General features: G+C 42.6%; 1 protein-coding gene across 4 annotated transcripts; it reads left to right on the forward strand.

Moving 5' to 3' along the window:
• Window positions 1-10,915: 10,915 nt before the first annotated feature.
• LOC122904536 lies at window positions 10,916-45,312 on the forward strand. Of its 4 annotated transcripts, XM_044245490.1 has the most exons (8): window positions 10,916-11,053; window positions 16,496-16,668; window positions 23,160-23,308; window positions 25,569-25,713; window positions 27,722-27,822; window positions 41,315-41,448; window positions 42,122-42,286; window positions 44,121-45,312. In XM_044245490.1, the coding sequence occupies exons 7-8, from the start codon at window positions 42,133-42,135 to the stop codon at window positions 44,951-44,953; spliced, it is 987 nt and encodes a 328-aa protein (XP_044101425.1). In that variant the 5' UTR covers window positions 10,916-11,053; window positions 16,496-16,668; window positions 23,160-23,308; window positions 25,569-25,713; window positions 27,722-27,822; window positions 41,315-41,448; window positions 42,122-42,132; the 3' UTR covers window positions 44,954-45,312. The 4 variants fall into 4 exon arrangements, with proteins under 4 accessions (XP_044101425.1, XP_044101427.1, XP_044101426.1 ...); XM_044245492.1 differs by lacking the exons at window positions 10,916-11,053; window positions 16,496-16,668 and adding an exon at window positions 21,283-21,333; XM_044245491.1 differs by lacking the exons at window positions 10,916-11,053; window positions 16,496-16,668 and adding an exon at window positions 22,630-22,664.
• Window positions 45,313-72,089: the final 26,777 nt, after the last annotated feature.

Here is a 72,089-nt window from a genome sequence, read left to right on the forward strand (position 1 = left end):
TCTCCCTCCCTCACATCTCCCTCTCTCCCTCTCTCCCTCTTGCTTCCTAGAACTTTACAAACAGAGAAGCCAACTTGCTAGAGATATATACCAGGAAAAAATGTTTAACACATTGTTTGGCATGTTATAGAAATGTTAAAACCCTGACTTTAGTATTCATCTAGAGTCAAGTGTTTATCATACATGATTGTTCAGTTACTAAATATGGAATTGCCAAGGAAGAGATTTCTAGATTTAAAAATTAGTATCAATTTTCAAAATGAAGATAAACACTAACTAGGTTATGTAACATTATTTAGGTGTAAGTGAATATTCACCAGTGATGAACTATACCAGAGGTGACCATATGGTATATTTACGACCATAGTAACATGATCAATGAGTATCTGCCCTGGGGCTAGGAAGCAGTCAGGACTACCTCAGGCAGAGACCTGTGCTCACCTCTATCTCCCTGTCAGCAGGATTGCCATACGATGCACTTGAGCACCTGCATTCAGGTACCCAAAGCCTCCAAGGCAATTTTATTTAGAGTGCTCCATATGCATCAGCATTTACTGGAATGACCTGGAACCTACCCCAGCTTTACTCAGTTTCAATCTCCGAAGGTAGGACCAGGGAACATGGGAATTTCAAGAAGCATATCAGGTGTGTCTCAAAAACTCTAAACTTTGAGAACCATTTCCCTACAGGCTTTGCTCTCTTCTGATGATCTGCCTGGCTTGTTTTATTGTTTCCACATTTTTTATATTCTAGTTCACTTGCCTGACGTTGTCATTTTGATAGACTTTAGCGCTCCTGACTCTTAACCTAGTAATCTGATGTTCATAGCCATACTTTATTTCAATTTCTTCTGTGAATTTTGTAGCTTGACTTCTTTATTTCTAACCCCAGAAACTCTCCTGGGATTTCTTGGTAAATGAAAAAAAATGCATGTAATTTCAAAATATCATAAATTTCTTTTACTTTAAAGATAAATTTGTGAGGTTTTGGTTTTGTTTTCTTTTGTTTTAGCTACAGAGAAATGTAGATTTATCATGTAAGCAAGGGGAAAATAACCACAACATTATTTAAAAAGGGATGCTTATTAAGTGTCTACTTGTACATGGGATGGATTTGAAGTGAGAGGCATATCATGACTATACAGAAGACTGTATATATACTTGGTCAAATTTTTAATATTTCTAACATTGTACATCTCTGTAGTTAAAATATTCTTACTGATTTCTAGTTGCCATTGTCCTAGTAATAATGCACAGATTCGATGATGTAAATCAAGGGCACATTGATTCTTCTTTACCATTTACAGCTTATACACATGGTATAAAGAGAAATTCTATAGGCCATTCATTTAGAAGGACTTTTTTTAGACAAAGGTGTATGTTCAACACAGATTCCTTTAAGTGCATAAGCAATGCTCTGGGAATTATTTAATGGACATTTCATGTGATAATAGTAGATTACTATTATCTAATACTATTACTATTCTACTATGGTAGAAGATGGTAAAGGTACCTACTGTACTGATTCTTAAAGCTTGCTGTTAAATATTAAAGACATATCATGACAGTGATAGAAGTGTCTCAGTAGGGGGCACCTGGGTGGCTCAGTGGGTTAAAGCCTCTGCCTTCAGCTCAGGTCATGATCTCAGGGTCCTGGGATCAATCCCCACATCGGGCTCTCTGCTCAGTGGGGAGCCTGCCTCCTCCTCTCTCTGCCTGCCTTTCTGCCTACTTGTGATCTCTGTCAAATAAATAAATAAAATTTTAAAAAAAGAAATATCTCAGTAGGATTTAGTAAAATATAATATGAGTGATGTTATGTTTATATTTTGAGATATACTTTAAATCATAACAAGATTGTTGGGCTTGATGCCATTACCCCACAAAGTTTCATTAATAGATAATTAAACAGATGCTTTGGGCAGTTATTGAAAAGAAGTGCTTTACCTCACAGAGGTCAATTAATATTATTCTGATTTTTTGATCAGGAGCTAGGAGCTAATTAATGGGAACTTATGGTAATGACTTAAACATAATGTAGTTTTTAAAGATTTTTTAAAATTTTTATTAATTTGAAAAAGAGAGCACAAGTAGAGGGACAGGGACAGGGAGAGGAAGGCTCCCTGCTAAGCAGGGAGTCTGACACAGGGTTCCATTCCAGGACCTTGGGATCATGACCTGAGCTGAAAACAGACAGTTAACGAACTGAGCCACCCAGGTGTCCCCAAACTTAATGTATTTGTGATATTAGTAAGGGGTCTTAGAGTTTGCTATGATACCAATCTAGATTAAATCATACAATAGAGGAAAATGATCTAGAGGTATTCTTGACTAATGGAGCACTTGGAATTAGTTGTAATATGGGATTGCCATAATGTGTTAATACAATTCTATAGAATCAAGATATATATTGTAGGGGTCTGTAGAAATACTGATATCACTACACGATTTATTTGCCAGCTCACATCTGAGTGGTAGTGTTCACTTCTAGAGATGTTCCGTATTGAGGGAGAGCCTTACAAATGGGAGAAGGTTCAGAAGAGATATTCCAGGATCTTGCAGATCTTTCCATAGTTTGGCTATTATGGACATTACTGCTATAGACATTTGGGTGCATGTACCCCTTCAGATTACTACATTTGTATCGTTAGGGTAAATACCCAGTAGTGAGAGTGCTGGGTTGTAGGGTAGCTCTATTTTCAACATTTTGAGGAACCTCTGTACTGTTTTCCAGAGTGGCTGCACCAGCTTGCATTCCCACCAACAGTGTAGGAGGGTTCCCCTTTCTCCGCATCCTCTCCAACATCTATTGTTTCCTGACTTGTTAATTTTAACCATTCTCATTGGTATGGGGTGGTATGTTACTGTGGTTTTGATTTGTATGTCCCTGATGCCGAGCGATGTTGAATTCTTTTTCATGTGTCTGATGGCCATCTGGATGTCGTCTTTGCAGAAATGTCTGTTCATGTCTTCTGCCCATTTCTTGATTGGATTATTTGTTCTTTGGGTGTTGAGTTTGACAAGTTCTGTATGGATTTTAGGTACTAGTCCTTTATCAGATATGTCATTTGCAGATATCTTCTCCTATTCTTTCAGCTGTCTTCTGGTTTTGTTGACTGTTTCCTTTGCTGTGCAAAATCTTTTGATCTTGATGAAATCCCAATAGTTCATTTTTGCCTCGCTTGCCTTGCCTTTGGTGAAGTTTCTAGGAAGAAGTTGCTGTGGCTGAGGTTGAAGAGGTTTTTCTGCCTGTGTTCTTCTCAAGGATTTTGATGGATTTCTGTCTTACACTGAGGTATTCCATCCATTTCAAGTCTATTTTTGTGTGTGGTTTAAGGAAATGGTCCAGCTTTCATAACCTCTGCATGTGGCTGTCCAATTTCCCCAACACTTCAACTCTTCAACATTTGTTGAAGAGAATGTCTTTTTTCCATTGGATATTCTTTCCTGCCTTACCAAAGATTGGTTGACCATAGAGTTGAGGATCCATTTCTGGGCTCTCTGTTCTGTTCCATTGACCTGTGTGTCTGTTTTTGTGCCAGTCCTATACTATCTTGATGATTATAGGTTTGTAATAGAGCTTGAAGTCCGGAATTGTGATTCTGCCAACTTTAGTTTTCTTTTCTACATTCCTTTGGCTATTTGGGGTCTTTTCTGGCTCCATATAAATTTTAAGATTATTTATTCCATTTCTTTGAAAAAAATTGACGGTATTTTGATAGAGATTGCATTAAATGTGTAGATTGCTTTAGGTAGCATAGACATATTCACAATACTTTTTTTCCAATTCATGATCATGGAACACTTTTCCATTTCTTTGTGTCTTCCTCAATTTCTTTCATGAATACATCATAGTTTTTGAGTACACATTCCTTGCCTCTTTGGTTAGGTTTATTCCTAGGTGTCTTATGGTTTTGGGTGCAATTGTAATTGGGATTGACTGTTTAATTTCTCTTTCTTCTATCCTGTTGTTGGTGTATAGAAGTGAAACTGATTTCTGTGCACTGATTTTATATCCTGACACTTCACTGAATTCCTGTGTGAGTTCTAGCAGTTTTGGAGTGGAGTCTTTTGGGTTTTCCACATAAAGTATCATATCAGCAAAGAGTGAGAGTTTGACTTCTTCTTTGCCAATCTGGATGCCTTTAATTTCTTTTTCTTATCTGATTATTGAGGTTAGTACTTCTGGTATTATGTTTAATAGCAGTGGTGATAGTGGACATCCCTGCTGTGTTCTTGACCTTAGGGGAAAAGTTCTCAGTTTTTCCCCATTGAGAATGGATATTTGCTGTGAGGTTTTCATAGATGGCTTTGATGATATTGAGGTATGTACCCTCTATCCCTACACCGTGAAGAGTTTTGATCAGGAAAGGATGCTGTACTTTGTCAAATGCTTTTTCAGCATCTATTAGGATTATCATATGGTTCATGGTCTTTCTTTTATTAATGTATCATATTGATTGATTTGCGGATGTTGAACCAACCTTGCAGCCGAAGAATAAATCCTACTTGGTCATGGTGAATAATCTTTTTAATATACTGTTGGATCCTATTGGCTAGTATTTAGGTGAGATTTTTTGCTTCCATGTTCATCAAGGATATTGGTCTGTAATTCTTTTAGATGGAGTCTCTGTCTGGTTTTGGGATCAAGGAATGCTGGTCTCATAAAATGAGTTTGGAAGTTTTCCTTCCATTTCTATTTTTTGGAACAGTTTCAGGGGAATAGGTGTTAATTCTTCTTTAAATGCTTGGCAGAATTCCCCTTGGAAGACATCTGGCCCTGGGGCCTTGTTTGTTGGAAGATTTTTTTTTAATGACTGTTTCAATCGCCTTACTGGTTATGGGTCTGTTCAGGTTTTCTGTTTTTTCCTGGTTTAGTTTTGGTAGTTTATATGTCTCTAGGAATGCATCCATTTCTTCCAGATTGTCAAATCTGCTGACGTGTAGCTGCTCATAATATGTTCTTTATAATTGTTTGTATTTCTTTGGTGTTGGTTGTGATCTTTCCTCTTTCATTCATGTTTTTATTTATTTGGTCCTTTCTCTTTTCTTTTTGATAAGTCTGGTCAGGAGTTTATCAGTCTTATTAGTTCTTTCAAAGAACCAGCTCCTAGTTTTGTTGATTTGTTCTGTTGTTTTTTTTCTTTTTTTGGTTTCTATTTCAGTGATTTCTGCTCTGATATTTATGATTTCTCTTCTTTTGCTGGGTTTAGGCTTTCTTTGCTATTCTTTCTCCAGATCCTTTAGATGTAGGTTTAGGTTGTGTACTTGAGACCTTTCTTGTTTCTTGAGGATTGTCTTGCTATATACTTTCCTATCAGGGCTCCCTTTGCTGTTTCCCAAAGATTTAGAACAGTTGTGTTTTCATTTTCATTTGTTTCCATGAATTTTTTTTAATTCTTTAATTTCCTGGTTAACCCATTCATTCTTTAGCAGTATGCTCTTTAGCCTCTATATATTTGAGTTTTTTCCAACTTTCCTCTTGTGGTTGAGTTCTAGTTTCAAAGCATTGTGGCCTGAAAATATGTGGGGAATGGTCCCAATCTTTTGGTACCACTTGAGACCTGATTTGTGATCCAGGGTCTGATCTATTCTGGAGAATGTTCCATGTGCACCAGAGAAGTATGTGTAATATGTTATTCTGGGATGAAATGTTCTAAATATATCTGTGATGTCCATCTGGTCCAATGTGTCATTTAAAGCCTTCATTTCCTTGTTGATCTTTTCCTTAGATGATCTGTCCATTTCAGTGAGGGGGTTGTTAAAGTCCTCTACTATTATTATTAGTATTATTATTGACGTGTTTCTTTGATTTTGTTATTAATTGTTTATATAATTGGCTGCTCCCATGTTAGGGGCATAGATATTTTAAATTGTTAGATCTTCTTGTTGGACAGACCTTGTAAGTATGATATAGTATCCTTCCTCATCTCTTACTATAGTCTTTGGCTTAAAATCTAAATTATCTGATGTAAGGATTACTACACCAGGTTTCTTTTGACTTCCATTAGTGTGGTAACTTGTTTTCCACCCTCTGACTTTAAATCTGGAGGTGTCTTTAGGTCTCAAATGAGTTTCTTGCAGACAGCATAACGATGGGTTTTTTCTTTCTTCTTCTTTTTTTTAATCCATTCTGATACCCTGTGTCTTTTGACTGGGGCATTTAGCCTACTTACATTCAGAGTAACTATTGAGAGCTATACATTTAGTGCCCTACTATTGCCTGTAAGTTGACGGTCATTGTATATTGTCTTTGTTCCTTTCTGGTCTGTTACTTTTAGGCTCTGTCTTTGATTAGAGGACCACTTTCAATATTTCCTGTAGTGCTGGTTTGGTGTTTGCAAATTCTTTTAGTCTTTGTCCTGGAAGCTTTTTATCTCTCCATTTTCAATGAAGCCTAGCTGGATATAGTATTCTTGGTTGCATATTTTCCTTGTTTTAGTGCTCTGATTATATCATGCCAGTCCTTTTGGTCTGCCTGATCTCTGTAGATAGGTCTGCTTCCAATCTAATATTTTTACTGTTGTAATTTACAGACCTCTTGTCCCTGGCTGCTTTCAGGATTTTCTCTTTGTCAATGGGAATTGTAAGTTTTGCTATTAGATGACAGGGTGTGGACCTATTTGTATTGATTTTTAAAATTTTTAAAGTTTATTTTCTTTTTTTATAAACATACAATATATTTTTATCCCCAGGGGTACAGGTCTGTGCATTGCCAGGTTTACACACTTCACAGCACTCACCATAGCACATACCCTCCCCAGTGTCCATAACCCCACCCCCTCCCCTTCACCCCTTCCCCTTCTTTTATTGATTTTAAGGGGGGTTCTCTGTGCCTCCTGGATTTTGGTGCTTGTTCCCTTTGCCCAATTAGGGAAATTCTCTTCTGTAATTTGTTCCAAAATACCTTCTGCCTCTCTCTTTCTTTCTTCTTCTGGGATCCAAATTATCCTAATATTATTTCATCTTATGGTATCATTTATTTCTCAAATTCTTCCCTCATGGTCTAGTAGTTGTTTGTCTTTTTCTCAGATTCTTTATTCTCCATCATTTTGTCTTCTAAATCACTAATTCTCTCTTCTGCCTCACTAGAAGTAAGAGCCTCCATTTTTTATTACACCTCATTAATACCTTTTTTGATTTTAAATTAGTTAGATTTACATTCTTGTATTCCTCCAGAAAGGGATTTTATTTCTCCAGAAAGGGATTTTCTAGGGTCTTCCATGCTTTTTACAAGAAAAGCTAGCACCTTGATAATCATCATTCTGAACTGTAGTTCTGAGATATTACTAATGTTTGTATCGATTAGGTCCCTAGGCACAGGAAATGCCTCTTGTTTTTGTTGTTGTTGTTGTTGTTGTTGTTGTTATTTGTTTCTTTTTCTTTTTCTTTTTTTTTTTTGGTGCTGAGTTTTTCCACTTTGTCATTTTATCCAGATAAAAAAGATGAATGAGAGAACAAAATACTACAAGGGTGGCAATTCTAGAGAATTATATACTAAGCAAGTTAGAAGAGACCCAAAATTGGGAGGAAAACAAAGGAGGAAAAAAGAAATATATATATATAAAATAGTTTTAAAATGTTAAAATATGATGGAGGCGAAATTTTTACAAATAGAATAAGAAAAAAATCAAAATGTAAAAAAAATTAACGGACAAAGACTAAAGAATCGTGGGGGAATAGTCATAAATTCTATGTGTTGCTTTCCCCTAGCTCTGGAGTTTTGCAGTTCTCATTGAATAGAGAACTTGTTCTTGGCTAGATGTTCTTGTGAATCTACTGGGGGAGGGGCCTGTTGCAGTGATTCTCAAATGTCTTTGCCTGAGGTGGAATTGCACCACCCTTGCCAGGGGCCAGGCTAAGTAATCTGCTCATGTTTGCTTTCGGGAGCTTTTGTTCCCTGAACACTTTCTGTATAGCTTTGAAAGACCAGAATGAAGAGGTGCCCTCTCAATCTCTGGCCCAGGAGGAACTGAGAGCTTGGGGGCTCTACTGCTCAGTGCACCATCAGAGAAAAGCAGTTAATCCCTCTGTCTCCCTGGTCTCTGGTTGCACTCCAAGCTCACCCATTTTGTGACTGAGTTTTTCTATCTCTGGAGAATGGCCCCATTTGGAGTCTCCAAGCCCATCTGATTCTGGAACTGTGCTCCTGCACAGCTCATCTTGGAGGAGGAAGGGGTGTTCTCCCCTGATCGGCCCCTTATGGGGTTCCTGCTGGGAGAGTAATGGCCCAACTATGCCTTGGCTCATGGTTTAAGGTAGCTCTGAGCATAGTTCTCCCTTCTTGGCTCTGTCTCTACAGCTGGCTTCCCTGCTCTGTACCTGGGAGCTTTGCCACACTCAGACACCCCTGGTCTTTTTTTGACCCTGTGGGTCCTGAGACCATACTATCCCCATGAGTGATCTCCCCACCACCCCCCACCAGCCTCTACAATGACATCCTTCAGTGGAGTAGACATCTAAAAGTTTCTTTTTTTGTGCTCTGCTGCTCCCTCTCTTGTTGGGAGCTGGCCTTCCCCCCCTCCCCCGCAGTCTGTCTTCCCATATGTAGCCTCGGATTCACTTCTCTACATGTTCTACCTTCTGGAAAGTGGTCTATTTTCTCTTCTTCGAATTACTGGTCTTCTTCTCTTTGATCTCCTGTTGAGTTTGTAGGTATTCAGAATGGTTTGATAACTATATAGCTGAATTCCTGGGACCTGATGATATTTAAGATTTAAGTCTTTTACTCCTCCCCCATTTTGCTCCTCCCTTGCAGCTCCCATTTAATTAGATAACAACTTAGCTTCTTTGCTTCACTTTTTTGGGCTACCATGAGAAATAATCTAAGGTGAAGTATTTTGTATGTTTCGTAAAATTGTTATCAATAAAACCACTTTCATAACATTGTATAGGTCCTGTGCAAGAATCAATGTGATGTTTCCTTAGTTCCATTTTTAATAGTATTCTATCAAATTTATTTTCTGAGGTAGGGATAGGACTTAAGTAAGAAATCATTGCCACTGAAACTGGGATTTATATTCAAATTTGATGACAGTTTTTACTTAATTATCACATGAGGAAGGATATGCAATTGTATACATTTTTGATAGATCTTTACTTATATGTCCACCTTTATGATGAAAGATGAAAAAAAGGGAAATGTCTTAACTCTAAAATATTTTTTAATGGATGGTCCACCAGAGGGGAGGTGAGTCAGGGGCAGGGTGAAAGAGGTGAGGGGGATTAGGAATACACTTTTCATGATGAATGCTGAATAAGGTATGGACTTGCTGAGTCACTATATTATACACCTGAAACTAGTATAACACTGTATGTTAACTCTCCTGGAATTAAAATTAATTTTTTTAAGTTTAAGTTAAATATAAAAGCAGAAAATAAAATATGTGTGTAGGGATGCCTGGGTGTCTCACTCAGTTAAGCACCTGCCTTCAACTCAGGTCGTGATCCTGGGATCCTGGGATCGAGCCTGCTTCTCCCTCTGCCTGTTGCTCCCCCTATTTGTGCTCTCTCTGTCTGTCTCTCTCTGACAAATAAATAAAATCTTTAAAAAAATAAAGTTAGTAAAAAACTAAAAAAATAAATAAAATATGTTTGTAATGCAGATACTCAGCACAACTGCATTCTCTTAACTTCCCATTTGGGAAATTTCTTACGGACATGTATGTGTTATCACTGTAATTTAAATTTTTATAATCAGAGAAACTGTATCAATGAATATTGTGGAAATACGAAATCCACAATTTGTGGTCTGATTTTTAAATATCAAAAACAAAAAGGGGCGCCTGGGTGGCTCAGTGGGTTAAGCCTCTGCCTTCCGCTCAGGTCATGATCTCCAGGTTCTGGGATCGAGCCCCGCATTGGGCTCTCTGCTCAGCTTTCTCTCTCTGCCTCTCTGCCTACTTCTGGTCTCTGTCAAATAAATAAATAAAATCTTTAATAAATAAATAAATAAATAAAAGCATTGAGTTGAAAAAGAATCAGAAATTTATCCCTAGATTTAAAGAAACCAGACATATTGAAAACGGAGCATGCTTATCAGCTAACTACTGATAACTTTTTTTTTCTTTTCTGTTTTGTCTAATTCATTGCATTAGTTGTGATAGTTTAGGTTGTAGAAACAAATACACTGCCACTTTTATAATGGCTCAAAGGAGAGACTTTTGATCAGCTCACACAGCAATCCAATGCTTGTGCTCTGCTTCATTGGGCAGCTTTCCTCTGTTCATAATTCAGGCTCTTTCCATCTGTGGCTTCTCTCAGTGGTTAGTTCTTGTGTTAAGACTTAGTTTTGTCACTAGTAATCTGACCTTAGCATGCACTCAGTGAAGGCTTATTTAAGGAATGAGTGTGCTTATGCTAACATTTAACTTGGGTTAAAGCTGTGTAGAAGGTTGCTCTCTTTAAATAGCTTTTTTTTCCCCTTTAATTTCTTCTTTTTTCTTCTCTCCATCCAAGGAGTGGATAAATAAGTTGAGACCCATTAAAATTTTAGAGAATTTAATGTACTTTGTGATATATCCATGGAGCTCTATTCCCATACCAGGGGAAGAGAGGAGGGGGAGAGGAGTGTTAGAGACATGAATTTTATGCATCAGTTTGAAATCATCTCCTTGTAAAAGAGCATAGGTAACATGTATCATCCATGCTTATATATGCCTTCATGTGTAAGAAAGCTAAAAGAAGACCCAGAGTCTCCTAAACACAGTTGTATCTGCTGAGACTGATGAGGAGTCTGGGAGGAAAAGAGACCTCCATCCAGTGTATAAATATTTATGGTGTATCAAATTTTATCCTGTCCATATATTGTATCTTGAAATAAAAACAGACTTTTAATGAGAAAAAGAATTACACACAAAAGTTTCTGTTAAGTAATCAGATATTGCCTCTCTCTCTCTTTTTCTTTTTTTTAACCTAGGGATCCAATATCACCGACACCTGCACTGAGATGCTAATGTGTGGCATCTTGCTGAAAATTTCTTCTGAAAGTATTCAAGAATGGGTGTTTTTTTTCTTTTTGAAAATCTTCTGGTGTATTGCAAAAGGAAACACAGGTAAGGTGATAAACAGGTACTACTTCAGAAATAACTTATTTACCTTGGAAAATATTTTTTAAGAAAAATATAATTATCAGTCTCACAGTTTCAACCTTTTCCTCTGTGCTCCTGGGAACTCAGGATCTCCTCAGTAAAATTTACATACTCTTAGCCTGTTTTCTGATTATTCTCATTACCTTCTTGTAAAACCTGACTGAAATGTGACTCTCATTCAATAATACTACCTTCTCAGGAAGCTTTTAGAGGAAAAAAATTTTTCTGTTGCTAACCCACATGCCTCAGGCTCTGTAGGAAAGGTGAATATATCTTCTGTGTTTCCCTGTGCTGTTTCCCCAGTCATTTCCTCCCCTTCCTTGGAAATATTTTCCTTTACTGCCCCATCTAGTATAGCCTCCTGGAAATATTATATCAATATCTAGAAAATTATTGCTAATATTTTCTTCATTAATTATTTATTTGTTACCACCTTTGCTGGATTAGACTGTAAATTCCATGAAAATACTGGTCTTGCTACTTATTCTGTGCTATTTCCCCAGAGACTAGACCTGCCATGTAATAGACACTCAAGAGGTATTTGTTGAATAAGTGAATAAATGAATGAACAAGTAAATGAATGAAACCCAAGCAAGTTCCTAGTATAGCTTAGTTATCATTAGTTAAAGTAATTTAATGTAGCAGTGTTACTGATGTATGTTATTTGTTTTATTTTTTTTCCAATTTATTTATTTTCAGAAAAACAGTATTCATTATTTTTTCACCATACCCAGTGCTCCATGCAAGCTGTGCCCTCTATAATACCCACCACCTGGTACCCCAACCTCCCACCCCCCCACCACTTCAAACCACTCAGATTGTTTTTCAGAGTCCATAGTCTCTCATAGTTCACCTCCCCTTCCAATTTACCCAAAAGCACATACCCTCCCCAATGTCCATAACCCTACCCCCCTTCTCCCAACCCCCCTCCCCCCAGCAACCCACAGTTTGTTTCATGAGATTAAGAGTCTCTTATAGTTTGTCTCCCTCCCTATCCCATCTTGTTTCATAGATTCTTCTCCTACCCACTTAAGCCCCCATGTTGCATCACCACTTCCTCATATCAGGGAGATCATATGATAGTTTTCTTTCTCCGCTTGACTTATTTCGCTAAGCATGATACACTCTAGTTCCATCCATGTTGTCGCAAATGGCAAGATTTCGTTTCTTTTGATGGCTGCATAGTATTCCATTGTGAATATATACCACATCTTCTTGATCCATTCATCTGTTGATGGACATCTAGGTTCTTTCCATAGTTTGGCTATTGTGGACATTGCTGCTATAAACATTCGGGTGCACGTGCCCCTTTGGATCACTACGTTTGTATCTTTAGGGTAAATTCCCAGTAGTGCAATTGCTGGGTCATAGGGCAGTTCTATTTTCAACATTTTGAGGAACCTCCATACTTTTTTCCAGAGTGGTTGCACCAGCTTGCATTCCCACCAACAGTGTAGGAGGGATCCCCTTTCTCCGCATCCTCGCCAGCATCTGTCATTTCCTGACTTGTTGATTTTAGCCATTCTGACTGGTGTGAGGTGATATCTCATTGTGGTTTTGATTTGTATTTCCCTGATGCCGAGTGATATGGAGCACTTTTTCATGTGTCTGTTGGCCATCTGGATGTCTTCTTTGCAGAAACGTCTGTTCATGTCTTCTGCCCATTTCTTGATTGGATTATTTGTTCTTTGGGTGTTGAGTTTGCTAAGTTCTTTATAGATTTTGGACACTAGTCCTTTATCTGATATGTCGTTTGCAAATATCTTCTCCCATTCTGTCAGTTGTCTTTTGATTTTGTTAACTGTTTCTTTTGCTGTGCAAAAGTTTTGATCTTGATGAAATCCCAGAAGTTCATTTTTGCCTTTGCTTCCCTTGCCTTTGGCGATGTTCCTAGGAAGATGTTGCTGTGGCTGAGGTCGAAGAGGTTGCTGCCTGTGTTCTCCTCAAGGATTTTGATGGATTCCTTTCTCACATTGAGGTCCTTCATCCATTTTGAGTCTATTTTTGTGTGTGGTGTAAGGAAATGGTCCAATTTCATTTTTCTGCACATGGCTGTCCAATTTTCCCAACACCATTTATTAAAGAGGCTGTCTTTTTTCCATTGGACATTCTTTCCTGCTTTGTCAAAGATTAGTTGACCATTGAGTTGAGGGTCTATTTCTGGGCTCTCTATTCTGTTCCATCGATCTATGTGTCTGTTTTGGTGCCAGTACCATGCTGTCTTGATGACGACAGCTTTGTAATAAAGCTTGAAGTCCAGAATTGTGATGCCACCAACTTTGGCTTTGTTTTTCAATATCCCTTTGGCTATTCGAGGTCTTTTCTGGTTCCATATAAATTTTAAAATTATTTGTTCCATTTCTTTGAAAAAGATGGATGGTACTTTGATAGGAATTGCATTAAATGTGTAGATTGCTTTAGGTAGCATAGACATTTTCACAATATTTATTCTTCCAATCCAGGAGCATGGAACATTTTTCCATTTCTTTGTGTCTTCCTCAATTTCTTTCATGAGTACTTTATAGTTTTCTGAGTATAGATTCTTAGCCTCTTTGGTTAGGTTTATTCCTAGGTATCTTATGGTTTGGGGTGCAATTGTAAATGGGATTGACTCCTTAATTTCTCTTTCTTCTGTCTTGTTGTTGGTGTAGAGAAATGCAACTGATTTCTGTGCATTGATCTTATATCCTGACACTTTACTGAATTCCTGTACAAGTTCTAGCAGTTTTGGAGTGGAGTCTTTTGGGTTTTCCACATAGAGTATCATATCATCTGCGAAGAGTGATAATTTGACTTTTTCTTTGCCAATTTGGATGCCTTTGATTTCCTTTTGTTGTCTGATTGCTGAGGCTAGGACTTCTAGTACTATGTTGAATAGCAGTGGTGATAATGGACATCCCTGCCATGTTCCTGACCTTAGTGGAAAAGCTTTCAGTTTTTCTCCATTGAGAATGATATGCTCCACAAATAAGTGAAACCATATGATAATTGACTCTCTCTGCTTGACTTATTTCACTCAGCATCATCTCTTCCAGTCCCGTCCATGTTGCTACAAAAGTTGGGTATTCATCCTTTCTGATGGAGGCATAATACTCCATAGTGTGTATGGACCACATCTTCCTTATCCGTTCATCCATTGAAGGGCATCTTGGTTCTTTCCATAGTTTGGTGACTGTGGCCATTGCTGCTATAAACATTGGGGTACAGATGGCCCTTCTTTTCACGACATCTGTGTCTTTGGGGTAAATACCCAGGAGTGCAAATGCGGGGTCATAGGGAAGCTCTATTTTTAATTTCTTGAGGAATCTCCACACTTTTCTCCAAAGAGGCTGCACCAACTTACATTCCCACCAACAGTGTAAGAGGATTCCCCTTTCTCCACATCCTCTCCAACACATGTTGTTTCCTGTTTTGTTAATTTTGGCCATTCTAACTGGTGTAAGGTGATATCTCAATGTGGTTTTAATTTGAATCTCCCTGAGGGCTAATGATGATGAGCATTTTTTCATGTGTCTGATAGCCTGTTCTGTGTATTTTAAGTACTTTATTACTTAAAGATAGTGCATTTTCACACTGCAGATTTGAAGGTACAGACTTTGAAAAGTAAACTTACCAAATCACGGTTAGTCACAAACATTAAATAAAATGAGGTTAAATAACTTATTTTCTATTTGTAGAAGTAAATGCATCATATTAAGTAATATGACAATATACTAGTCTATAATTTGAATGGTTAGTAAATTGGATCACATTTTCTCCCCAGTGATTTTAATTAGAATTTCAAAGAAATTCTAGAAGAAAAGACAAGATGAAATAAAATATATTTATTGTTGCTAAGTGACTTTAATTCCCATATGGAGAAATGCCTTATTAATACCCCATTTAAACATGGGACGAGGCACAGGTCAGCTCCCCACTACCACATACCTTTGTTGCCATCTCTAAGTCCCAGAGGGGAGAAGAATGTTTATAATCTGTAGGCGCACAAATTTTCAGATGCTCACCTGTGTGCTGTCTCTCTGTACCATTGTTAGTACCCTAAAACATGGTCTAGAACATAAATAGTGAAGCATGATTGCTGCAGGTAAGGGGAAAAGAGGTGCAATGAGCAGAACTCAGGTATACTCTCTTGGGAAGCAAGTCATCTTATGGTGAGGTTCTTCATGAGCTAAGGGAGGAATGGAGGTATGGAAATGTCTGACCACCTGCACAGCTGAAAATCCCGTTCTGTGCTACAGGCATCAATACAGTTGCAAATACTTACAGGCTAGCATGTGGGACCTAGTAGGCTACCTTTCCATGTGGGGATGTGCATGATATTTTTTTAGAAGGTGACATTTTAATTCATTTTAATGCTCTGAGAGGACACTAGTGACATTAAACAATGTTGTCTGTCTACATGTGAACAGCTGTCTTGCTTCAGTAACCTGACTCCTTAAGAGAATATCCAAAAACCCCTCTTGTTCTTGAGGTGGGGGGAATTAAGGCAGAGGCATACTCAGACCTCCACTCTGTTCCTTCTTGGCCCTGTCTCCCCCTGGTGGAACCACCTATCCCCTGTTGCTTTAGCCTTCTCTTTGTTTTCTCCCCTTTTTATATCTTTCTATGAGCACACAGGTCCTGGGTCTTACTTCCTTCCCTTCCCCCATGTGGTGTGATCATGCCCATTTGTACCATTTGCACTGGTAATCTAAGTGAATTTTGGTAAATTTTGATGAATTTGGCAATGATTCCTATGTTTTGGGAAATGGGGGCACTAAATTAATCTAAGAGGCTAGGACGTTTGGAGGTATTTGCATAGAATACCATTTTCAGCATATCTGTGTCTAATGTAGGGGAGTGAGAGCCTATGTGGGGTGATGGAGCTTTAATGCAAATGGACTTTGGATTCAATCCCATGAAAATGTTCTTTTAGTGCTGATAGGATTGTGTACCTTCAGGACTTTCGTTCCTGGGGGATAGGGATGTTAGGGAAACAAGCCTTCAGACCCTGGTAGATAGGAATTAGTGGGAAAGACAGGAAATTTCAGAATATTTAGTCATAAATTGTCTGAGGACACCTCTTGGCACAAACTTCCAAGGCTCATGTTTCGTTGACATATGATGAAGAATTTAATTATACTTTGTAGCACACAGTTAAGGCCTTAAGTTGCCCTTAAACATATATACATAGCATGTTGCAGGAATCTGACTACAAATAGTTGTTACAAGTTAAAGAAATTTTAGGCTGTAGCTGGATACCTCCCATTTGCTTCCTGCAAAGAAAATTTTGTTTTCTTGTAAGTGTGACTACTAGGTCCTTAGGATAAGTATATATCCTCAGCCAGGACTTGAAATTCAAAAATAGAATTTCTGAAGATGAATAGGATCTTGAATATCAACTAATATACCTTGTTATCATTTCAGATGATGGAAATGAAGCCACATTGAAGTCATGTCCAAGTTTGCCCAGCTCGTTATTACGAAGCTGGGACTGGAGTGAGGTTTCCTTGGTGACCATAGCCATACCTCGAGCCATGGAGCAGCGGTTCCATATGGATTTTAAATCTATAGGGACCAACTGGAGAGCAGTGAAGAAGGTAAGGCATCAGTATATAGAGATGAACTTTTGTTGTTTGTTTCTTCTAAGAAATGATCTGTGTGCTATACCAGCTTTTTCCTTTTTTGTTTTCTTGGTCTCTTCCATCACAAAATCACCATATCTTTTGATGAGCTCAGGTTTTAACTGTTCTTACTTTAAACTCTATGAATGGGAGCTCTGACGCTGACAGGTCTCTGCAGAGTTAACCAATGTTCATATGCCAAGTCCCTCCCACCCTTGGACCCTGGATAAGTTACATGAGGGATGGCAAACACTGTCAAGCTCATCTGCTCATTGCCAAAACCCAAAACAAACAATGACTATACCATGTTGTGCTGTAAATAATACAAATTGATTAATCAAGATATATTTCTAAGAAGGCTTAAAACTTTTTTATTTTTAATTTTTAAGATTTTATTTATTTATTTGACAGACAAGAGATCACAACAAGTAGGCAGAGAGGCAGGCAGAGAGAGAAGAGGAAGCAGGCTCCCTGCCAAGCAGAGAGCCGGACGCAGGGCTTGATCCCAGGACCCTGGGATCATGACCTGAGCTGAAGGCAGAGGCTTTAACCACTGAACCATCCAGGCAGCCCCATGCTTAAAACTTTTGATGAAAAGTTTAAATGTTCCCCCGTCTATTTGAATATATTATAAAAATACTAGATATTTTTGCATACTGTAGGTATAAGTAAAATACTTTTCTAAGTAAAGGACTCCATCAGACACTGATCACATTGATTTAGCTCAAAACTTGCAGAAGAAATAATGGTGTTTGGAATGAGACTAAGCTTTTAGCCAGTGTGTAACTATTTAAATCTTTGGAAAAATAAACTTGATTATATTTTTACTTATAATGTTTTATAAATTGAATTACTTCAGTTCTATCTTAGAATACAAAAAATTAATGCAATAATGATATGACATATAGAAATGTGAAAATTTGTTTGTTTTCATATTTCCATGTTATCCATTACTGCTTATGTTGAAGGAAGATGGTAGCCATTGAGTTTGTCTCCAATTTTCTATTCCATCATTCTCTAGACCCAACTCTCATTTTGGTTAATTCTAATTTAATTATTCTTTGAAGATTCTTTCTGAGATATTAGTCTGAACATGATGCATAAAAAGTATCCAACTTAAGACCTAAGTAGGAAAGCTGTTGAACTTTCTGCAGTTAACTTCCTTGGTGATTTGTATGCTTAGAAATTCATTCAGGAAAGTAGCAACAGGTCATTTATATTCTCTCTTAAGAACTAGTTTATTTGTGTAGTTGGAAAGAGAGCAAAATGGTGACCTTTAGAAAATGTGATCTGTAGTGCAGTGTTAGGCAAACCACAAATTTCAATACAGTGGTCAAATTTGAATTGAATAAGATGGAAATTTTTTATTCTTTAAGGTGTTCTTTAGTGTGAATTGATTTTTTAAGGAAATATTTCAGCTTTCATTTTCAATATAAATATTTTAGACCATTTAAAGATATTAAACACATTGAGTTTTTTAAATTAAATTTTGCTTATTAGAGAAAATTTGGAAATAACAGAGAAATAAACTGAAAATACTAGATAATTTCATCACATAAAAAGAAGTAAATAAGAATTTTAAAATATTTCCATTTTCTTTTGGTGCATAGATTTTTAAAATGCTTAAAAACATGAGACTCTATAGATTTGTATCCTCTTTTCAGTTAAGTAGAATCATTTTTTGAATTGTAGTCATCTTTATCTTCATGTCTTATCATCCAAATAACATATATTTATTGTTACTTAATCATCAACAAAATAGACAAACCATAATTACCTTAACAACCATACTACTGTAGTATAAGCGCTATTGAATACTTTCTTAATAAAAAAGTAGCATAACTTTACAATGTTGAAAAGACTACCAAGATTTATTAGTTACTTCCTGATACACTTAAATTTTCAATGTTATTAATTTAAAGGAGTGTTCTTAGGAATTAAAAAAAGGTAAGCGGAGTTACTTCTAGTTTTAAAAGGAAAAATCTGTTACAACCGTTAATTTTTTTTTTTTTTGCCATAAATAATGTCAAATGATTTTGGATGCCAGAAAGTCTTCTTACGTTATTTGATAGAATCAAAGATTTATTCCAAAAAGTAATTTTTTCAGCATTAATTATTCATAATGTGAGTAAATTATGATTTTTAAAATTTCTCTTAGAAATTTATGCATTCACACCATTGATCATCAGGATAAGGCTTAAATACAATGTTTAGATATCAGTTTCATGATGTTTTGAATAATAATTTTTGGCAGTTTCTTCTGTTTCCTAGCTTGAGTATACAGTACTTGGCTAGCTTCCATCTCATTAAAACTCACACTGTTGAAAAGATACCAGTATTTCCACTGAGAGTTATAGTAGTATCAGTTTTAGAAAAACCTCATCTCGTGAGATTAAGAGTCACTTATGGTTTGTCTCCCTCCCTATCCCATCTTGTTTCATGGATTCTTCTCCTACCCACTTAAGCCCCCATGTTGCATCACCACTTCCTCATATCAGGGAGATCATATGATAGTTGTCTTTCTCCGCTTGACTTATTTCGCTAAGCATGATACGCTCTAGTTCCATCCATGTTGTCGCAAATGGCAAGATTTCATTTCTTTTGATGGCTGCATAGTATTCCATTGTGTATATATACCACATCTTCTTGATCCATTCATCTGTTGATGGACATCTAGGTTCTTTCCATAGTTTGGCTATTGTGGACATTGCTGCTATAAACATTCGGGTGCACGTGCCCCTTTGGATCACTACGTTTGTATCTTTAGGGTAAATTCCCAGTAGTGCAATTGCTGGGTCATAGGGCAGTTCTATTTTCAACATTTTGAGGAACCTCCATGCTGTTTTCCAGAGTGGTTGCACCAGCTTGCATGGGTTGCTGGGGAGAGGGGGGTTGGGAGAAGGGGGGTAGGGTTATGGATATTGGGGAGGGTATGTGCTTTTGGGTAAATTGGAAGGGGAGGTTAACCATGAGAGACTATGGACTCTGAAAAACAATCTGAGGGGTTTGAATTGGTGGGGGGGTGGGAGGTTGGGGTACCAGGTGGTGGGTATTATAGAGGGCACAGCTTGCATGGAGCACTGGGTGTGGTGAAAAAATAATGAATACTGTTTTTCTGAAAATAAATAATGGGGCTAATGGGGCTGGATCCCAGGACTTCGATCATGACCTGAACTGCAGGCAGGTGCTTAACCTATTGAGCCACCCACACACCCCTTCCATGCTCTGTATGTTACTGTTCTTAATAGATATGTAGAATTCAAATTTATTTTTTAGAATGAAGTTATTAAAAAATGTGCTATGATTAAAATTATGAAGCCATTTTTATATCACTAATTCTTATTTTAAAATAAGTGGTAATTTGGTAACTGATATCATTGTGATATTTATACATTTTGAGGCCTGTTGTATGTATATATACATTCATGTTTACATATATGTTTAAAATTGTGATTTTTAAAATTAGTGATAGAAAGTGGCTAGCACATAAGCTTTAAAAAGGAACCATTATCCTTTCAATTTATTTATTTATAAAGATTTTATCTATTTATTTGAGAGAGCAAGTGAGAGAGAGAGAGGGAGGGAGGGAGAGAAAATGAGCAGGGTAAGTGTCAGAAGGAGAAGCAGACTCCCTGCTGGGCAGGGAGCCTGATGTGGGGCTGGATCCCAGAACCCCAGGATCATGACCTGAGCCGAAGGCACACACCTAACCAGCTGAGCCCCCCAGGCATCCCCTGTCTTTCCAATTTAAATTATTAGGTGATCTAACCTATTCTTTCAAAATATTATATTGGTACAGCAATTAACCTGTTACTTGCCTTGGCAGATTGTTAACAGTCAGTTAAAAGTCTCGCTTTCTGTTTATGAAGCAATGGCCACATGCAATCTCATGCTAACTTGTCTAGTTCTTCTTTTTTTTTTAAGATGTTATTTATTTATTTGACAGAGAGAGATCACAAGTAGGCAGAGAGGGAGGCTAAGAGAGAGAGAGGGAAGCAGGCTCCCTGCAGAGCAGAGAGCTGGATGTGGGGCTCGATTCCAGGACCCTGAAATCACGACGTGAACCGAAGGCAGTGGCTTAACTCACTGCTACCCAGGTGCCCTGATTTGCCTAGTTCTGAGTTTAATCATTTATTTTCCAAGGGAAGTCTGAATGCATGGGTTGTAATGGTTAGGCAAGGCTTCATGAAGGATCTGGGTACACTGTAAAGGGAAGAAAGAGTTGCTTGAGGCAGAGAGCAGAGCTGGGTAGCTTGATGGGCATGTCAGCCTGCAGAACAGGTAAGTATTCACAGGACAAGGAGGAAAGCCACAAAGGGTGGCAGGGCCACAGAAGAACGCAGTGGAAAATGGCATTGTTCGATAGGGTGGGTTTAGTTTAAGGAGAAGCACAAAAGCAAGCTTCAAAGTTTTCACTTGGTTCAGTGGTGAGCTACCAAAGGCTTTTGAAGTAAGGAATGGCCTGATGAAATATTGAAGGAAGAGTCAGCAGGGTGTGGAGAGAGCAAGGCCAGGATCAAATAATCCAGGCAGTAACTGGCCCAGGACATTTCGTATGCAGGGTCAAGAGCATCAGCCTGGCACATGAACTTGTGTTTCCTCAGTTATTCTATGGGAAGAATACATCACGTTCATTTTAAAGTAAGTCCAATATTTTATCACTGCAAGTTGCTTGTGGTTCTTGTTATTTTCTTTACCAGGAGTATGATTAAAAGGGGAGTAGTGGGCTGTGCGTGTAAGATCTTTTAAGCAGCAGTTCTGGTTTCACTCAGCTAATCTCGGCTAATCTCGGTCTGATTGTGGAAGGGGGGATCCCACATTTGAAAAACTGATGCTTGTTTGTGACACTGGCCCTGTAAGGTGACACATTTGTGGAGGAGGGTGTGTAGACATGTACAATTTGATCTTTTCCCCCCACCAACTTATCATGATTTCTCACTTAGTGATTTTTTTGTAGGAGTTAACAAGGCATTAAAGCCATTGATACCTATCTGACATGTATTACTAGGTGCTACTTTGTATAGGATACGAATATGAATTAAAAATTAAGGGTAAGAAGGAAAAGGTAAAAATTCCTTTTAAAAACAGACTGTTATTTCCTGATGGGGGAAATCTTCTGATAGTTTGATTCCCTCTTTTATCATAAATTGTTATTATTAATGGGATTATGGCATATGTGAATACGTGTGTGTATGTGTGTGTGTGTGTGTGTATTATAGACTAACATCTAATAAAAGTCTATTCTGACTCATAGATAATTTGGAATTTTTAAAGACCCTGAACTATACAGAATCATTTGAAAATGTGTTTTTCGAATAGTTAATCTGATCAAAGATACTGTATGGTTATTTGGGAGCTGAAAAGCTAATGGGGACAAGATTTTGGGAGAATGAGTGCCAACCATGCCTGCCTCTACTTAGAACTCACCAAATAAAATAGGCCATTTGAGAAAACCTAAAGAAACAAAAAATAGCACAGTGTGACAAAATCATTTTCTAAACCACCCTCACCATTTTGTGGCTCACCTCCTGTCTACCTACCATTACTGTTTAGTGACTCTCCAGGAGATGAATGAAAATTGTCACATTAAATTGGTGCAGGTGCTGACTCGGGTCTTTGTCATATGTTTTTACGTTCTGGATCTTTGCTTTGCAGGCTGTCATGCCAGTAAAGGCTGGATACAAGTGACATCACTATTCTCTACCTGTTGTTATTAGACAGAAAACTTCCATAGAGGGGTTCCTGTTGACATTTTCAAATCCAGCATGACAGTGTAGCCAAAATTATGGTGAAGCCTAGTAAAAGACAATGTGAATTCATACTAAAAAAAAAAAATTTTTTTTGTTTCTATTCGTGCCAGTTATATGGAATGATGTGGTTTCATAGACCGTGTATTTTTCAACCGTGAGCAATGATAATGGATTGGCATTTGTATCTTTCCATTTATTGAAGATTAGGTCAATATACTCTTGGTATGTTCCCTCCATTTGTTCTGATTCTTATTGCAGGGTTCATTAAACAGCTGAGAAATATTCTGTGGCAGTATTGTTTGCATTTGAAACCTAGAATAATACTTCAAAGGAATATTAAAAAGACAAAATGAATGTGACAATTTGGATATTTGATTATTGAGATGAAAATTCTTTTAAAAGTTCTTCTTTTATTACTTTAGGGACTTTAACAGCATTTTTGGACATAGAGGAGAGGAATGTTAATTAGTTCAGATGTTCGATTTCATGTAATATAATAATGCTATGAGTTAGAATGTTCCATTCCTGAAATGCATTCCATTAAATGACTGCATGTAATATATAAACACATATTTTTTTTGGTTTTTATGTTCTTCATTTATACATACAAAGCAAAGATACTTTTAAGAATTCAGTGATCCTAGAACTGTTATGAATTGAATGGTTATATTGATATCATATTATATTTGTTGTTCAACTTTACCCATTAATTTCCAGCTGACTTCCATAGCAGTGGACACATTGATGTCAATGGATGGAAGATACATGACACAGCGAAAGATAAATGGTTTGTGTGTATGGCAAAAACACCCGAGGAGAAACATGAATGGTTTGAACCTTTTTGAAAGAAAGAGAACAGCAAAAAGGTGGGTGTATAAATTGGGCACTATTATACTTTATGAAGATTCTAACTTAGCAAGAAATCAGATAATGGGCAGAAGTTATGAGAAAGGAAAAGGCATATGATGTTCACTTAGATTTCCCATGTGATATAAGACTCATGATAAAATACTTTTCTTAAAGATTTTATCTATTTAACACAGCAAAGGAGAGAGAGAGAGCACAAACAGAAGGAACAGCAGGCAGAGGGAGAAGCAGGCTTCCCACTGAGCAAGGAGCCCAATGCAGGACTCGATCCCAGGACCCTGGGATCATGACCTGAGCCAAAGGCAGATGCTTAACTGACTGAGCCACCCAAGCACCCCTAAAATACATTTTGAATACTTCTAATATTATTACTAAAAGAAAAGAAAAATTTTGAATATTTAGTAAAATAATATATTGTGGCCAGCAGTGTCTTTTAAATAGTATCTTAGTCGTCGAGGCCACTATAACACATACCCCAGACTGGGTGGTTTATAAACAACAGAAATTTGTAGCTCACTCTTCTGGAGGCCAGAAGTCCCAGATTCAGTGACTGGTGACAGCAATTTTCCAGTTCATAGATGGCCATTTTCTCACTGTGTCCTCATATGGTAGAGGGGCAAGAGATCTCTCTGTGTCTTATTTATAAGGCCATTAATCCCAGTCACATTCATGAGGACTCTACCCTCATGACCTAATCACCTCCCACATGCCTTACCTCCTAATACCATCATGTTGAGTGTTAGGTTTCAACATATGAATCCGAAAGGCAGGCAAACATTCAGTCTACACAAATGATTTCATTTGCTTTAAAATTTGTTCAGTTTTCTTTGCACTTTATTCTTGCTATTTGGAAAACATCATTATGGAGTTTTCCTGTATGAGACAGACTTCAGTAGTACAATGCAGTGCCGTAGGGCCTTCAACAGTTATATCTTTAGCAGTACATTGAACACTTCTAGACCAAATATGTTAGTATCCTAATTATAGAATAAAGCACTCTGGATATACATTAACATTTTAAAATTGTTACAATGCCATTTAATATAATGCAACCCAATAAGGACTGTGTTCATATGAGGAGGACTGGCTCAAAATTGCTTCATGTTTTAGCAAGATTTGCAAAAGATACTTGATCTGGCAATATTCAGTTATGTGAAGTTTATCTGCAATTAAGCACATTTCTGCAATTCACCTTGTGTTACTCCTAATTTCTTTACCAAATAACTGATAAGACAAAAAGCAGTGCTTATTCCTTTTTCCCAGAAATTTAGGAGCAAAATATCTCATTGCTGATGAATTTTCAGGACACAAAGAACCCTTTCTTCCACCTTCAGAAATTTTCCCTTGAATAACATGCAAAGCTTCTACTTCTATTAAAATATTCATAGTACACATTTGTTTGAGAATTTCCAAAGCATTTCAAATACTTAACTCCTTTGATTGATCTGGGATGGAGAGCCTGTTAGAAAAGTTTAAAACAAGGATTATGAATACATAGCTGATTCTTTAAGTTTTGTTGAATCGAGCAATCAATTCAAATAGCATAGAAAATCATTTCAAAGGTAAAATAAATGTTTCATCAAGTTGAACCTTTATTTTTTTCAGAATAGCTATGCATATAGATAAATCTAAAGTGAAAAAGGAAGGAGGGAAAGAAGGAAGTGAAAAAAGAAGAAAGCAAAACAAGCAAACAAGAATGTTCTATTAATTTGTTTATGTTAACAGGCTCTATTCTTAATAAAAATCATTCTGTTACTGACAAATGGTAATTCCTCCTCCATTGTAAAAAATAAAAATCCTAGTAAAAAATTTTGTAGTTAGAAGACTTAAACTAAAAATCACAGAAATCTTGTGATTTATGTAGGTCCCATGATAAAGCCACCAATTAACTTCCCTTTGACACCTTTTCTTTCCTTCCCCTATGCTCCAAATTCAGGTATTTTTTAAGGTTTTATTTATTTATTTATGTGAGAGAGAGAGAGAGAACTAATGCACACGGAGGGGCAGAGGGAGAGAGAGAAGCAGACTCCCTGCTAAGCAGGGAGCTTGATTCAGGACTCCATTCCAGGACCCTGAGACCATGACCTGAGCCCAAGGCAGGAACTTACCCGACTGCGCTACCCAGGTGCCCTGTGGTAGAGAGCTCTGTATCTGCAACCCCCTGACCATGCTTGATGTGCAATAAATTTTGGTTTCATGCAGGCAAGAGTGAGTGAGGAGACTTTTTCAGTTACCTGTCCTTGGTTTCCTTTTCGATAGGCTTAAAATTAGGAATGGAGCAAGACACCTGGGTAATGATCTCTGAACAAGGCTAGAAACTCTACAAGATGATGTGCAAACAAGGGAATCTGACCAAAGACAGAAAAAGGAAACTGACCACATTTCCTAAATGCTTCCTTGGAAGGTAAGGTCCATAGTATGGGTGCATGGATTTTTTTCATATTTTCAGTATGTCATGTATCAACTACTCTTCTTTCAATGATTTGTTTTTCTTTAAAAAAATATTCCTCTGGGCATTTTTGAATATCTTTTTACTGTCAACATTTCCTGGATGATAGTGAGGTGAAGGAATGGACCCAGAACTCGAAATCATGGAAAATTTTAGATGTCTATCTGTCCATCCCTGACATCAACCATTTCAGATGTATGGTTTTCTGAGGGCGAAGCAGACACTGGGGTCAGGCGGGGCTGTCAGGCAGCAGGTTCACTGAAGGGGGACGAAGTCTAGCAAGGATGTGAGTACGGGGCCGACAAGTCAGAGAACCAAAGAATGTAAGACACAGAGTCTAAACCTGGGATAAATCATCACTTTGACCCCTGGGCTCAGGTTGAAGGACCATCAGTGAGGAATCTGAAAAAGAGGGTCCTGCAAGGGGCCTGGCGCAGAGCAACAGGTGGAGAGGTTGCCTGGGTTTTGAGCCTAGACCCACTGTCAGTCCTCTGGGGTGTGCAGGCAGCTGCACGTGGAAGTCCCTGCTGGGTGAAGCATGCAGGACCAAAGGGAAGGGTGGCTGCCTTAAGCCATGCCCCATGCTGGCTGTTTCTATATATTTTTAATCCTTAGATGCATACTTTGCATAATCTTTATATCCTTTAAAGATTCAGAAACCAGCAATCAGGGAGTTTACCATGCCCACCTTCATACAAGCAGTGAATGCCAATGTCAACTCTGTAGGAGACTGGAGTGGTAGTTCAAAGCTCACACTTCGCAGTCAGACTGTCTCCATGCAAATCTGGTCCTACCTCTGTCTAGTTGAGTGATGTGGGAAGTTTAAATGTCTTTTTCCTCTCTAAACATGTAGATGATTATAGTGCTTACCTGTAATGCCTACCAGAATGTCTTCTCAATAAGTTATGCAGATACCATAAAACAACCATAGGCCACACCAGCTCCCAACCCAGTTAGAAGCATATAAGCCAGGAAACTCTGGCCTGCAGGGCAGCATGGGGTCCCTCCTTCAGGGGCTGGGGTCCTCACAGCAGAGCACTCGGCTGCCAGCAAGCTGCTGTTGCTGTCCTTGGTATGCCCCCAGCTGATGGCTCTTGTGGGAGAGAAAGAGTGGAGGGGAGCCCACCTTGGCTTAGAAACCCCATGTTGCAAAGAAGACCCAATTTCTTAGAACCACCTCTGGGGCATAACTTCCAGGGTTTTCAGGGGGACATGCTTGTTTATAGGAGTCACTTCAAGCTATATCTTCTCACCAAGAATGTATTCATATTCCATTTAGCCATCAGGAGTCATTTTGGCCATGAGCAATGCTGCCTGGTAACCCAGCAGATGCCCTGCCTCCCATCAGGTTCCAGGGAAGCAGAGCTCCAAGGCTGACCCAGGGTCAAGTTTTCCTAATTAAAGAAGCAGGAGTCTTGTTAACTGAAGTGTTAACACGGGGGTGGAGTGTGGAGAGGGTGGCTGGGTGATCGACATTGGGGAGGGCTTGTGCTGTGATGAGTGCTGTGAAATGTGTAAGTCTGATGATTCACAGACCTGTACCCCTGGGACAAATAATACATTATATGTTAATAAAAATAATAAATAAAAAAAGAGTTAACATGATCTTACAGGACTGAAGTGCTAGTTAGTTACAATGGTATGTGAGCATTCTCCACAGTGCCTGATATACAGGAGAGACTCAGTAAATTTTAGTTGTGTTTATTAGAGGTCTCAGTAAGTTGAATAGGTATTATATAATAGGGTTTAGGTAAGCATGAATGGACGGACATGGGTTTTCTAGGATAGAGTAAATAAATAATTTTCCATATGTGAAAAAATGCAAGGTTAAATGCACTGCAAATATTTCTTTATATTTGAGGCTCTTTCCAAGGCTGCTTGATGGAAGCGTGGTAGAAATAGACTTCTTGGGGAGGCAGGGGTGGGAAAACTCTTTAACTGTTTCACTGGATTTCTATTGCAGTGAATTTGTGTCATGGCTCTTGGAAATTGGAGAGATTCACAGGCCTGAGGAAGGTGTACACTTAAGACAAGCATTATGAGAAAATGGAATCATCCATCATGGTAATTATTTTGTTAATTACTAAGTTATTCTCTTTGGCCACCAGTTGGAAGCATCTTGATTTTGTTAATCAATCTGGCTTATAGTAAATGTCTACATTATAGGATGCTTATGTATTTTTAACATTTCAAGTACCTAATATATATAGAACTGCAGTTCTGGGAATTTTGTGGAGTATGGCTTCATGGTGATATATTTGCTAATTTTAATGTGAATGGCTACAAAACTGGCAAAAATAAGAAATAAAGGTAAGTACTTACCTGGCATAGTGGAGGAAGACATGGCAAGTTCTAATTGGAGTATTTGGGGCTGCATTATGAGGGAAAGGGCCTCATGTAAGGCATTGTAGAATGAGTAGAACTCTGACAAGGCAGAAGGAAAGAAGGATGTCCTTCCCTGAGGCATGGGAGTGGCATAGCTCATGGTGGCCTCTTAGGAACTAGCACAAACTCTGATGAGGCAAGACAGTCTACTTCACAGATGAATATACTGGAGAGGAAGGGTTCAATGGGAGAGGTAAGCACATCTGATCCCACAAGATCTTAATTCTCTGACTGTAATATGTTGGGTTTATTCTGAAGGAGATGAGGAGGTGACGGACACTTTTAAGCAGAAAAGTGGCCAGAACATGGCTTTCAGAATGCTTAGGTGCAGCAATGTGGAATGTGGAGTGGAGACATTGGAGACACTGTGGGAGAGCCCCGTCCATCAGGCAGCCCGTGCCTTTCCCTGTAGTAGGAGAATGCTGGCTGTGTCCTAGGGCGTGATGACAGCGGGCCATCTGGGAGACTTTGGTGAAGCTGATGCAGCCTGTTTGAAAACTGTTGGATGTGGGAGATGAGGAGTGAAGAGCAAGATCAGGTTACTGTGAGACTTCTGTCTCTTTGACAGGGATGACTATTCAGGAGAAGGAGCAGAGTGGGAGAGGATAAGGGTTTTTTGTCAGGTTCGTTATAAGACATCCACAGGGAAACACCCAGCAAGAGGTTGAAAATGTATGTGTAAAGCTCAGTGTATACAATCATGGGAATCATTTCAAGAGAGCACCAGTTTCCTCAGAAGATCAGTAACAAAGAAGAATGCAGTGATAATGGGACTGAGAAGTAAAGCTTGAAGAATTTCTAATGCAAAATGTGGGAGAGGAGAAAAGGAGGGAATTATGAATAAACATAGGTATTTGGCTAAGCTCCTTCAAGGTTCTTTTTTTTTTTTTTTTTTTTTTCAGTTAGAGTGGGATGAAACTGAGCTAGATTCTCCAAGTTTTTCCTCACCATTCTGGGTGCCCTGTGAATTCTTCCACCAAAATAGATCGCTAATCCAACCACTTCTGTCACTTCCAAGATCCCTACCTTCTTCCCAGTTACAACTTCTCCTTCATTGCTCCTGCTTTTGTCCACCATCCCTATGACACAGCCTCCAGGAAACAGCTGGAGACCTTTTAAAACAAATGGAAGATCAAAGCATTTTCCTGCTTATAATCATCTATTAGCATCCCATTACACTCAAAGAAAAGTGTGGAACCTCTTATTTACTATGGTCCAGATCTCTTACCATGGCCCACAAGGCCCCACATAATAGGGCCCCTGACTTCCTCTGTGAGTTGGCAAATAATGTACCCATCTCATTACACTGTGGCCTCTGTGGTTTTCTGTCTCTTCCTTAAACACTCTGAGATGACTGTGCATTTAGAATCATTGCTCTTGCAATTCTCATTCAACCTTATTAATGCCTAGTATATACCAGGGACCTTTCTAGGTGCTGGAGGGCTAGCAGTTAATGAAATGACAAGAGTCACAGTATTCATGACTCATGTCTTCAGTGACACTCTTTTAGAATCTCATCCTATTACCATAAACTGTGTTTTTTTTTCCAATTTATTTATTTTCAGAAAAACAGTATTCATTATTTTTTCACCGCACCCAGTGCTCCATGCAAGCCATGCCCTCCACAATACCCACCACCTGGTACCCCAACCTCCCACCCCCCCGCCACTTCAAACCCCTCAGATTGTTTTTCAGAGTCCATAGTCTCTCATGGTTCATCTCCCCTTCCAGTTTACCCAAAAGCACATACCCTCCCCAATGTCCATAACCCTACCCCCCTTCTCCCAACCCCACTCCCCCCAGCAACCCACAGTTTGTTTCGTGAGATTAAGAGTCACTTATGGTTTGTCTCCCTCCCTATCCCATCTTGTTTCATGGATTCTTCTCCTACCCACTTAAGCCCCCATGTTGCATCACCACTCCCTCATATCAGGGAGATCATATGATAGTTGTCTTTCTCCGCTTGACTTATTTCGCTAAGCATGATACGCTCTAGTTCCATCCATGTTGTCGCAAATGGCAAGATTTCGTTTCTTTTGATGGCTGCATAGTATTCCATTGTGTATATATACCACATCTTCTTGATCCATTCATCTGTTGATGGACATCTAGGTTCTTTCCATAGTTTGGCTATTGTGGACATTGCTGCTATAAACATTCGGGTGCACGTGCCCCTTTGGATCACTACGTTTGTATCTTTAGGGTAAATTCCCAGTAGTGCAATTGCTGGGTCATAGGGCAGTTCTATTTTCAACATTTTGAGGAACCTCCATGCTGTTTTCCAGAGTGGTTGCACCAGCTTGCATTCCCACCAACAGTGTAGGAGGGTTCCCCTTTCTCCGCATCCTCGCCAGCATCTGTCATTTCCTGACTTGTTAGCCATTCTGACTGGTGTGAGGTGATATCTCATTGTGGTTTTGATTTGTATTTCCCTGATGCCGAGTGATATGGAGCACTTTTTCATGTTTCTGTTGGCCATCAGGATGTCTTCTTTGCAGAAGTGTCTGTTCATGTCCTCTGCCCATTTCTTGATTGGATTATTTGTTCTTTGGGTGTTGAGTTTGTTAAGTTCTTTATAGATTTTGGACACTAGTCCTTTATCTGATATGTCGTTTGCAAATATCTTCTCCCATTCTGTCAGTTGTCTTTTGGTTTTGTTAACTGTTTCCTTTGTGTGCAAAAGCTTTTGATTTTGATGAAATCCCAAAAGTTCATTTTTGCCCTTGCTTCCCTTGCCTTTGGCGATGTTCCTAGGAAGATGTTGCTGCGGCTGAGGTCGAAGAGGTTGCTGCCTGTGTTCTTCTCAAGGATTTTGATGGATTCCTTTCTCACATTGAGGTCCTTAATCCATTTTGAATCTATTTTTGTGTGTGGTGTAAGGAAATGGTCCAATTTCATTTTTCTGCACGTGGCTGTCCAATTTTCCCAAAACCATTTATTGAAGAGGCTGTCTTTTTTCCATTGGACATTCTTTCCTGCTTTGTCGAAGATTAGTTGACCATAGAGCTGAGGATCTATTTCTGGGCTCTCTATTCTGTTCCATTGGTCTATGTGTCTGTTTTTGTGCCAGTACCATGCTGTCTTGATGATGACAGCTTTGTAGTAAAGCTTGAAGTCCGGAATTGTGATGCCACCAACTTTGGCTTTGTTTTTCAATATCCCTTTGGCTATTCGAGGTCTTTTCTGGTTCCATATAAATTTTAAAATTATTTGTTCCATTTCTTTGAAAAAGATGGATGGTACTTTGATAGGAATTGCATTAAATGTGTAGATTGCTTTAGGTAGCATAGACATTTTCACAATATTTATTCTTCCAATCCAGGAGCATGGAACATTTTTCCATTTCTTTGTGTCTTCCTCAATTTCTTTCATGAGTACTTTATAGTTTTCTGAGTATAGATTCTTAGCCTCTTTGGTTAGGTTTATTCCTAGGTATCTTATGGTTTGGGGTGCAATTGTAAATGGGATTGACTCCTTAATTTCTCTTTCTTCTGTCTTGTTGTTGGTGTAGAGAAATGCAACTGATTTCTGTGCATTGATCTTATATCCTGACACTTTACTGAATTCCTGTACAAGTTCTAGCAGTTTTGGAGTGGAGTCTTTTGGGTTTTCCACATAGAGTATCATATCATCTGCGAAGAGTGATAATTTGACTTCTTCTTTGCCGATTTGGATGCCTTTAATTTCCTTTTGTTGTCTGATTGCTGAGGCTAGGACTTCTAGTACTATGTTGAATAGCAGTGGTGATAATGGACATCCCTGCCTTGTTCCTGACCTTAGTGGAAAAGCTTTCAGTTTTTCTCCATTGAGAATGATATTTGCAGTGGGTTTTTCATAGATGGCTTTGATGATATTGAGGTATGTGCCCTCTATCCCTACACTTTGAAGGGTTTTGATCAGGAAGGGATGCTGTACTTTGTCAAATGCTTTTTCAGCATCTATTGAGAGTATCATATGGTTCTTGTTCTTTCTTTTATTGATGTGTTGTATCACATTGACTGATTTGCGGATGTTGAACCAACCTTGCAGCCCTGGGATAAATCCCACTTGGTCGTGGTGAATAATCCTTTTAATGTACTGTTGAATCCTATTGGCTAGTATTTTGGTGAGAATTTTTGCATCTGTGTTCATCAAGGATATTGGTCTATAGCTCTCTTTTATGATGGGATCCTTGTCTGGTTTTGGGATCAAGGTGATGCTGGCCTCATAAAATGAGTTTGGGAGTTTTCCTTCCATTTCTATTTTTTGGAACAGTTTCAGGAGAGTAGGAATTAGTTCTTCTTTAAATGTTTGGTAGAATTCCCCCGGGAAGCCATCTGGCCCTGGGCTTTTGTTTGTTTGGAGATTTTTAATGACTGTTTCAATCTCCTTACTGGTTATGGGTCTGTTCAGGCTTTCTATTTCTTCCTGGTTCAATTTTGGTAGTTTATATGTTTCTAGGAATGCATCCATTTCTTCCAGATTGTCAAATTTGTTGGCGTAGAGTTGCTCATAGTATGTTCTTATAATAGTTTGTATTTCTTTGGTGTTAGTTGTGATCTCTCCTCTTTCATTCATGATTTTATTTATTTGGGTCCTTTCTCTTTTCTTTTTGATAAGTCTGGCCAGGGGTTTATCAATTTTATTAATTCTTTCAAAGAACCAGCTCCTAGTTTGGTTGATTTGTTCTATTGTTTTTTTGGTTTCTATTTCATTGATTTCTGCTCTGATCTTTATGATTTCTCTTCTCCTGCTGGGCTTAGGGTTTCTTTCTTGTTCTTTCTCCAGCTCCTTTAGGTGTAGGGTTAGGTTGTGTACCTGAGACCTTTCTTGTTTCTTGAGAAAAGCTTGTACCGCTATATATTTTCCTCTCAGGACTGCCTTTGTTGTGTCCCACAGATTTTGAACCGTTGTATTTTCATTATCATTTGTTTCCATGATTTTTTTCAATTCTTCTTTAATTTCCCGGTTGACCCATTCATTCTTTAGAAGGATGCTGTTTAGTCTCCATGTATTTGTGTTCTTTCCAAACTTCCTCTTGTGGTTGAATTCTAGCTTCAGAGCATTGTGGTCTGAAAATATGCAGGGAATGATCCCAATCTTTTGATACCGGTTGAGTCCTGATTTAGGACCGAGGATGTGATCTATTCTGGAGAATGTTCCATGTGCACTAGAGAAGAATGTGTATTCTGTTGCTTTGGGATGAAATGTTCTGAATATATCTGTGATGTCCATCTCATCCAGTGTATCGTTTAAGGCCTTTATTTCCCTGTTGATCTTTTGCTTGGATGATCTGTCCATTTCAGTGAGGGGAGTGTTAAAGTCCCCTACTATTATTGTATTATTGTTGATGTGTTTCTTTGATTTTGTTATTAATTGGTTTATATAGTTGGCTGCGCCCACGTTGGGGGCATAGATATTTAAAATTGTTAGATCTTCTTGTTGGACAGACCCTTTGAGTATGATATAGTGTCCTTCCTCATCTCTTATTATATTCTTTGGCTTAAAATCTAAGTGATCTGATATAAGGATTGCCACTCCTGCTTTTTTCTGATGTCCATTAGCATGGTAAATTCTTTTCCACCCCCTCACTTTAAGTCTGGAGGTTTCTTCGGGTTTAAAATGAGTTTCTTGGAGGCAACATATAGATGGGTTTTGTTTTTTTATCCATTCTGATACCCTGTGTCTTTTGATTGGGGCATTTAGCCCATTAACATTCAGGGTAACTATTGAGAGATATGATTTTAGTGCCATTGTATTGCCTGTAAGGTGACTGTTACTGTATATTGTCTCTGTTCCTTTCTGATCTACCACTTGTAGGCTCTCTCTTTGCTTAGAGGACCCCTTTCAGTATTTCCTGTAGAGCTGGTTTGGTGTTTGCAAATTCTTTCAGTTTTTGTTTGTCCTGGAAGCTTTTAATCTCTCCTTCTATTTTCAATGATAGCCTAGCTGGATATAGTATTCTTGGCTGCATGTTTTTCTCGTTTAGTGCTCTGAAAATGTCATGCCAGCTCTTTCTGGCCTGCCAGGTCTCTGTGGAGAAGTCAGCTGCCAATCTAATACTTTTACCATTGTATGTTACAGACTTCTTTTCCCGGGCTGCTTTCAGGATTTTCTCTTTGTCACTAAGGCTTGTAAATTTTACTATTAGGTGACGGGGTGTGGGCCTATTCTTATTGATTTTGAGGGGCGTTCTCTGAACCTCCTGAATTTTGATGCTCGTTCCCTTTGCCATATTGGGGAAATTCTCCCCAATAATTCTCTCCAGTATACCTTCTGCTCCCCTCTCTCTTTCTTCTTCTTCTGGAATCCCAATTATTCTAATGTTGTTTCGTCTTATGGTGTCACTTATCTCTCGAATTCTCCCCTCATGGTCCAGTAGCTGTTTGTCCCTCTTTTGCTCATTTTCTTTATTCTCTGTCATTTGGTCTTCTATATCGCTAATTCTTTCTTCTGCCTCATTTATCCTAGCAGTGAGAGCCTCCATTTTTGATTGAACTTCATTAATAGCTTTTTTTTATTTCAACTTGGTTAGATTTTAGTTCTTTTATTTCTCCAGAAAGGGCTTTTATATCTCTGGAGAGGGTTTCTCTAATATCTTCCATGCCTTTTTCAAGCCCGGCTATAACCTTGAGAATTGTCATTTTGAACTCTAGATCTGACATATTACCAATGTCTGTATTGATTAGGTCCCTAGCCTTCGGTACTGCCTCCTGTTCTTTTTTTTGTTGTGAATTTTTCCGCCTTGTCATTTTGTCCAGCTAAGAGTATATGAAGGAGCAAGTAAAATACTAAAAGGGTGGCGACAATCCCAGGAAAATATGCTTTAACCAAATCAGAAGAGATCCCAAATCGTGAGGGGGGATTTCTCCCCCCTCACGATTGGGTGAGGGATCTCCTCTGATTGGGATCTCCTTTGATTGGGAGCTCCCAATCTCTTCTGATTGGGATCTCTTCTGATTTGGGGATAAAAAGAGGTTCAAAAAGAAAGAAAGAAAAAAAAGAAAAAAAGAATTAAAAAAAAAGAGATTGAATTAAAAATTCAATCAAGAATTTAAAAAAGAATTATGAATAAAAAGGATTGAAGAGATTAGGATCTCTTCTGATTTGGGGATAAAAAGAGGTTCAAAAAGAAAGAAAGAAAAAAAAAGAAAAAAAAGAATTAAAAAAAGCAAATGAATAAAGAAAAGTATAAAAAAGCAAAATATATATATATTAGATAATCTAGTTAAAAAACGTTAAAAAAGAAAAGGGTAAAATTATAAAAAATTTTAGCAGAAGAAGAGAAAATAAATGAAAAAGAAAAAAAAAATAAACTGCAAGACTAAAAAATCACAGGCAGAAAGCCATGAGTTCCGTGGTTTGTTTTCTCCTCCTCTGGAATTCTGCTTCTCTCTCCTTGGTATTGAAACTGCACTCCTTGGTAGGTGAACTTGGTCTTGCCTGGATTTCTTGTTGATCTTCTGGGGGAGGGGCCTGGTGTAGTGATTCTCAAGTGTCTTTGCACCAGGCGGAATTACACCACCCTTACCAGGGGCCGGGCTGAGTGATCTGCTCGGCTTTGCTTTCAGGAGCTTTTGTTCCCTGAGCGCTTTCTGTAGAGTTCCGGAGGACGAGAATACAAATGGCGGCCTCCTGGTCTCAGGCCCGGAGGAGCCGAGAGCCCGGGGCCCCGCTCCCCAGTGCGCCCTCAGCGAACAGCTCCTAGTAACTCGCGTCTGCCTGACCTCCGTCCGCGCTCCGAGCTCACCGAGCCTGCGACCGGTTCAAGGCATCTCCGAGCTGCTTGCTTACTGTCGGCTCTGTCTCTGCAGCCGGCTTTCCCGTTCCAATATCCGCAAGCTCTGCGACACTCAGACACCCCCGATCCTTCTGTGACCCCGCGGGACCTGAGGTCACGCCGACCCCATGTGGGCTTCGCCCCGGTTTAGTCTCCGGAGCGATGTCCCTCAGCGGCACAGACTTTTAAAAGTCCCGATTTTGTGCTCCGTTGCTCCGCCGCTTGCCGGGAGCCGGCTCCTCCCCCCGGGGTCTATCTTCCCGTCGCTTTGGATTCACTTCTCCGCCAGTCCTACCTTTCAGAAAGTGGTTGTTTTTCTGTTTCTAGAATTGCTGTTCTTCTTCTCTTCGATCTGCCGATGGATTTGCAGGTGTTTGCAATCTTTAGATAAGCTCTCTAGCTGATCTCCTGCTAGCTGAGGTAGTCTCAGCCTGCTACTTCTCCGCCATCTTCATAAACTGTGTTTTTAATTTTTGAAATTTTCTTCATGAACTTAGCGCTAAAATTATCATGCTATTTTATTTGTTTATTTATCATTTCTCTCTTTACCTCCCATAATGATTCTGGCCCACCATCAAAATACAAGTACTATAGGAACAGGATACCTGGAGTGCCCATCACATATAGGTGCTCAATAAATATTTGCTCAGTGAATGAATAAAGGAGTAATTATATTGTTAGTAAATAGATGATAATAGTGATAAATTGTAAGTGATTTTGTTCTTGATTCTTTGGCACTGTGAAAACACATCACATAGCATCTAGTGTGCTAAAACACATCATCCAAAAACTTATAAGTAAAAATGAAAAGATGTTAAGTTAGATGACTTTCCTCTTGCATGCTTCTCTGTCCTTTCTTCTAACCCCAAACCCAAATGTATATTTGGGTCAAGAAGGGAATATGTTGTGTTTTGTCCTGCAGTCTACTGAAGCTCAAGTAGGTGGACTATTGAGAGGTTTTACATACAATCATAGACCTTCAGAAATCAGGTGATTCCTTTCTCATTTAGGCTACATACTTCCAGGAACTATGTCTTACCAGTAGAACAAAGAAGGGAAAATCTATTTATGAACTATTTGTTTATTCCTTTCCTTAATGATTCTTTCCTCCATTCTATGTGTAAGATATTATGCTACCTAGCGTAAAATTATCATGTAATGGCCTTTATTTCTTATGGCTTAATAGTTTAAACCTATCTTTTTACCTTATTCATCAAGCAATCCAGGTGTTGACATATTTCCTTTCAGAACGGTAGAAATCCACCAGGATGGGATAATTAACTTTTTGTTGAGAACACTAAGAAGGAAAATTGTATTGGTTAACAATAGCTGCTCTAACAAATTTAAACCTCAGTACCATAGCTTCCATTCTAGAAGCTACTTTTTCTCTCAGGAAAAACCAGTCACTGGTGGAGGATGTTGGAGGCACCATGGTTTTAATCCTGGGAGAGAGGATCACCCTCCTTCAGTGCAGAGGTTTTAATGTTAATTTTGAGGGAGTGTTGGAGTTTTGGATTGTTTGTTTTAAAAGGGCCTATACAATCACATTTTGCCTTACTTTTGTGTGCATGACCTTATGCAACCCAGTTCCATGACCACTCATCAATGTAAGAGAAACTTAGAAAAGTAGTGTAAGTTCATGATGGGAAAATAGACCTAAACCAATTTGGTAAACAGAGATCCAATGAATGCCACTGAGATACGGCTCTCAGGTCAATATAAAATCTAGGGAATTATATTAAAGCCAGAGTAATCATTATATATATTTTTTGATGTTTTATAGTGATATCAGCATATAATAGTCATAAAAAATGACTTGTCTTACCTCCATTGAACTGCTTTTTACCTTTGTCAAAACCCCATTGCACATATTAGTGTCAGTCTCTTTCTGGGTCCTTGATCCTCTTCCAGTTCTCTATATTTATTCTGTTCCACTTGTCTATCACTTTACCAACACCACACACTCTTGATTACTTTAGCCATATATCATGAAATTAGGTAGAAGGATTCTTTTGGTTTTATTCTTTAGTTTTATTTTCTCTTCTTTTTCTAGGCTCTGAAGCTGAGAGATTATTGTTTTGAGACTCCTTTTGTTCTTAGACAGGGAGAAAGAGAGAAAGAGAGAGACACTGAGAGAAAAGGAAGGGGTGAATATATATAGAGAGAGATTATTAAGCAGTCACCATGACCAGGACTAGCACAATGCAGGTTCAGTGTCACAGCCCCGAGGTTGATCATGACCCCTGTCTCAGTTAGTCCAACTGACTGAGCCACCCCGATGCTCCTCCTCCTTTCTAACCTATACCCTAAGTGCTATAAATTTCTCTATCCAGTGATTTTGCTGTGTCCCACAAATTTTAATATGTTGTGTTTTCATTTAATTTCAGTCCGAATATTGAGATTTTATCTTTTATCTTTGATCACCTAGAATTTTCCTTTCTAAGTGTTTAGATATTTGTTATCTTTCTCCTTTGGATACCTGGTTTGATTTTTAATATTTTTTTAATTTCTAAAATTTTAATTCTGATAAATTGATACGTAGGGTTGTGTTTGTTTCAGGTGCCCAATATACTGACTCACCTCCTCTACCCAACTCCTGTCAGCTCCTGCTGCCATGCAGTGGTGTGCATTGGATACTCAGGTGCACCTCCCCCACCCCTAGTCCCTTCAGCTCCTGTTGTCAGGCACTGGTTTGCATAGGAGACAGAACCCTCATAGGAGTTCCAAGCAGTTACTAGTGTCCCAGAGGACCCTGGTAATCAGAGACAAAGCCACAAGGCTCTTTGGAGCCAGCTGGTGGCCATCCAAATGTCTCCCCACACAGTTCTGTGGCCGCTATGGAATGTCATGGAGAAGCTGTGGGCTGCTGGGTTGGTGATATACAAATGTTTGCCACATGTGCCATGAGCCTCTGGATTTTGCTGGGAGATGCTGGTGTGACCTGAAATGGTATTGTTCTTAGGAAAGAGTGGACTCAGCCTAAAAAGAAGAAAGGGGCAGTGTGCCCAGAATGAAGTAACTGGAAAAGGCCTGGAGAAGACCGAACTGGACGCACAAGCCTGTGGAGCCGTCGCATCATCTGAGCAGAAGGCCAGCCCTCTCCCGTTACAGATTCTTGCTCTGGCTGTCCTGAATCAAGATGCCGGTATTTTTCCGTGAAGAATGCTATGCAACTGCTGAAAGGAGTTGGGGACAGGCTGTTGAAGAGCCCTAACCAGCTGCCTGGTGAAAATCCCATCTCTGGAGCAGTCCAGGAAGATGGAGACCCCCCTGCGAGGATAATAGCAGGAGGCTTCAAGGACAGCCGAGATCTGCAGGGAAGTGCAGACCCGCGGGTCCAGGACATTGGCAGTTGTGGACAGAGAGTGCAGGAAGAGGCAAGGGAGGCAGGCCGGCCTGAGCTTCCCGATGGAGGAGTGCGAGCTTCCTGATGGAGGAGTGCAGGGGCAGGCCACCCGGGAGGGCCAGAGCCAGCACCACACCCTCAGTCAGACCCTACTGAACATGATGCATCTGCCGGAGCTGCTTAGAGATCATCTGGAAGGTGGGGGCTCAAGGAGGCAGGTGGAGACTGGCTCCTCCTCCACTGACCCAGTGCCCTCAAGCAGAAGAACTGTGAACAGAGGAAAGGCTTCCAGGGCCCAGAAGAAGGCACCTCAGAGGATTGAAGAGCTCCCAAGGAATAAAACAATCCACCAGGCTGAGCAAGGATCTTTTCACCTGCCAAACACCCTCCTCCCAGAGAGTGATTTTCAGAAGTTGCACCTGAAGCTCAAGGCAGAGTCTCAGCTGTGCAAAGAGCACATCAAACACCTGGAGAGGAAGATGATGCAGGTGAAGGCACGGCTGCCTGCAAGTGAAGAAGGAACTTGCCAAGGTGCACAGGGAGGCGCATGCTGACCACTGGAACTTGGGCCTCTACAGGTCCATGGCCCTGGACCTGCACCACCAGTCCAAGAAAATCTCCTCCTTGCATGACCGGGAGTGCCTCCTGGTGGAAAAGAGAAGTGAGGAGAGCCAGAAGGCTGTTCTGTGGGCAGAGAGGGAGTTCCAAAGGCTCCAGGCACAAAAGCACTTCCTCAGGCAGAAGCTGGCCAACTCTGGGCCCAAGGTCAGCCTATCTTTGGGGTCCTCCTGCTCCTGCTCCTGCTCTGCTGGGCACAGCCTCCAAATACCAAGGGCCCAAGGCTCCCCTGAAACCCAAGAAGCCCAAAGGGAGCAAGGATGCACTGGCCAGACTCCAAGTTCTCAGGTCCCAAGCAGGTCTGATTGCATTTTGCAGCAGCCACCAGCACTCACAACCAGAGCACAAAAGCTCCTTTGGAGCTTACCCCTTAAGCCATACCCATTGCTCCTTTTACTGGAGATCCACCCCATTATTGAACTGATGCGACATATTCCCTATAGCTGTGGGAGAGTGTATTTTTCAAGGTTAAGCATAAAAAAAAATAAAAATGAAGATATCAAATAGCTGATACTACTAATACTGAGAATTGATTTTCTTAAGGGATTCTATGCCAAGCAATGAATGGTTTTCAGTGTCTTTCACAGATCACTTAATTGTCCCAAGTGTGTCATATATGACTGAGGTTCAGAGAGGGGAAACAACTAGCTCAAAGACAACACAGATAGGGAATTTCAGAGCTCCCGTTCCAAACCAGGGTTGTCTCATTATCAACTGCTGTGCAAATAGCTTCTACTCCTCCTCCTCCTACTACAACTACAATAGTACTAATTCTTCTTCTTCTTTTGAGAGACAGAGAGGGCGAAGGCGCACACACACACACACACACACACACACACACATGCAAGTGGGAGAAAGGCGGAGGGAGAGAGATACCTCAACAGACTTCCCACTCAAGTGCAGAAGCAGACATTGGGCTGGATTTCACAGGTCACGGGTACATATCCTGAACCAAAATCAAAAGTTAGATGCTGAACTGACAGAGCCACACAGGCAGCCTTGTGCCAGGAACTTGTGGGCAAGCTGCTTGCAGGATCCCTGAAGGGCTTGATAAATGTTCTCCCAGTTTACGTCCTAGGAAGGATGCAAAGATTCTAGTGGTGGCTAGCTGAGGTAAAGTCCCACCAAAGTAAGGAGGGCAGCCTTTAAGGGTGTCCAACGATTCCCATCCTGGGTCCACATCGTTTTGTGTTCCATACTCTACCTCTTGATTAGAGTCAGGAAGTCCTGACTCTCTTCTAAAGCACAGAATATGGCAAAAGTGTTAGGATGTCACTTCTGAGGTCAGTTTACAAAGAGACTGGTCTCCTCGTGGGCTTGCTCACCCGCCCTCCATCCCTCCTCCTCTCCCTCCCTCTGCTCCTCTGTGCCCAGGGAACACTGGTGCTCCTTGTGGGCTGTATTCTGGAGAGGCCCATGTGGCAAGGATGAATATTTCTTGCTTACAGCAATGGAGGAACTCTCGCTGCTAAAAGCCACCTGAGTGAGCTCAAAAGCAGATTCTCCCCCCAACAAGCCTGGAGATGACTGAAGATCCAGATGACATCGTGACTGCAGCCTTGTGAGGGATCCTGAGCCACAGGTACCTGGCTCGTTGCACCTGGCTGGCTGGCCCGCAGAAACCCTATCAGGTTCTCAATGTAGTTCTAGGCCCTTTGGTTTGGGGAAAACATTCAAGCAGGACTGAAGTGTGAAGCCAAATGTTTGGCTTCTGTCCCACCCCCCTCTCCTGGTGTTGAGATTCCAGGGAAATCAAGAGATGCTAGAAACTCCTGAGAGATTAGGGTAAACAACATAAGAAAGAGGACCTCTATTCTGTTCGCCATGTATCTCTCTGAGAGGACATCCCCTCCCTTGGGATGACATCCCCTCCCTTGCCGATATGTGGCAAGTGCAGGAGGAGATAACTGGCCCTGGGGTACAAGTCGGCTGAGAGCACTAGACCCAGCCCCCCAGAGCCTCCTAGAAGGCAGAGAAAGAGCCCAGAAATTCCAGCCCAGAAGTGCCCCTAGAGAAGGCCCAGAATTTAGATGAGTTGCAAGCCTGGGACCTGGTCATTGGACACTTGGGCGAGAGGGGAGATGGCCTTGGAAGGGACACTGCCTGGAAGCCCTCTTGGACCAGACACCACCTGTCTGCTTTGGGAGACTGGGGATTAATAAGAGAATGAATTAGTGTAGAAGAGATGGTGTTCTAATGCTTGACAGGTCTAAACTTCTTGAAATCATTGACATTCCATTTCTCCTTGTCCCCAGGACCACCATGAATGGGAAGGGGCCTTCAAAGAAGCAAGAGGAGAACATCTCTTCCAAGCCTGTCACATGTCAATATCCAAACACTCCAGTCACTTCTACCCCCTTGGCAGTCCCATGGCTTCCATCAGGACACAGATACATTCATGGACAGGTTTTGGAGCAAACGTAAGTTTTGATTTCTCTCTGATAAATGCCAATAGTGCAATGACTGGATCATATGGTGTTTGCAAGTCTAGTTTGCAAAGACACTGTGTGGAAGGGTTGAGTCACTCTATTGTGCACCCAAAATTAATATGGCACTGCGTGTTAGCTGGGATTTAACTCAAAGCTTTGGAAAAGAAAAGAAACTCTTAACTGTTTGCAAGAGTCAGCTGTATCATCTTCCATTCCCAACAGCGATGCAGGACTGATCCAGTCATTCCACATCCTGCCTTGCATTTGGTAGTGGGGTCTCTCTCTCCCTCTCTGGTGCATTTGCTTGGAATCATTGTGATAGGCGTGCAGTGAGAGCTCATTGGAGTTTGAATTTCAATGTCCCCAATGACAGCTTTTTATGTGATTTCAATCTAAATACTCTCCAGTCACCTGTTTAGTTCGTTTGCCCACATTTCTTTTTTCTCCTGACTGGATTGCTTGCTTATTTGGGGGTCAATTTTGGAGTTTCTATACTTCAGACAGTAGGCCTTTATCAGATATGTGGTTTGCACATATTTCTGCCCACTTTGTAGCTTGTCCTTTGCGTCTTCTTAACAAGGTCTTTCATACAGTAAAGACTTACAATTCTGATTCTTGGTTCATGTCCAATTAATCAACTTTTCCATTATGGAAAATGATTAGAAGTCCAGTCAGAGGATTCTTTACCTAGCTTTCCATTCAGGAAAGTTTTCTCCATTTTTATCATTGGACATATAAGACGGTGATGCATTTTGAGTTACTTGTTAAAAGTTTTTTTTTTTTTTCTTTTTGAGAGAGGGAACATGCGCATGAGCACGGGTTGGGGTGGAGGGAGAAGGGCAAAGAGCATCCTTCAGCAGACTGGCCAGTGAGCTTAAAGCCTGACTTTGTCCCAGGACCCTGGGAGCATGACAAGAGCCTAAATGAAGAGCTGGCTGCCTCACTGCCTGAGCCACCCAGGCGCCCTGAGTTAACTTTTGTATAGGGTATGAGACTAAGATTGTGGTCCTCATCCTCCTCATCCTCTACCTCCTCCTCCCCTCTCCCCCTCCCTCTTCTTCCTCTCCTTCTTCTTCTTTGCCTATGCAAGTCCACTTGCTCTAGCACCAATTATTCAAAATGCTGTCCCTCCTCAATTGAACTGCTTTTTACCTTTATCCAAACCCCACTGCACATATTGGTGTTGGTCTCTTTCTGGGTCCCAGATCCCCTTCCACTTCTCTATCTTTGTTCTGTTCCAGTTCTTTAACCCTTCGACAACACCACACATTCTTGATTACCGTAGCTAGAGATTGAAATTGGGTAGAGGGATTCTTTTGGTTTAATTCTTTAGTGTATTTTCCCTTCTTTTTCTAGGTTCTGAAGCTGAGAGCTTATTGTATTGAGACTCCTTTTGTTTTTAGACAGGGAGAGAGAGAGAGAGAGAGAGATTATTAAGCAGCCTCCATGCCTAGCACCAGCACAATCCAGGTTCTGTCTCACAACTCCGAGGTTGATCATGACCCCGGTCGACATCAAGAGTTAGACTAACTGACTGAGCCACCCAGATGCTCCTCCTCCTTTTTAATGTATGCACTGAGTGCTCTAAATTTCGCTATCCATTGATTTCGCTGTGTCCCACAAATTTTAATATGTTGTGTTTTCATTTAACTTCAGTCCAATGCTTTGAGATTTTATCTTTTATCTTTGGTCACCTAGAATGTTCCTAAGTGTTTAGATATTTGTTATCTTTCTCCTTTGGATACCTGGTTTGATTTTTAATTGTTTTTTAACTTTTAAAATTTTAATTCCGATAAATTGATATGTAGGGTTGTGTTTGTTTCAGGTGTCCAATATACTGACTCACCTCCCCTACCCCAACTCCTGTCAGCTCCTGCTGCCATGCTGGTTTGCGTTGGAGACTCAGGTGCACCTCCCCCACCCCTAGTCCCTTCAGCTCCTGTTGCCAAGCACTGGTTTGCATTGGAGTCGGAACCCTCGGAGGGGTTCCAAGCAGTTACTAGTGTCCCAGAGGACCCTGGTGATCGGAGACAAAGCCACAAGGCTCTTTGGAGCCAGCTGGTGGCCATCCAAATGTCTCCCCACACAGTTCTGGAGCCGCTGTGGGCTACTGGGTTGCTGATATACAAATGTTTACCCCATGTGCCACGAGTCTCTGGGTTTTGGTGGGAGATGCTGGTGTGCACTGTCATGGTGTTGTTCCTTGTAAGGAGTGGACTCAGCCTAAGAAGAAGAAAGGGGCAGTGTTCCCAGAATGAAGTATCTGGAAAAGGCATGGAGATGACCGAACCAGACGCACAAGCCTGTGGAGCCGTCGCATCCTCTGAGCAGAAGGCCAGTCCTCTCCCATTACAGATTCTTGCTCTGGCTGTCCTGAATCAAGATGCTGGGTATTTTTCCATGGAGAATGCTGAACAACTGCTGAAGGGAGTTGGGGACAGGCTGTTGAAGAGCCCTCAGCAGTTGCCTGGTGAAAATCCCATTTCTGGATCAGCCCAGGAAGGTGGAGAACCCCTTGCGAGGAAAATAGCAGGAGGCTTCAAAGACAGCCCTGGTCCGCAGGGAAGTGCAGAGCCAGGGGTCCAGGACATTGGCAGCTGTGGACAGAGAGTGCAGGAAGAGGCAGGGGAGGCAGGCGGGCCGAGCTTCCTCATATAGGAGTGCGGGGGTAAAGGCCTGGACAAACCTCACCCCATCCAAAACTTGTTTATGCCCAAAAGTGTTATCAACCAGCTACTTTTGCTTCTGTAAAAGTGCTTGCTCAACGCGCGGGCTAACTAGCTACTTTTGCTTCTGTTCGAATGCTTGCTTGATGGTGCCCACGGCCTCCCAACACCAATCAACCAACACCAGGTATGATTTCTTTAAACATGTTTGTACCCCACCCAAAACTTGTTTGTACCTGCTTATAAAAACACTTCAGTTACTCTGCTTGGGACTTCTCAGTGTCACTGGCAACGAGTGCGCAGAGGTCCAGGTTTGAACTCGCAATAAACACCCTTGCTGTTTGGCTTTGACTTGTGTCTCTGGTAGTCTTTTGAGGGGGGCATACAACGCTCTCGGCATTACATTTGGAGGTCCCACCGAGATACCCCCCCTTCAGGACCACCAGACAACCGGTCAACAGGTCATCGGGAACTGATCGGTAAGAGAGCTGGCTTTGTCTCTGTTTTGTCTTTCGTGAGTCTTGTTCCTGTGTTCTGTTTTTGCATTCTGTCTTTCCTGCATTTTGTATCTGGGTTCGAGTCCCAGACTGAGGACTGGCAAATACACCCTGGCGGACGTGCTATAGGGCTGCCAGTGGGCCGACGGAGACGTCCCTCGTTGCCCATCAGGGGTCTCTCAGGGATCGTGGATTAGAGTCCCACTCCAGGGAGGCCATCAGAGTTGTGAACTGTGATAATTGCTATCGTGTCTGTAAATGTCCGACCCGTTTGATTCTGAAGAGTGCTTGACTGTGTGAATGTGTCTGTACGGCTCCACCGCTTTGGCTACGGAGTCTGAGTGGGCTGCACCCTGTGTCTCGCGGAGCGTCATATGGCATAACGGTCATCTACTCCATGGAGTAGCCTGGTCCGGGGATTATATGGATAGACCTTAGCTAAGACGCTCCTAAGTTCCTGCAAGGGACGCGAGCAGGACAGCACTTGAAAGATACCCCTCCCCTTGTCCATAACTATATGTATGACAAAGGAAAAACTATCACAAGAGTATATTTTAAGGTTGTGACATTGGGTCTTCTAACGCTCTAACCTTGCGACTGCCCCACTGAGACATAAGAAGCCTCTTCCAAACCTTCTGTGTTTCCCAACCTGTTTCACTTACAGATTCACCCTGGCAGGCGGAGGAAGAGAACCTCTACTCCCATCATCGGAGGATGAAACGCACCTAGCTCCAACTTTTACCTCTCCGAAGGTCACTATTTACCCCTTCGGACTGACCAACCGGGAGTGCTCATCCTCACCTAGCCCCCCTCTGTATTCCTAACTTGTTCCTTCATCTCCCATCCCTTGCACTGGTACCTCTATTGCTCCCTGCCTATTCTAGGTGCATTCCTCTTCGTCTTAACCGTATTTTTAATCTGGGAACTGCCTGACCAGATGGGGCAGACCCAGAGCACTCCTCTCTCTCTACTCCTGACTAATTTCAAGGATGTTCAGGAGAGAGGCAATAACCTGAGCCTAGATATCCAGAGATCTAAACTCATCACCTTCTGCCGCTCCGAATGGCCGACCTTTGGGGTGGAATGGCCCATAGGAGGCACCTTTTGCCTACCCATTATCCTTAAGATCAAGTCCCAGATTCTCTTGCCTGGAAAGGAGGGGCATCCAGACCAAGCCCCCTACATATTGGTCTGGCAATATTTAGTAGAAAATCCCCCTCCCTGGCTAGCCCTCTTCCTAACCGCAGGAAACTGCAAGGTCCTTGTAGCCCGACCTACAGAACCTCTTAAACCTCGAAACCAGTCCGTGCCCCCTCTGCCTGTCCTCCCTGATAGCCAAGATTTACTCAGTTTCGATCCACCCCCTTACCAACTCCCTCCCGCAAGAGCTCAGGCGATAGTGGAGGATCTGGAAGCAATGGCCGCCCCAGCTCCACCTCAAGCAGAAACGGAGGGTCGAGAGGCATAACCGCCCCTGGATCCACCCCGCAGAGGGACCGATGGGCCTGCCGGGCACACTAGAGGGCACTCTCAAAGAGAAAACCCTCCCCGCCCGCCAGACTCAACTGTGGCTTTACTCCTTCGGGAGATTGCCCCCCCCCATGACACTGGTAACCCTAGACTCCAGTATTGGCCTTTTTTAACCAGTGATCTATATAACTGGAAAAGTCAGAATGCGAGATTCTCGGATAATCCAAAGGATCTCATAGTTCTTTTAGACAGCATCATGTTCACCCACCAGCCCACCTGGGATGACTGTCAGTAACTTCTCTGGATCCTGTTCACCACGGAGGAACGGGAAAGGATCCAGGTGGAAGCAAGAAAGTTGGTCCCTGGGGATGATGGTCGACCAACAGCTAATCCGGACCTCATTAATGCAAGTTTCTCTCTGTCCAGGCCTGACTGGGACCACAACGAGGCAGAAGGTAGGGGACGACTACTTATTTATCGCCAGACTCTAATGGTGGGTCTCAGGGCTGCTGCTCGCAAGCCCACCAATTTGGCTAAGGTATATGCAGTAATGCAAAGTAAGACAGAGAGTCCAGTGGCATTTCTAGAAAGGTTGATGGAAGCCTTTAGAGAGTATACCCCTATGGATCCTGAGGCCCCTGAGAATCAGGCAGCAGTAGTTATGTCCTTTGTCAACCAGGCAGCCCCTGACATTAAAAGGAAGCTCCAGAAATTAGAGGATCTGGAAGGAAAATGGGTTCAGGACCTGCTCTGTATAGCACAATGGGTCTACAATAGCTGGGATACCCCAGAGGATAAACAGCTGAAGGTGACCAAGGAAATGACCAAGGTCCTGGCCACCTTCGTCCAGAGGGAATTAGCCCCTCCAAGGGGAGCTCAGATGGCCCGAGAATCTAGACGTCCTCTAGATAATGACTAATGCGGCTTTTGCCAGGAAAAAGGGCATTGGGCACGTGATTGCCCTAGGAAAGACCCCTCACGAACCAGACCACAGCCATGGGAGCCAAGATCCACTCCCATCCTATCCACAGAGGATTCAGATTAGGGGGGACCAGGTTTGATTCCCCTCCCTGAGCCCAGGGTAACCCTACGAGTGGAGGGGAACCCCATCCAGTTCTTGGTTGACACGGGAGCTCAACACTCAGTGTTAACCAAACCATATGGAAAAATTTCGGAGAGATCCTCCTGGGTCCAGGGAGCCACCGGAACTAGGAGATACCCCTGGACCACCCAACGGACAGTTAACTTGGGTACAGGGGAGGTAACCCATTCCTTCTTGGTCATCCCTGACAGCCCCTGCCCCTTACTAGGACGAGACTTACTCACTAAAATGGGAGCACATATTTACTTCCAACCCGAGTCGCTCAGTGGTCCCATGGTGACCGACTCACGGAACCTGCCATTAACAATACTCACAGTGCATTTGGAAGATGAGCATCTGCTCCACCAAACTGCACTCCCTCGAGAGCAGGATATCAAGTCCTGGCTATGCCGGTTCCCGGAAGCCTAGGCCGAAACAGGGGGCTTAGGGCTGGCAAAACACCGACCGGCCCTCTTTATAGAGCTCAAACCTGGGGCCAACCCCATCCGGGTCAAACAATACCCCCTATCTGCAGAGGCTATGTCGGGTATCACCCCCCACATCCATCACATCCTGGACTCTGGGATATTACGCCCCTGCCACTCGGCTTGGAACACTCCCCTGCTGCCGGTGCGTAAGCCCAACAGCAGGGATTACTGGCCAGTGCAAGACTTGAAAGAAGTTAACAAGCGGGTTATGGACATACATCCCACTGTCCCCAACCCTTACACTCTCCTCAGTGCCCTGAGGCCAAACAAGAGGTGGTATACCGTTCTCGACCTGAAGGACGCTTTTTTCAGTATACCCTTAGCGCCCAAAAGCCAGGAACTCTTCTCATTCGAATGGACAGACCCTGAGAGAGGCGTAAATGGGCAGTTGACATGGACGCGTCGCCCGCAGGGATTCAAGAACTCGCCCACCCTGTTTGATGAGGCCCTCCACGAGGATCTAAGTGAGTACAGAAATCAGAATCCCGATATAATGCTCTCGCAATATGTAGATGATCTTTTAATAGCTGCAGAGACTACAAGCCTGCCTCCAAGAAACCGAAAACCTCCTTCGAACCCTCGGTGACTTAGGATACAGAGCCTCAGCTAAGAAGGCCCAGATCCGTAAGCCTGAAGTAGTGTACCTAGGGTACTTGCTGAAAGGAGCACAAAGATGACTCACTGATGCCTGCAGGGACACTGTGCTCCGAATCTCCCGACCTACCTCACCACGCCAGGTAAGAGAATTCCTGGGGATGGCAGGATACTGCCGGCTATGGATACCGGGCTTCGCCGAGATGGCCAAGCCTTTGTACGCAGCTTCCAGAAACCAGCAGGATTTTGAATGGACGGAGGAGGCACAGCGAGCCTTCCAGCAGATAAAAAAGGCCCTCCTCTCTGCCCCGGCTCTGGGTCTACCAGACATTTCTAAACCATTCCACCTGTTTGTGGATGAGCATAATGGAGTGGCTAAGGCAGTACTGACTCAAAGTCTAGGCCCCTGGCCTAGACCCGTAGCATACCTTTCAAAGAAATTAGACCCCGTGGCAGCCAGGTGGCCCCCTTGCCTACGGATGATAGCAGCCACCACCCTAATGGTAAAGGACGCCGAAAAGCTGTCCATGGGTCAGGAATTACATGTGACCACACCACACGCTATTGAAGGCATCCTTAAACAACCTCCGGACCGATGGATGAGTAGTGCTTGCTTGGTCCATTACCAAGGACTGCTACTGAACCCCTTAAGAATAACCTACACTTCCCCTCGGGCCCTAAACCCTGCATCCCTGTTACCTGACCCAGACTTGGATGCACCCCTCCATGACTGCGCCGACATATTGGCCCAGACTTATGGGCTATGAGAAGACCTGCAGGACTACCCCCTGATGGATGCCGAAGTTGTCTGGTTCACCCATGGCAGCAGCTTCGTTCACCAAGGACAAAGGTATGCAGGGGCCATGGTGACGTCGGAAACAGAGATTATTTGGGCAGAGGCATTGCCTCCGGGCACCTCAGCACAAAGAGCTGAGTTAATCGCCCTGACCCAGGCCCTAAAGTTGGGGCAGGGCCTCTGGATGACTGTGTACACGGACAGTCGATATGCCTTTGCCACAGCCCACATCCATGGAGAAATTTACAGAGAAAGGGGGTTACTCACTGCCGAGGGGAAAGACATTAAAAACAGGGATGAAATTTTGGCCCTTCTAACGGCCATCTGGGCCCCCAAGAAACTGGCCATAGTACACTGCCCCAGCCACCAGAAACCAAACGATCCGGTTTCCCGGGGAAACAACCTTGTTGACTAGACTGCTCGCCAGATAGCCCATGGGACCATTCCAGTGTTGCCTATACAGCTGCCTGACCCAGGGCCCCGAGAACTGCCACCTCACCCCAAGTACTCTGGAGAGGACATCGCCTTGATGAGCAAACTCCCAATGACTCAGATCAAGGATGGTTGGTGGCGGGATGCCAAAGATAACATTATCCTCCCTGAGGCCTTGGGGCAGACAGTCTCGGAGCGAATTCATCGCACGTCCCACCTGGGTCCTAAAAGACTTCAGGATCTTATAAGGCAATCCAAGCTACTCATCAAAGATATCACCAGGAAGACAGAGAAGATTACCTCAAGCTGTACAGCCTGCCGTTTCCAGAACGCTCACCCACATCCCGCTGTGGCCAGATCCTGAGAAAGGGGGACCCTGCCGGGAGCCTACTGGGAAATAGACTTTACAGAGGTAAAGCCTGGAAAATATGGCTATAAGTATTTACTGGTGTTCATAGATACCTTTTCAGGTTGGACTGAGGCTTTCCCAACCAAGCACGAAACAGCACAGGTTGTAACAAAGAAACTACTCGAGGACATCCTGCCCATGTATGGCTTTCCTGTTGTAATAGGATCAGTTAACGGGCCTGCCTTCATTTCTAAGGTAAGTCAGGGACTGGCTTCCATACTTGGGGTTAATTGGAAATTGCATTGTGCATATAGACCCCAGAGCTCAGGACAGGTAGAGAGGATGAATAGAACCTTAAAGGAGACCCTTGCTAAATTGACCATGGAGACTGGCGCTAACTGGGTGGCTCTACTCCCCTACGCTCTGTATTGGGTACACAACACCCCATACAAGCTGGGGCTCACGCCCTATGAGATCATGTATGGCTGGCCTGCTCCTGTCATTCCCAAACTCAAAACTGATCTCATAGAGTCGGACCAGAATAACTCCCTCTTGTTTTCCCTCCAAGCCCTGCAGCAGGTCCACAAAAGGATTTGGCCTAAACTGAAGGACTTGTATAAGACAGAGCCACCGCCGGCACCCCACCAACTTTGCCCGAGGGACTGGGTCCTCGTTAAGCGACATCGGCTTGAGACCCTCAAGCCCAGGTGGAAAGGACCTTACCAGATCATCCTGGCCACCCCCACAGCCGTCAAAGTAGACAACATAGCCGCCTGGGTCCACCACGCTCACGTCAAACCAGTCGACCCCCTGTCGGATCTCATCGGTGAGCCTGACCAGGACGTTAGTTGGACAGTGGACCACAGTAAGGACAATCCCCTAAAACTTACCCTGCGCCGAAAACCTGACCCCCCGCTTCCCCAATAATTAATATGAAACTTTCTCTCTCTGTCCTGCTGTTTACATTCCTGCCATGGTATGGGACCTCCAGTCCCTACGCCCCAGCCATTCTGACTTGGCAGGTCACTAATAGTGCGGGCTTAGTAGTTTGGAACATATCACACGCAGCTACTCCCTACACCTGGTCGCCTAACTTATACCCTGATGTTTGTAAGTTAGCCATGGGAGCTCCAGCCAACTGGGACATAGAGAAATACTTTAATCTACAGAAGCCCCCTTCACAACCATCCCCCCAGGGGCAACTCGGGTTAGATCATTGGGGAGGCTGTGGGGACTGGAGTCAGCGAAGTATGTTAAGGACGCTTACCTTCTATGTATGCCCCGGGTTCCACAGACCCAGAGGGTGGACCCACTCATGTGGTGGGGCATCCCACTTTTATTGTCGCAATTGGGGCTGCGAAACCACTGGTGACACTTATTGGAAACCTACCTCAGGCTGGGACTACATAACCGTGACGGCGAATTATTCTCACGCCAGGAGCAGCCCCTGGACACAGAACCCAGCCTGTAAAGACCAGTTATGCCACCCACTCAAAATCACCTTTACCGAGTCGGGAAAAAGACAACTTAACTGGGTGAGGGGACATACCTGGGGCCTCAGATTCTATAAAGAACAATATGACGACGGTCTAACGTTCACTATAAAACTTTCTATAGAAACCTCTAAAGCTGCTATAGGACCCAATCCAGTTCTCGCCTTGCCTCCCCGGAGACCAAGGCCGACACCGCCTACACACACGCCAGCCATCCCCACCCCAAACCCCGAAAAGCAGCCTGTAGAAGTCACGGGCCCTAAGCCAAAAGACACCCACACCCTCCTACCCAACTAGTTCAGTACGCCTTTCAAGTCCTAAATTATATTGATCCTAGTGCCACAGAGTCTTGCTGGTTGTGTTATGAGACACCCCCCCCTTTTTATGAGGGCCTGGCCACTTCTGGAAGTTATAATAGTTCCAGTTCGCCTTCAATGTCTCGATGGTCTAACTCCAACCATTGCCTAACTGTAATGGCCATAAGTGGACAAGGGACTTGTATAGGACAGGTCCCACCGGAAATTCCCACATCTGCAACCAGACTATAGCCATTAATGAGACAGTAAAATATCTGATACCACCCCAAAATACCTGGTGGGCCTGTGCCTCTGGACTTACCCCATGCATCCATCTGTCAGCACTGAACCGAACTAATGACTATTGTGTTCTGGTGCATCTTGTACCTCGCCTAATCTACCACCCCTATGGCGACGTGATTTCATACTGGGAGGGAGGACCACAAAGGGTTAAAAGAGAACCCGTAAGCTTGACTCTTGCACTCATCCTGGGGCTAGGACTAGGAAATGCCGGGGTAGCCACCGGAACCTCAGCCTTAATCTCACAACAACACCACTACCAGGGCCTGCGAGAAGCCATAGATGCAGATATACAGGAGCTAGAATTATCCATCTCAAAGTTGCAAAAGTCAATCAGCTCGTTAGCGGAAGTAGTCCTACAAAATAGATGGGGGTTAGATCTCCTGTTCCTCCAACAGGGGGGCCTCTGTGCTGCCCTTAAGGAGCAATGTTGTTTCTATGTTGATCACTCAGGGGTAGTCAAAGATTCTATGGCTAAGGTGAGAGAAGGGTTAGCAAAGCGGAAAAAGGAGCGAGAGGCAACACAGGGCTTATTCTAATCCTGGTTTGCCTCATCCCCTTGGCTAACGACCTTAACCTCTTACTTGCTGGGACCCATCTGTATCTTACTCCTCCTGTTGACTTTTGGAACATGCATTTTAAACCACCTGGTAACTTTTGTCAATCAACGCATCCAGACAGTGCAAACTCTGGTCTTAAGACAGCAATACCAGCCCCTAGACTTACACAACAACTGCACTCATCACCACGGAGGATCCAAGATTGGCTCCTCAGGTACTTGAGAGAGGGGGAAATGAAAGGCCTGGACAAACCTCACCCCCACCCTAAACTTGTTTACGCCCGAAAGTGTTATCAACCAGCTACTTCTGCTTCTGTAAAAGTGCTTGCTCAACGCGCGGGCTAACTAGCTACTTTCGCTTCTGTTCGAATGCATGCTTGATGGCCCACGCGGGCTTCGAACACCAATCAACAAACACCAGGTATGATTTTTTAAACTTGTTTGTACCCCACCCAAAACTTGTTTGTACCTGCTTATAAAAACCCTGCACTTACTCTGCTTGGGGCCTCACAGCCTCACTGGCAAACGAGTGCGCAGAGGTCCGGGTTTGAACTCGCAATAAACGACCCTTGCTGTTTGGCTTTGACTTGTGTCTCTGGTGGTCTTTTGAGGTGGGTGTACAACGCATCAGCATTACAGGGGCAGGCCACCAGGGAAGGTCAGAGCCAACACCACACCCTCAGCCAGATCCTACTAAAGGTGATGCATCTGCTAGAGCTCCTTAGAGATCATCTGGAAGGTAGGGCCTCAAGGAGGCAGGTGGAGACTGGCTCCTCCTCCACTGACCCTCTGCCCTCAGGCAGGAGTCCCAGGAACAAAGGAAAGCCTTCCAGAGCCCAGAAGAAGACACCTCAGAGGAATGAAGAGCTCCCAAGGAATAAAACAATCCACCAGGCTGAGCAAGGATCTTTTCACCTGCCAAACACCCTCCTCCCGGAAAGTGAGATTCAGAAGTTGCACCTGAAGCTCAAGACAGAGCCTCAGCTGTACGAAGAGCACATCAAACACCTGGAGAGGAAGATGATGCAGGTGAAGGCACGGCTGCCTGCAAGTGAAGAAGGAACTTGCCAAGGTGCACAGGGAGGCGCATGCTGACCACTGGAACTTGGACCTCTACAGGTCCATGGCCCAGGACCTGCACCACCAGTCCAAGAAAATCTCCTCCTTGCATGACCGGGAGCGCCTCCTGGTGGAGAAGAGAAGAGAGGAGAGCCAGAAGGCTGTTCTGTGGGCAGAGAGGGAGTTCCAAAGGCTCCAGGCACAAAAGCACTGCCTTAGCAGAAGCTGGCCAACTCTGGGCCCAAGGTCCAGCCTGTCTCTGGGGGGCCTCCTGCTCCTGCTCCTGCTCCTGCTCTGCTGGGCACAGCCTCCAAATACCCTCAAGGGCCCAAGGCTCCCCTGAAACCCAAGAAGGGAGAAAGGGTGCACTGGCCAGACTCCAAGTTCTTGGGTCCCCTGCAGGTCTGATTGCCTTTCCCAGCAGCCACCAGCACTCACAACCAGAGCACAAAAGCTCCTTTGGAGCTTACCCCTGAAGCCATACCCATTGCTCTTTTTACTGGAGATCCACCCCATTATTGAACTGATGCGACATATTCCCTATAGCCGTGGGAGAGAGTATTTTTCAAGGTTAAGCATAAAAAAATAAAAATGAAAATATCAAATTGCTGATACTACTGCTACTGAGAATGATTTTCTTAAGGGATTCTATGCCAAGCAATGAAGGGTTTTCAGTGTCTTTCACAGATCACTTAATTGTCCCAAGTATGTCATATATGACTGAGGTTCAGAGAGGGGAAGCAACTTGCCCCAAGATCACACAGCTAGGGAACTTCAGAGCTCCCGTTCCAAACCAGGGTTGTCTCATTATCAACTGCTGTGCAAATAGCTTCTACTCCTCCTCCTCCTACTACTACTACTAATACAATATTACTAATTCTTTTTCTTCTTTTGAGTGACAGAGAGGGAGAAGGCGCGCGCGCACACACACACACACACACACACGCACACACACGTCCAAGTAAGAGAGGGATGGAGGGAGAGAGATACCTCGACAGGCTTCCCACTCAAGTGCAGAAGCGGATGTTGGGCTGGATTTCCCAGATCACGGGTTCACGACCTGAACTGAAATCAAGATTCAGATGCTGAACTGACAAAGCCACACAGGCAGCCTAGTGCCATGAACTTGTTGGCAAGCTGCTTGCAGGTTCCCAGAACGGCTTGATAAAATGTTCTCCTAGTTCATGTCCTAGTAAGGATGCAAAGATTCTAGTGGTGGCTAGCTGAGTTAAAGCCCCACCAAAATATGGAGGGCAGCCTTAAAGGTCTCCAACGTTTCCCATCTCGGGTCCACATCGTTTTGTGTTCCATACTCTACCTCTTGATTAGAGTCAGAAGTACTGACTCACTTCTAAAGCACAGAATATGGCAAAAGTGTTAGGATGTCACTTCTGAGATCAGTTTACAAAGAGACTGGTCTGCTCGTGGGCTTGCTTACACGCCCTCCATCCCTCCCTCTCTCCCTCCCTCCGATCCTCTGTTCCCAGGGAACACTACAGCTTCTTGTGGGCTGTATTCTGGAGAGGCCCAGGTGGCAAGGATGAATATTTCTTACTAACAGCAATGGAGGACCTCTGGCTGCGAACAGCCACTTGATTGAGCTCAAAAACAGATTCTCCCCCAATAAGCGTGGAGATGACTGAAGACCCGGATGATATGGGCTGTGACTACAGCCTTGTGAGGGATCCTGAGCCACAGGTACCTGGCTCATTGCACCTGGCTGGCTGGCCCACAGAAACCCTATCAGGTTCTCAATGTAGTTCTAGGCCCTTTGGTTTGGGGAAAACATTCAAGCAGGACAGAAGTGTAAAGCCAAATGTTTGGCTTCTGACCCACCCCCCTCTCCGTGTGTTGAGATTCCAGGAAAATCAAGAGATGCTAGAAACTCCTGAGAGATTAGGGTAAACAACGTAAGAAAGAGGACCTCTATTCTGTTCACCATGTATCTCTCTGAGAGGACATCCCCTCCCTTGATCCTCCCATGCCGATATGTGGCAAGTGCAGGAGGAGACAACTGGCACTGGGGTACAAGTCAGCTGAGAGCACTAGACCCAGGCCCGCAGAGCCTCCTAGAAGGCAGAGAAAGAGCCCAGAAGTTCCCTGGTGCCCCTAGAGAAGGCCCAGAAATTAGATGAGTTGAAAGCCTGGGACCTGGTCATTGGACTTCTGGGCCAGAGGGGAGATGGCCTGTGGAAGGGACACTGCCTGGAAGCCCTCTTGGACCAGACACCACCTGTCTGCTTTGGGAGACTGGGGATTAATAAGAGAATGAATTAGTGTAGAAGAGATGGTGTTCTAATGCTTGACAGGTCTAAACTTCTTGAAATCGTTGACATTCCTTTTCTCCTTGAACCACCATGGTGGTCTCCCCAGGACCACCGTGAATGAGAAGGGGCCTTCAAAGAAGCAAGAGGAGAACATCTCTTCCAAGCCTGTCACGTGTCAATATCCAAACACTCCAGTCACTTCTACCTCCTTGGCAGCCCCATGGCTCCCATGAGGACACAGATACATTCATGGACAGGTTTTGGAGCAATCATAAGTTTTGATTTCTCTCCGATAAATGCCAAGAGTGCAATGACTGGGTCATATGATGGTTGGAAGTCTAGTTTGCAAAGACACTGTGTGGAAGGGTTGAGTCACTCTAATGTGCACCCAAAATTAATATGGCACTGCATGTTAGCTGGGATTTAACTCAAGGCTTTGGAAAAGAAAAGAAACTCTTAACTGTTTGCAAGAGTTAGCTCTATCATCTTCCATTCCCAACAGCGATGCAGGACTGATCCAGTCATTCCACATCCTGCCTTGCATTTGGTAGTGGGGTCTCTCTCTCCCTCTCTGGTGCATGTGCTTGGAATCATTGTGATAGGTGTGCAGTGAGAGCTCATTGGAGTTTGAATTTGAATGGCCCCAATGGCAGCTTTTTATGTGATTTCCATCTCAATACTCGTTAGTAAAGTGTTTATGTCTTTTGTCCATTTTTTTTTTCCTGACTGGATTGCTTGCTTATTTGGGGGTCAACTTTGGAGTTTCTATACTTCAGACAGGAATATTTTAGGCCCAGGCAAGTTTGATGCCTTCCTGTGCCTGCTTTTCTGAGACACGTGTCTTGTTCTCAGGCTTCTGAAGGCTCAGAGTCTATTTTCTTTCTCTTTTTTTATGACTTTTTTTTATTTGAGAGAGAGAGAGAGAGCATGAGAGGAGAGAAGACAGTGAGAGAAACAGACTCTCTGGCGATCAGATAGCCTCATGTGGGACTCGATCCCATACTCCAGGATCATGACCTGAGCAGAAGGCAGTTCCTTAACCAACTGAGCCACTCAGGAGCCCCCTCAGACTCTATTAAACACCACACTTGATTATGTGCTATGTTGTTCTACTCCATGTCTGTTTCTCTCAATTCCTCTAAAGATTGAGAGTTTCTCCAGGGCTCTGTTGACTTGTTGTCCATGCCTCAGAGGCTTAGCTTTTCAAGAAAGTTCACCCTGGATTCTTGCTCCTTCTGATTTATAACGCCTACCACAGTTACTTTGCAGTAGAGAGAACATTGTCCTTCCTTTTGTGAAGAATTTTGAACCCTGGAAACAAAATAAGAGCTTTCTCTTGTAATTTTCAATGTTTCATTTTGGGACCAATCCTTGGCTCCTTTTATGCCCAAACTCTGCATTTCCGGCCCTGTCCTCTCTCCTTCCCTCCTTTACCTTGCTCCCTTTTTTTTGTTTTGTTTTTTGTTTTGTTTTGTTTTGTTTTGTCCTTCCCCTTTCACCAAATCAAAGAAATTGCATGATATCAACAACCACAAAGGGCTCCCAACTTAAAGGTTTGTACTGTGATTTTGCACAGCTGCTGGAATGTGCTTTATTCCCTTTCTCACGTGTTATTTCTGTGGATGAGGGAGTATTTGCAGGAATAGTCAGGAGGTGGACCTTATCAGTCCCTTGCCCAGTCCCCTGGTAATGTAGGTATTGTAGCTGGGTGATTGTTCCCTTCATGGGTTTTCTGCAATTGGTTTAAAATTACAACTTAAAGATGAAAACTCTGCCAACCATTGCTTTTGGGGGGCAGAGGGAGAGTGTCTCTGGGTGCTTTCCCTCAGCACACCTCAAAACCCAGCCACACCACTGGGACATCCAAGCAGAACATAACAATGTTAACAGTAGACACTGTGTCAGTGAGCACTGTGTCAGTAGACAAATACCAGGTAGCTTAATAGAAGGAATTTAATACAGGAAACTACAAGGAAAATTTTCATAGAATCACACATGTGTCTGAAGAGCTGAGAGTGGGATGGAACAGCAGTGGGAAGCTCCTTCTGGGTTTACAGGCACAAAGGGAAGGGGTACTGTTCCCAGAGCCCCGGAATTGGGGCTGCATGGTGGAAGCAGGTCCCACACAGGGCTGGGTGGGATCCATTGAGGAGACGGCCACTGCCCAGTATGCCACCTTGAAGCAGAAAGAGAGGGAGAGAGGGAGATAGATACCCTAGTTTCTATCCCCCCTTCTTCCTGTCTCCTGCCCAACATTCCCATTGATTGACCCTAACTGGAAGTCAGTTGGCCAGGGAGCCTGGGAATGGGACTTGGGCTCAGCTTCCTACCACACCCAGCAGCGCAGCAGAAGGGGCCTGGAGTGGATCAGAGAGAAACAGGCAAAGGACTAGTTCCGATGCCAGGAAGACTAGTCTCTTACAAAAGTGTTCGCTAATATTGCAGAGCTTGGGAACATGAAGTAAAACCCTGCTCCTCCTCTAATCTGCCCTCCCATGCTGCCCCATCCAACCTCCCTTGCCGAACTGTGAGAGGGACCCCTGGCATTGAATCTCTATCTTGCTACATCCATGCCAAGTGCCCTGGTGAGTACAACAGTGACAGTCCCTATTCTGCAGTTCCCAAATCTAGAAGACTCTGAAAAGTCCCAGTATTTTTCCTAATTCATTGAATGGCAAGACCTGATCTGATCTGAATGGACACGAGACTACTTATCATGTCTGTTGATCCCCCTGAGTGTGAACAGTCATACATATGGCTTAAGAGGTATTGATGAACTTGATTATGGACAGAAGGACCTAGCTAGGGGTAGTCCAGATCCCTAAAAGTTAAGTGTGTGACATGCGACATGCGACATGCTGCCTTTCCGAACTGCAGAATTAACTCTGCATTCCAAACACCTCAGACCCAGGAAATTTGGATTGTGAACCTGTATTTCAACATGACAGAAGGAGAAGGAGTGGAAATGTGGCCTGATTATAGGCAGCTCTAGGCCAGTGCTCCTGGTAAGCAGTACAGCCGTTCCGGGATCACCGAATGCCAGAGCGGGGTTCCTCGGTAGCCTGGCCTAACAGCCCACTCAGTCTATAGATGGGGAGACTTCATTGAGGTTGGAGAGCTGGCCCATGTGTGGCGGGGTCACCAAGGGCTTCTCAGAGGAGCTGCTACTACTTGAGTTCCCTTTGCAGTCCATGCTGCTTTGGTCTGAAGCTTGGGTGACTTCCAACCTTGAAGTGTCAGAATGAAGGAAGCCAGCTGATGAGTGAACATACAGGTAAATGTGCCCTCCAGCTGTGGTCATCTTATCCTTTTGTAGCATTTCACATAGACACGCACATTTGCACACCCACACGCACGTTCTCACACTCATGCAAAAACTATTCAGCTTCTGATCTTAACAGACAGATAGGATGGGTGTCACCATCCCCATTTCCAGACGGTCAGACCAAAGTTTGAGTAATAACTAGGTCCATGGCCATGGGCAATTCCCTGAACGTTTGGAGCCTTAAAATGAATTCTTACACATGCTTTTGTTCTAATTGTTCAGCCACAATCAGACCCATAGGGAGAGAAGCAACACAATTAGAACTGTGTCTGGTGCTCATCAACCATCCCTTCTTCCTCACCCCTCAACCTTCAGATAAGTAAAATAGATTACATGAAGCCACACAGCTATCCCCTTTGAAAGAGCAGGCTTCAGTATCATGAAAAGAATTTAGTAGTTGACTGATGGCAGACCTCTTCTTTCTGAGCCTATGCTTGTTTGCTTGCTTGCTTTCCTGGCTTTAAGAGGAGGGGCTGGAAGAAATGGTACCATGTGCTCTTTTCTCTTTCTCTCCTGGGAAACTGGGTCGCAGTTGGCTGTGAACTTTGTGGCCCCTATTGTCTTCACAGACCCTATTGTAGTCACAGATCTGGATACACACATGTTGTTATTTTGTTTACTCCAAATCTGACTGGAGAGGAAACAACCAGATCACAAATACAATTTGCTGCAGAGAGCAACTTTATTTCTTGTCAGCACACATGGGACTTTGCTTATCATAATTCACAGTACATGGACATAATAAAATATTTTCTTTTTCTGAGTATTTTGCAAGATTAGTAAGGCTGCATTCTTAGGGAAAGTTTATTAATCCATAACTTATAGAAAAATCCAGAGGAAGAAGATATGAGATATGTCCTGTAGGTAAAGACGTCAGCATTGAATTATGAGTCCATTATTCAACTAGCTCTCTGCCAGGCGTAGTGCAGGTTGCTGATGGGACAGCAACTCTCCCTTGGATGTGATCTAAACCAGCAGTTGTCTCCATTTTGTTTTCAAATTGGGAGGGTGTGAAAAAGTAGGTGGCAGCCCACGGAGTAATCGCGGTCCTTGGGATGCTGGTCCCTTCCACCTCTTTGGCAGCACTGTAGCGACATTAGACGCAGAGGCATGCATTGGACCCTGGCTGCCTTGCCTCAGGCTGTGTGCCCTGGGTCTCTGCTCTCTTAGCAAATGGAGATGGTGTGCTGCTGGCAAGGCTGATAGCAATGATGAGGGTGATGGTGAGGAGGATAGTTACCTCTGTGTCCATTACAAGGGGTAATGGCTTACGGGGAAGTACTCTGTCCTGTCACTCATTTACCCAGTGTTCACTGCGCCCTTGTAGGGTATTAGCACAATGGTGGGCTCCGTGGAAATGGCCACAAAAGATAGGCTCCCTTCTCAAGATCGAGGATTGGTGTGTGAGGCCCAGATACACAGATGACAACACAGTGGCTAAATACAACAACAAAAAAAGTAGAATTACCTGAGGGATGAATTCTGCCAGCGCCCATCTAAGTAATTTGAAGGTAAATTGGGATTTGCTGATGGATTGTTCTTATTGTAAATACGTTTCAGGGATTGTGCGGCGTGAATGTCACAGCAGCTGTTGTCTACCAGGGAAGACACAAATCCACAAATGCATGGAGGAGGTACGTTCTAGGTCAGGGGACCATGATAAAGGTAGAGATGGACACCTCCATGTATGGTGAGCCCTGAATGAGGTGGTGTGACCTGGCCAGAGCCGGGGAAGGTGAGGCCATGAAGGTAGTACCTGTTCGCCATGTTAGCCTTGAGATTGTGGCTGGTGGTGAAACAGCCTTTTCTTTGTGTGCCCTTCTTGGCAGGTCTCACCCTTCTCCTCTTCCCTGAGGTAAACAGGCAGTCTAAGGAGAAATGGAGTTATATTTATTTAGGTGAAATGAGGATGGGTATGTGGCAGGTACGGTATGTTTTAATGGTCTCTCAGTGGCCTCCTGTGACCATACCTGCAAGCCCAGGTGCCTACAAAAATGGTGTAGTTGACATTGCTGAATGAAACAATCCAGGGGAGGCATTGGGGGGCCCTGGGTTAGCTACTACTCAGCTCCAGCCAAGGGTTGCCATAAGAGAGTTCTAGACCAAAGTAGCCAAGTCTTCAGCTTTATTGAGAAAAGTTAGAAATTTTTTAAAAGAGTTATTTATTTATTTATTTATTTGCCAGATGGAGAGAGAGAAGAGAGAACGAGCACGGAAGCAGGCAGAATGGCAGGCAGAGGGAGAAGAACTGAGCAGGCAGCCTCGTACAGGACTCTACCCCAGGACCCTGGGGTCATGACTTGAGCCAAACACAGATACTTAACTGACTGAGCCACCCAGGCATCCCAAGAAATCTGTTTTTTAAATGTTAAATCCGTCAGTTTAAAAATGTGGCACGAAATTAGTTACACAACAACGACAAAAACAACAGAAAAATAACATTTGTAGGCTAAAGATAACTGGCCCCTGGGCTGATATTGACTCATGAACCCCCTCATTGGTGGGTTCTGGCCTATTCTTGATAATTATTATGTTATGACTACATAGATCTCTCTTAAATGGATGTTCGATAAATATACCAAGGGGTAAATTGGGCCATTTTTAGTAAGGAAAAGTTTCTGTAAGACAGTTGGATGGTAGGAATTGGTCTTCGTTTATTTCTGTGTGTTTCCTCAATCACCTCTTTTGTTGTTCTTGATTAAATGCTTCTGATACAGGGTAAACCTTCGGTAAAACCGGTGTCCATGGCAATCCCAGTGTGTTGCTCACTGTTTGCTGGGCAGCACTGAGGTTTATGTGTGTCTGACTCTACAGCTGCCTTGGTGAAGCCTGTTATGTCCTGCTGCCCAGGCAAGTCCCCGTAGTAAGTCAGATGAGTGGGTGTGGTGTCTATAAATGACAGTGTTCTGTGGTTTTCTTGTTTAGAGTTGAGCTTTGACTCCCAGCCTCTGAAATATGCACATTTCAAACCAGAGTGAGAACACAAGCAACTTAGTAGTTACTGTGGAATTGAGTGAATGTCATAAATATTTCTTTATCTTTTTCATAGCTGGCATAAAATTGTTAGGATATAAAAAAGTTGTTCACTCTAAAAACAACAGAAAATTCATTGGCTATCCATCTCTTCAATGCGTGTGTCTCTTTGGGTTTTCATTAGCGTCTTGCAATATACTTTGAGAAGTTAGATTTGAACAGAAGTTTCAGCAGAATATGAAAGCTCCTGGTGTTCATAATGAACCTGTTTACAGCACTGATCCATTGTGTACAACAGCCTCCTTTTAACCATGAAGTGGCTGTAAGAAGGTTTAATGTCTTTTTCTTCCAGAATTTTTTTTTCTTCAGAAATAATCCCTTGTTGGGCACCTGGGTGGCTCAGTGGGTTAAGCCATTGCCTTTGGCTCAGGTCATGATCCCAGGGTCCTGGGATCAAGCCCCACATCGGGCTCTCTGCTCAGCAGGGAGCCTGCTTCCCCCTCTCTCTCTGCCTGCCTCTCTGCCTACTTGTGATCTCTCTCAATCTCTCTCTCTCTGTTCAATAAATAAATAAATAAAAATCTTAAAAAAAAGAAATAATCCCTTGTTTATTGAATTTGGAAAGCACACAAGAAATACGAAAGAAAAAAAATAGTCACTTATAATAATTCTACCCAGAAACAGTCTCTGTTAATGTTTTGAATTACAGAGATAAGCAGGTTAGAGATTGAGGTCAGATGAATATGGGTTTCTATCCAGGCTTCTTCTTTTATGTATTCTTGATAAGTCTTATTTTTCTCACCTATGAAATAGAAATATGGATATTATCTCTTTTATCTGATATTTTCTTGATTCAACCAGATAATGTACATGAAGCACGTAGCTCATTGGTTGGTGCACAGAATGCATTAAAAGATGAGCAATATGCTTATGTCTCCTATTCTTTTGGCTACAAATGTTTTGCTTTGTGGAATCTATGTGGTCAATGACCTATTTTCTGTTTTTTTTTTTGTTTTGTTTTGTTTTTAAAAGAAGACGACTCTCCTTGTTCCCATATCTCTTTAAGAATCACTCTCTAAGGGGCGCCTGGGTGGCTCAGTGGGTGAAAGCCTCTGCCTTTGGCTCAGGTCATGCTCTCAGGGTCCTGGAATCGAGCTCCGCATTGGGATCTCTGTTTGGCAGAGAGCCTGCTACCTCCTCTCTCCCTGCCTGCCTCTCTGCCTACTTGTGTTCTGTCTCTGCTAAAGAAATAAATAAAATCTTAAAAAAAAAAAAAGAATCACTCTCTAAGTATCCTTTTTAATAGATTTCTTTACAGACCTGAATCATTCTTAAACTTCTCCCTTGCATGTTCAAGGTTTTTCATCCTTCTTTATTGTAAATAATTATTTGATGGATATCTCTCTTCATCAATCTTTGGTGGCAACTTAATTTTCTGGTTAATTTAGTGACTGCATCTCACATGGGAAATGGGCATGACTCCTGCCAGCATCCTCCATTGGAACTCTTGCTGATGATAGATGGGAATGTTCTGTATCTGCACTGTCCAATATAGTAGCCACTAGCCATGTATGGCTATTGAGCATTCAAAATGCAGCTGGTGTGACTGAGAAACTTGATTTTTTTTGAATTTTTAACATTACTTAATTTTAGTTTGAATAGCCCTGTGAGCTCATGGCTGCCATATCGTACAGCATGGGCTTCTGCTGTTCTGGTTCAAGGAGTAGAGCAGATCTAGGCTGGGTTTTGTTTTTTAGAGAGACCTGACAGTGAAACATCTAGCTTTATCTTTTGGCCTTTTCCTTAAATTTTCTGGTACAGGTACTTAAGTACTGGATTTTCCATTTCTTTGTGTACATTCTTTTTATTTTGGCAGAGGGTTGGTAGAGGACACATCACATGCCAGCTACCTTCTTAACTTAGAAGCTGAATTTTAAGTTTTGCTGATGTGAGAACAGTTCAGGTTGTCAGTGACAAGAACGTAGCTTAGTATGACTTTGGTCTAAAGGGGAATTCCTTGGCCTGCATTTTCCATGTCATTGGCTTTGTTAATAGGTTCTCCCAAAACAGTGGCAAAGATGGCTACCAATAGTCTAGGCTTACATCCTACTAGCCTGGGCCCTAGCAGAATTAGAGAAGACATTTCCCTCACAGATCCACAGAACAGCCTACACCTGGACCTTGGTGAACTTGTTTTCATTCCTGAGTTCGTCCCTGTGGTAACAGTTGGGGAAGTAGGAATCGTGTCCGTCGGTCAGCTCTGGGCTCAGATCTGTATAGAGCTGAGGTGAGTTCCCCGGTAAACTACATGGTCTGCCACTGGGTTGGGAAATGTGTTTGTGAGGCAGACACGTGCTGCACAATGGATACTCGCTGTACCATATCTTTGAAGCATTCTTGGTTACCCCAGTTCTATTCTTAGGAAAGCCATTTTGTCAGGGGGGAGGGTGGATTTTTTCATCTTGTGAATTGCTATCCATTGGCCTAGCAGGCTTTTATCCCTTAATGGGACCATTCCCTTACCCCAAGGAGGGCCAAGTCTTCTGATGATGAAAGCATTGGGGTGTTTGGGCTGTGTCTGCTCTTACTCTGTGTTCTGACAGTATGCTCACAAGCTAACTTTTTCTCCCTGGGAAGTAGGTAACTATAGCCCAGAGAGTGAATAAGTTTAAGTAAATCAATGCATCTAATTGTGATTATTTTTCATTATGAATAAGGCAAAAGATATATTGCCTAAGCCCCTTCCTGCAAGTATCTGAATCAGAGCTGATGGGATTTACATGTCAGATTTCAGATAATCTAGGAATCTGGTGGAGAGTGGGTACTTCAGTCCCCAGCTGGTGTATTGCAGCAGTATCTTGGGACTTATACCCATAAGTGTAATTAACCATCCCTATTAGTAATTACAAAAAGGGACTCACTGCCCTTAAACGTGACTGTAACATGTCAGATCTTCATAAAAGCATGAAGCTTGTTATTTCATCAGCAAAATCCATGTAGAAAACATTTTATTAATGCTTCAATTTTCTGATTCAGCCCTTTGTGTAATAAAATATGGTGGCTCAAACAGTTTCCTTTTTACTGTTCTTGCTCGGCCTCATTAGAGAGGCTGAAATTTTGTAGTACCATTTATGCCAGTTTTCCTTTAAACTCTCCAGCATAAAGCATATCAGCAAATTAATATTCCCCGACCATAAGATGAGATTGACCTCCTACGTATAAGTTCATTTCTTGTCCTAACATCTATTGTACCATGAAATTAGGGGTCATTTCTTTATCTGTCTATATATTTTTACTTCATTTTCACTGTGGCAGGAGTTGTGGTAGGGAGCTCAATCCAGATACTGTGTCACCATAATGTATTATCAACTTTTACTGAGTCAGTCATTACTATATCATGATGCAGGAAATGTCATGAACACAGGTCGCTTTTTGGTGCTATTTTATTCCAGATGGAATGAGAGACAAACTGTCTGTACTTAGAAAAAACCTAAAACATGGAGCATAGGCTTGGTGAAACTCTGCACTCATCTTGGCTGCATCGCTTGTGCTGAATCGAGTTACCGGCAAGCAGGTAAAAGAAAGGGAGCTCTGATAGGCAGTGCACTGGGGAGTCTTAACATCCTGTAGGAACACGTGGGATCTCCTATCCCGTTAGTCAGAAGACCTGTGTGTCCTTGAACTACTTACTTGACTTCTCTGAACCTACTTTTTCTTGACTGAGAAAGAAGGGTGTGGATGAATGATCCCTAAAATCCCTGCCCACAATAACTTTCTGATTTTTATGCAGACTGACACTTTTTGTTCGTCTATATTCATACGTAATGACTAGTGTCTAGTACGCAGTTACACACATGCTTCCCCCCCCCCAGTAGTCTTCCTGGGTTCCCTCATCCTAGGCTCTGTCCTTGTCTGTTCTTACTATACTTTTCTATATTTATTTAAATATAATTTATTTAAATTATATATACTATACTTTTATATATTGGAGTGGATATTTTTTGTGTCTTACTTTTGCCTTTGAGTCTGTGAGTCCCCAACCCTGCCCACTGAGCACCTTCTCATTGGTCAAGGCTCCAGTCTGTTGCCCTCCCCTCTCTCAGGCCTCCCTTGATGGTCTCCATCACATGGTTGGCTGTTGTCATCATGCTCCATAGCCTCAGCTCCAGGCCCCACATTTGAGTTCTTTGTGTCCATATTGGTAGCCTATGGAAGACCCCAACAAGTGTCCCCAAATACATGGACTGTTGTCTCTTTCTCTCTGCATTTCCTTCCCCTGCCTGTGGGCCTGGCTCAAACACTCAACAATATTGACTGAACTTAAGTATCTAGTATCTCGGGTGAGCTTGGACGATCATGTGGAGGTCGCTCACCCTGTAAGTAGTGTCCTCCAGGGGGAGGGGGCGTGTGGTGGGAGAAAGTGGATTAAGTATGCCTGCCTGATGGGCAGGTGACACAGCAACCAGAAAGCCAAAATTAAAAACTGATCTTCACACACAAGAAGGGTTGATTGAGTCAAACATGGTAAAATTTAGGACTAAATGCACACTGTTGCCCTTAGACGCAAAGCATTAATATCAAAGCAAAATAGCATGTGGTGAGTATCTGCCTGTTCTTGTGAAGGAGATGGGGGAGGGGGATGGTTTAAGTTCATACAAGTCTCCAGGAAGCTGCCCAAGATGTCTTTTCTGTCCTGGGGTGGATTTACTGAAGAATTTAGTAGCTAAAGAAGAATTTGGTCTTGGATTCTTGTTGCTGCTCTCTGGAGGAACCACTGGAAGTTCAAGTACATGAGGACACACACCTGCCTCTCATGCCAGGCAGTGACAGCATGGATGTGGTGTAGACTCTATGAATGTCAGTGACCTGGGGACTGATCAGGCTGGAGTGTGTCTGCAGGAAGAATGCTGAGTGGTTAATATAGAAAAAAGAGAAAGAAATAAACAAAGAAATAGAAAAAGGTTGTCCCTCAAAGAATTTAAAAATACTAGAAGCAATCTGAGATAGTTATATTTCAAGACACGTATCTGTTGACAGGGATGGGTGTGTGGGGGAAGTGTGGAGGATAATCACCGTCCTCCAACATTTTAAAAACTGCTGTGTGGAGTGGGAATTAGAATTCTTCTGTTTGTCATCAAATGAGTGGAGGTTAGAAAAAGCAGGTTTTGGCTCAAGACATGTCTAAGTGTGAAATGCCTTATATGAGATAAGGCGCTCCCTTTCTCATTTCGTAGGCTCAAAAACTTGAGGGAAAAGGATATTACAGAGGATTGCCACATGGATTGGGGGATGGGGCGAAATGATTTTTAAGGATCCTTCCGATTCTAAAGTCTTATTTCTATTGTATATGTTGTTCCTTTTTGATCCCAGAAAAAGATGTAGAGTATGAAAATAAGATGAACAGTTCCTCATTTTATTGCAGAAAGCATGTTTATTTACATTATCTCAAGTGAACCCTCTAAGATACACATGTGGAGCAGATACTATTATTGTCAGCGTGTGGATTAAAAAATATTTATTTATTTCCCATAGAGAGAGATCACAAGTAGGCAGAGAGACAGGGAGAAGCAGGCTCCCCGCTGAGCAGAGAACCCCATGTGGGGCTCGATCCCAGGACCCTGGGACCATGACCTGAGCCGAAGACAGAGGCTTAACCCACTGAGCCACCCAGGTGCCCCCTAAGAGGTAGATTCTAATCTTAATTCCATTTCATAGATGAGGAAACCAAGGTATAGAGCACAAGTCAAGGTCACATACCTGTGAAGTGGCAGAACCAGTGTTTGAACCAGACGGTGTGATTTCATAGCTCATATTTTTAACCTCTGTGCTAGCGTGCATTTTTATAATTAGCATAATATCTCAGCTGATGAAATGTTAAAATTGTGAAGTCAAAGAGCAATCAATAATTTGTTTTGCCATCAACCATTCAAATGATCAGAATACAAAGTTAACAACTCAAAGTGTTCCCCCCCCCACCCCGGGACAAACTATGGTATCCTAAAATGTGTATCGAAGGTTAACATGAAAAGTTGGGGGGATAACAAAAGACATACCTTCCCAAAGGACCCCAGAAAATCTGGCCCCTCACTCTCGAAAGTTGTTCATGACACAGTTAGACATCACTTACCTGGCTTGTTCAGCATGAAGATGCTAGGTTAAATGGATTTTGCTAAAATCTGCATCTAATGTTTTGAGCATCCAAACTTCTTGTGCTTCAGCAGACAGCAAGTAGAGTAAGGGCAGCCTAACATGGTGGCTGAGAGCCCGTGCACTGTATGTTCTGAATGACCCCAGACTTCTGGCTGCTTCTGTTTTTGCTGTGCCTTTGCCTACTCACCTGATAGCTTATTAAAATGCTTCAGGTGCTTTGGCCCAACAAGAAGTGCCCCTAGCTTGCTGTGTTCCTTTAGCTTGTGCTCTGTTTTTCCACAATTCTTGCTTTCCTCTTCCTATGTCTACTGTCCACTCTCCCACCACCAGCTTTCCTCTAACCTGCTGGGATCTGTTGGCTCCTTGATTAGTAACAGAAGGTAAAACTGGAAATTTTTAGGGAGAGGAGTTCGGTGTTTCTGTAAAACTGAGTCTAATAGCCTTTGTACTTCAGAAAGGAATGCCAGGGGCACCTGGGTGGCTCAGTGGGTTAAAGCCTCTGCCTTTGGCTCAGGTCATGATCCCCAGGTTCTGGGATCCAGCCCCACATTGGGCTCTGCTCAGCAGGGAGCTTGCTTCCTCCTCTCTCTCTGCCTGCCTCTCTGCTTACTTGTGATCTCTGTCAAATAAATAAATAAAATCTTTAAAAAAAAAAAAAAAGAAAGAAAGGAATGCCATAGATGTATAGAGAAAAGTCTCTTTAGCATGGTAGCCATGGGAGCCCTGTGGCAATTCACATTTCAGTTAATTAAAAGAAAATATCTGGTTTCTCAGCCCTACTAGCCACATTTCAGGGGCTCAGTCGTGTCCTGTGGCTAGTGGCTGGGGTAAGAGAGCTGGTGGATATCACAGAGAGAGATCATTTCTATCACCACCAAAAGTCCTCTGGGCACTGATTGTTCAAGCACCTGTGGCATTGAGGCTTGAGGATAAATGGAAGCAGAGAGATCTGGTTCCCGCTGGCTGTTTTGTCGTTGAGAATGGTGTTTACTTGCTCCCAATCTCCCCATCTGAAAAATGGAAATAATAAATCATTACATCACAGGGCCGGTCTGAAGTTTAACTACAGTGTCTTGTAAAACAGCTCTTGGCTTGCAGTACCAAGGTCCAGGTAAATTCATTTCTGGAAGTTACCTGTTGTATGTGGCATCCAGTCTGATAGGGCCAGTTTGTGAGGCCGAGGTTTGCAGAACCTGCTTCCACAGAAACCATCCTCCTTGGTACTGAGTCATAATGTAGGAGTTAACATGCACATTAGTTAGTATTTGCTCCTCAGATGTGCAGAATGGCAAACATAACCTTTTTTTTTTAAGATTTTATTTATTTATTTGAGAGAAAGAGAGAGAGCATGAGAGGGGAGAGGTCAGAGGGAGAAGCAGACTCCCCACTGAGCAGTGAGCCTGATGTGGGACTCGATCCCTGGACTCTGGGATCCTGATCTGAGCCGAAAGCAGTTGCTCAACCAGATGAGCCATCCAGGTGCCCCAAACATAAGAAATTTTTAAGGAGTAAATGCTTTTTAAGAGAGTATGTAAAATACTTCATATCTATTAGGAAACTTTTTTGTAATCTATTATTTTTTAAAGATTTTATTTGTATGAGAGAGAGAGAGAGCGCAGGAGCCAGTGGGGTGGAGGGGCAGAGGGAGGGGGAGAAGCAGATTCCCACTGAGCACTGGACAGGGAGCCCTACTATGTGGGGCTCCATCCCAGGACTCTGAGATCATGACCTGAGCCTAAGGCAGCTGCTTAAGCAACTGAGCCACCCAGGTGTCCCATTTTTTGTAATCTAAAGACCACATTTCCCAAGCCACCTTCCAATGAAAATTAGACCCATAATGGCTTTCTTTTATCAAGTTAGGTTTGGGAAACCCTGCATTTCCTCTTTCCTTTGAATTTCCTCTTGGGGATTCATAATGTGCAGGTTAAAGGCTCTGAGAAGTCCTGCTGGAAAGCAATTATATTTAACATTTTTTAACTCAGTGTTTTGACCTTTCATGGATGTGGCACTCCTTTCTATTCTTATAAAACACTTATTAAATAGTTTTTACAGAAACCATTTTAAAACATATCCTGCTCTAAGGGCATTGTCAACTACTGTTTTCCAGAAGCATCTGTAGGAAGGCTTGAAAAGCATTTCCTTCTGCACTAACCCCTAATTCTAACATAATAAAAGGGATGTGGTGCCCACAGCTCCCTCTCTTTCATAGTTCCTTAAGGAAAGAATAAATCTGAAGCTAGTTCAGGACCTGAAAGTAAGCTACTTTGTCAAGTTTTAAGGTTCAGTAAACAGCAATTGAGATCTCTTGTATTTCAGACAAAACTGCAAAGGCTGGGTTTGTTCTTGGAGATGAGAGACTAATGGAACCGTGCTTCCATTGGATGGCCAGCAGGTTTCCAAGACCTCTGTCCTCAGCAATCTGTCCTTGCAGTGTCCTGCCCATCGGGTCTGATGGCGGTCTTAGAGAAAAAGGGAGATGTGATTCAACCAGTGTCCGTGAAGGGATTGCTTTGAATAAAGCTGAACCTGCATTGGCTCTGGTAATGTGATAAGATCTAAGAGAATGGTCTCATCGTTTTTCTCTCCCTACACCATGTGATAAAGCCTGACAGAAAGCCTGCTCATACATGCCGCTCACAAGGTGGTGGGACGCTGGGAACTTTAGTCTAGCAGGGAAGGATAATGAGCACATTCTCCAATCAAGTTTCTGGATTATAGATACCTGTGCCTATCTGTCTGGATGGATATCATCTCTCTCGCTCTTTTCAGTCATCTATCTCAGGGGCCAGCAAAGAAAGGAACCAGCTAAGAAATATCTGTGGCCTGGCAGGCCATTTGGTCTCTTCTGCAACAACTCAGATCTGGTGTCGTAGCTCAAAAGCAGCCAGAGACAAGACAGAAATGACTGTAGAAGTACAGTAGAAGTTGCTAGAACAGGTGGGGGGCCACATGGGGCCCATGGGCCCAAGTCTGCTCACCTCTCATCTGTCTCTTTGGTT

This window comes from Neovison vison, chromosome 4 (genome assembly GCF_020171115.1).
Source record: "Neovison vison isolate M4711 chromosome 4, ASM_NN_V1, whole genome shotgun sequence".
Taxonomy (NCBI): Eukaryota; Metazoa; Chordata; class Mammalia; order Carnivora; family Mustelidae; genus Neogale; species Neogale vison.

Excerpts from the sequence above, each read along its gene's own strand:
- LOC122904536 (XM_044245490.1), top strand. The coding sequence starts at position 42,133 with ATGGGAAGGGGCCTTCAAAGAAGCAAGAGGAGAACATCTCTTCCAAGC. Across the intron at positions 42,287-44,120 it reads GGACAGGTTTTGGAGCAAAC|GTGTCCAATATACTGACTCA; the intron begins GTAAGTTTTGAT and ends TGTTTGTTTCAG.